Source organism: Trichosurus vulpecula, chromosome 7 (assembly GCF_011100635.1).
Source record: "Trichosurus vulpecula isolate mTriVul1 chromosome 7, mTriVul1.pri, whole genome shotgun sequence".
NCBI classification, from domain to species: domain Eukaryota; kingdom Metazoa; phylum Chordata; class Mammalia; order Diprotodontia; family Phalangeridae; genus Trichosurus; species Trichosurus vulpecula.
Window position 1 is genome coordinate 151494006 of NC_050579.1, and position 72089 is coordinate 151566094.

At 38.5% G+C, this 72089-nt stretch overlaps 1 pseudogene; it reads right to left on the minus strand.

Annotated features, from left to right (window-relative positions):
• Positions 1 to 29500: 29500 nt before the first annotated feature.
• Positions 29501 to 55357, minus strand: LOC118857680 (annotated as a pseudogene).
• Positions 55358 to 72089: the final 16732 nt, after the last annotated feature.

Consider the following 72089-nt stretch of genomic DNA (forward strand, 5'->3'; position numbering starts at 1 on the left):
TCAGGAAGAAAAAGAGGACATAACAAAATAACCAGAGAAGGAACAATCTGGCTGGTAGGAGAACCAAGAGAATGTGGCTGGTATCTCCAAAGCCAAGGAAAGGAGAATATCCAGAAGTCAGATTTGGTCAACAGTGTTATAAGCTGTTGAAGATCAAGAAGGCTGAGGGGGCGGAAATGTCATTGGATTTGGCAATTGTAAGATCACTGGTGACTTTTGGCAGAACAGTTTTAAAGTAGAGAAACTATAGTATAAGGGGTTTAGGAAAGAGAATAGTCAGGAAGTACAAAAATCAGGTGTAGACAATATTTTGGGTAGGTTTATAAGGTAAGTGGAGAAAGTGATAGGACAATACTTGGGTAGGATATCAGAACTGAGAGAAGGATTTTTTACGTTTGAGGTGATCAGAAGCAAAGGTTTCCATACAATAGGGAAAGAGGCAGGGGAGATGGAGAAATTGAAGATGAATGAGAAAGAGTGAATTTTTGAAAGGATCAGGGTCCTAGAGGGGGTAGGAGACGGTGTGACTGAATACAGGTAGAGGGATTGGCATTATAAGGACTAGAGACATCTCTTACTTTGAAGATAGTAAAGAAGGAAATGGATGATGATGAGAAGTTCTGAGGTATGAAGAAGAATAGGAAGAGCTCCGTTTTGCAAACTCTGCCTTTTTTCTTTTTCTTTTTAACTTATTATTTTTTCTAAGAAGCAAGTTTCTAAAATAAATCTATTTCTCCCCCTTTGCCCTCTTTCAGTGAGCAATTTTTTCTTTTAAATCCCTCAATACACATTAATCCCTCTGGGTGCCTTGCTGCTTTAGGTAGGCTGGCTTGCTTGCCCTCTGAGTGGTTGGCAATTGATGGAGTTGGTTGGCCCCTTATCTAGAAGTGTTGCTTCTCTTAATAATCACCACAAGAACTGGGCTGGAAGCACACCAGTGGTTTGGGGGGTGCTGCCATGGCCAGGGCTCTTATGTTTATTTGGTGGCCTGTTGGTAGCAGTTGGTAAGCATTTGCTGGTCCTAAATGAGGAAGCTGAGACCTTTCTCCACATTGATTTCTCCCTGCAGTGATGGCTGTGGGACTGGAAGCAGATCTGGTGGTTTGGGAAACACTGCTATTTGAAAAGCTTTTGGGCTCAGAGTCCTGGACTGTCTTCCTCAGAGTATGAGGGACAAGACTGTGGTCAAGGTGGTTGTGGTGGAGATTGATATGCCTAAAACACACTGCCTTCTCTTCTTCAAGGTACCCTGTCACATGTATTTACATACATGTGCACATACATCAATCCACATGTGTATATGTGTATATGTATGTGATTACATGTTTGTATTACACCTGTGTATTTCTATCTCTGTGTGTATAGTCAGGCAAAACAAATCCCCATATATATATATATATATATATATATATATATATATATATATATATATATATATATATATATATATGTGTATGTGTGTGATACATACATAACATACATACATACACACATATATATGTGTATATGGAAGGGAATGTCAGGCAAAATAAATTCCTACATTAGCCATATCTGAAAATGCATGCGTCTTTCTTTTTTAAGTTCATCTTCTGTCTGTCAAGAGGTGAGTGGCATATTTCATCTTTATTCTTTTAGACTTGTGGTTCATCATTGCATTGATCAAAGTTCTAAAGCTTTCAAAATTGTTTTTCTTTATTAATACATGATACAAATTGTCTTCCTGGTTCTGATTACTTCACTCTGTGTCAGTTCACGAAGGTCTTCCTACTTGCCTCTGAAATTGTCTGTTTAATCATTTCCTATGGCACTATTTTCAATTATATCCATATACCACATTTTGTTTAGCCATGCCCTATTGGGAGGACTCTCCATTAGTTTCCAAATTTTGGCTACCATGCAGAAAGCTTTTATAAATATTTTTGTACATATGAATCTTTTCCCTTTTTCTTTGATTTCTTTGGGTTATACGCTTTCTCATTGAAGTTGGAAGCTAAGTCATTTTGTGTAAGAGTGTTACATGGTTGGGGACCTGATGGGGCAAGAAAATGATTGAAGCGGCTAGTTTGGGAAATAAAACATGGGCATAATCCAAACAGAACATTTTAAAAATACCAGTTTTGTGGTAGTGTTTAGGATGGATGAATGTAAGGCAGAAACTAGACTTAGTAGAGTTAGGAAGGCATGATTGTTCAGGCATGAGATTATAGAGGCCTGAAACAGAGCGGTTATAGTGGGTCTGGAAGTAAAGGGAAAATGTGGAAATTTGTTTTGCTCGACTATACTTTTTTTGTTTTTCTTTCTTTCTCAGTTAGGGAGATTGGGGTGGGAGGGAGAGAAAGTAAAAATATAACTTTTTAAAATGCAAGGCAAAGATTCTAGAAATTATAAGTGCAGAATCAACAGCTCTTGATGACAAAGGGGTAGGACTCAAAGAGTCAACAAACACTTATTAAGCTCCAATTGTGTACAGAGCACTGAACTAGGCACCAGGGGAGAAATAAAATGCAGACAAAACAGGGTCCTTGCCTTCATAAAGCTTAAAGTCTGGTAGGAACAAGTGACAGTTACACAAATAAACAAAATCCAAAATAAAACTTGATAAGTACGTAAAAGAAGGGCAAATGAAGTTTCCCATAGGGTCCAAAGGATAATCTCAATACCAAACTAGAGGGGGAGTTGTGGTGCTGGCATGGGGGTGGGGGTGGGGGGGTGGGGACAAGTGAAAGTTTACTTGACAATGTTGCATTTGAATTAGGCCAAAAAGAATCAGCTGGAATTCAACATGTGAATGAGAGAAGGGAATAGTTGATTTTGGGGAGAAGATATTGAGTTTGTCTTGCAATATATTGTGCTGGTGGTGCAATAATGAGGTGGAAATATGCGACTGAAAATGCAGGACTAGAGTTTTAGAAAGATGGGGAATAGAGATGAATATTTTGGAGTCAGCCACTTTCATTTCCTAACTGTAAAAATGGATATCATAACATCTTCCAGCTTCCTGCCTCTGAATATATTAAAATACCTGTAAGGTCCTTTCAATCCCTTGGAAATGACACAGATGAAGTTCTTCTTTACTGGGCCAATGATGAACAAGGAGAACTTGAATAATCGAGGTACCAAGGTAATCTGAAAAAATCTATCAGTCCAGATGTACAACCTGCTCTTCCAGCAAACATTTTACTTGTGAAACTGATTAACTTAATTTTTTGCTCTCATTTCCCCTGACTTTAATGGAGATGTTAACAATAGAAGAAAAGTTGAATGTCTTGCTGTGAAATGGATGTCCTTCTGAACGATGAGGTTCCAAATTTAGACTTCTGTGAATCTCAGAAACAGGGAATATTATGTGAAAGGGTCTGGATAAATCTTCAAACTCAATAATTGGCCCTCCAAACTTGAGAATGTACCATATACAACAAACGTAGATATTTTTTTTCTTTTGCTCTGTAACTGAAATTAAGTCTTGGTCCATCATAAAGAGATGCTTTACAAAACTACTTTTCAAAGTTTTTTTTTTTCCAGAAACTTCTGAATCTGATTCTTTCTTTGCTATGTGGGTTGGTACAAGCAATACACCCTCCCAAGAAAGGAGAGGTGAAAAGCCTTTCTCTAATCCTTCTTCCTTCTCTTTCTTCCTCCATCTTGTTGCTCCATTAGTCTATTGAAGTAGCAGAAGTAGCTTGACTCCTGTTGGATTGCATTTGGAGGACCACTCAGCCTTTGGTACAGCTGACCCAAGAAATGGTGACCAAGAAGAAGAGTTTTTCTGTGTGTTTAAAGAATTGTTTTTCAGCACATAGATGTGTAAGCACCATGCTATTGTTAGAAGATTTAGGAGGTATTATACTCTGTAATTTTTAACTCCTTCATTTTGCTCCTTCCTCAATCTTTTCCACCCTACCCCATGCATCAAATTTGCCTGGAAGGTCAGAGAATGCACCGGAAGAAAAGCAGCATGTCCAAAATATCCTCTCTGAATAGGAAGGGGAAAAAGAAAGGAGAGTGGAGGGAATAGTGAAAAATTGAACTCAAACAAAATTTGCCATTTGTGGTATTGTAAAAGAATACTGCACTCAGCTAGTTTCTAGCTCCTCCTCTGATTCTACGTGGATGTTTGTCCTTAAACAAGCCACTTCACTTTTAAGGGCCTCTGTTTCCTTATGAGTAAAATGGGGGGGGGGGTTGGATTATATGGGTTCTTCTATTTCTAATAATCTACAGGGCTATGATTTTATTTTAAACTGTCTGATGGGCTAAAAAGGAAACATACTTCTAATGATTCTGAGTCCAATCCTGCCAGAGGAATGTACAATTTCTTGTTTATAGCTAACAGTGTTATTATGCCTCCATGATTACTTGGGGGGGGTAGGGAATGGAGGTAGGGAAGGGGCAGATATAAGTTATCTGAAGAAAGAAAAATATTAGGGTGAAATCAATCTTGGCATTTCCATTACATTCAGGAAAATGGTGTTCTGTACTGTAGGTTAGCAAGACCTGGAGTTTGAGAAAGTATCTTTTGGATTCAGGTTTTGATTTGTAGAAGCTTTAAGCAAGTGGAGGGTCTCCAGACGGCCATGGTATGAAACAGAATAGGAACAAATCAGGCTTTGATTCATCTGTTCCATCTAGTTAAGCTCCCAGAGATGAGCGGGAGTGCTGGTAGCTATGACTGTGAGAAGCCGTGTTCTGGTACAGTACACTGCGAGTGTTGGCACCAACATGGTCATGTGTGCTTTTTGTGCCTAAATCCCACAGAATGTCCCCAGGCAGTTTAATTCTGTGGTGGAACCAACTTGAATAATTAAACAAAGCAAAGATTTGACAACACTGTACTTGTGGTACAACACAGCTGTGATTTCATGAGCTCAGTGGGGAGAAGGAGTTGGGGGCATCTGTCATAGCAAAAGCATGCTTTGTATTGAGCTAACAATTAAACAGACATCCAAAGTACTACAGAAGGGAATATAAAAAGAGGCTGCCCTGCCAGGAGTAAATGGGTCATAGTATGCTCTACCTGCATGTGTCTGGGGACAAGAATGGGCAGCAGATCACTTCTGCTTGGACATGCTGCTGAGAGATGTGGGAATGTATACCCTGGGTACATGAGTACACACTGATCTCCTTTCATAATACTAACAGTGCACCCATTTATTGGCAAAATAAGCAGATGGGAGGGGGAAATCTTTTTCAGAATAAATATTAAGAAATGTTGTATCTCTTTTCGATAAAGGCACTAAAGATTTCTCTTCTAAGTTATAGGGGAAAACTATAGATGGTAAGGATGTTCTTGCAGGTTGCTTTTTCTTTCTGCACAGGGGCTAAGTATACTTTTCTTCCCTCCCTCTAAAGACAAGCTCAAAAAACCCACCACTTTTTCTGAAGCTAGACTTTTGGATCTCTATTATGGGAGATTCTCTTTTATTTCACTTGGAATGTGATGTCTCTTTGTGTGTCTGAGCTACACTGGGGACCCTTTTCAATAGTTCCTTCCTCTGCAGTCACATTCAGTGCCCTCACAAGCCATTTGTACAGCGAGCTCGATCTACTTAGCCACTGAAAACTGGAATATGTTAAGCACTGGAGTAATTCTGCTGCTGCACACTGTATTTCTTGAAAGCAACAAAGCTGCAGGACTATTACTACTAAATACATTTGAACTGCAGATCTCAGCCACATAAATAGAACACTACAGAATTCCAAATAGCAATAACATGTTAATGTGTGAGGGATGTGCTGGGTCCTCAGAATTAGTGGAAAAGTTTAAGTTGGTGTTCTTGGTTTTTCTTTGTAGTGAACAGAGAAACTACAGTTGTAATTATTGGTTGAGCTCTTCTCCACCTCCACTCCACACCCCTTAAAATGGTTTCACCTTTAACAGCAAGCTGTTCTATTTCTATGGTTTTTTTTTTATTTTTTGGTATTAGTGCTGCTATGTAGTTTAGAAACATAATATATACTTTTGAAGTATGGCATGTTTCATATTTTATGAAGTTGCTGGGTAGAAGCATTCTAAGATTAATCCTAGGCTATTTGTTATTCCTTTAAAAAAAACCCTCTCCATTCTAGTTAGCCATGGCACTGTATTCTTCTGCCTCTCTTTTTATTTATTCTTCAAGCTTAATCCTTTAATTCTTCCTTTGAATATCTCCTTTGGAAACTGCCTTCTTTTCACTTCTATTACTATGGTTTGGTCCTTGTCTCTACTCCTTTTATTTCCTATGCATGCTTCCTGCTAGATTTTTTTTTTTGCATTAAAGGCATATGGATGATTTCCAAACCTACATGTTTGCCCAAGTTTTCCCTTTTTCAGGCTCTCTTTTCCTCTTACCTTTCTCGTAGTCGCCTACTTGTCTATTAGTCAGAGCAAAAAAAAAGCCTAAATTCATCACAGAATTACACACTTTCAGAGCTAGATGGGATCTAATCCATTGAATTCATCTCCTGACTATATAGGAATCTCACCAACAATGTTTCCCAACAAGTGGTCATTCAGCCTCCCTTTGAAGACCTCCACTGATAGGTAACCCATGGCTTCCTAGGGCAGGCTATTCCATGAAAGCTTTTAGCTTCCTAACAGAAAGATGAAATAAACCTCTCTGCAGTTTCTGCCCATTGTTGCTAGCTATGTCCTCGCAAGCCAAGCAGAGTAAGTATGATCCCTCTATGTGATAGCTTTTCAGAGACCTGCTCACTTATCATGTCTCCCTCTTCCTGGGCTGAACATCCCCAGTCCCTTTGAATCTCATGTGGCATGGGTTGTCTTCTCCTCAATATGAACATTCTCCTTTGGACATATATCATTCCTAAATTGTCATGTCCAGAAATGAACAAAGTACTCCAGGTGTATTCCAGAATACAATAGAACTATCTCCATCCCGAACACAATACCTCTATTAATGTTGCTTAGGGTCACATTAGCTTTTTATTTTTATTTTTGATCTGAGCACATGATTTATTCAGCGTAAACAAGTCCCAAGTGTGGAATCTCACTCTACTAATAGAGATAGCCATCTGTTCTACAACTTATGGCCATAGAGAGTTGCTATAAGGAGTTTTTACCATATCACATTATTGGCTCATCTTGAACTTGTAGTCCACCAAACCCTGCTGATCATTCATAGCAATTATCTAAATACACCTCTGGTACTTACTCAGATGGTTTTTTGATGCTCCAGTATAGGACTTTACATTTATCTCAATTAAATTTCACGTCATTAGATTAAGCTCAACATTCATTGTTGAGATCTTTTTGGGTACTAAGCTCTCTTATCAACATATTAGCTATCTTTTCTTCTCCTTATTGAACTTCTCATTTTGCTCTTTGAAATGAAATCTTCCTCCTGAAGTCAGGAGGAAGTTCAAATGTGTCCTTAGACACTTGCTAGCTGTGTGACTCCAGAGAAGTCATGTAACCCTAATTGCCTCCAAAAAAAAGAAAAAGAAAAGGCAAGAAAAAAAGAAAGAAAGGAAGGAAGGAAGGAAGGAAGGAAGGGAGGAAGGAAGGAAAAAAGGAAAGAAGGAAGGAAGAAATGAAATCTTGAAGTCATTCTCAAAAACCTGTTTATTCCTACATATAGTCAGTCCTGGATAGTCAGTTCATCAGTTCTTTCTCACCATTTCACATTCAAATTACTAATATTTAATTTTAAGGATTTTTACCAGATTGTATCTGTGTATAATATCTTTTCTCATACCACTCTCTCTTTCTTGTCCTAGCATTTCTTTGTATCCACCTTTTCTTTTTCCCATGCCAAATCTATTTCTTTGATTAAATCAAACCAATATCTCAGGCACAAAATCACAAAACAGCAGAATCTCAGAGTTGGAAGGGCTCTGGCAGCCATCTAGTCTAAGCCACATCTGAAAAAGAATACCCACTATCCATATTCCATAAGTGGTCATATCTTCACTTCCTTCTTAGTGTTCTACTTTATAGTCCTACTCAGAGTTCTACTATAGGTCTAGAGTCCCATACTTTGGAAACTTTCTTCTGAAGTACCTTTCCTCTTCATGCTTATAAAACAAATATATCACTCAACTCTTTTTCCTCCAGCCTTTCCATTCAACAATCAGCAGCTTCTTGCAGTTTCCTATTTCTCCTGCCTTTAGTATCTCAAGTCCCTGATTAATTGCCATGTATTCCCCCTATTACCCTAAATGGAAATAACTTAAATGGTCTATATAGTATCAGCATGGTTTAGAGGAGAAGGTCCAAGGGATGACCAGAATGAGAATAACTTCACTCTAGAGTACTGATGTACATTGCTAAAGGAACTAAGACAACAAAAACTGGTACAACCAAAATAATCATTTTTAGCAACATTCATGCAGCACATCAGAAGTAATTCATATCCGTAGATGTTGATCAGGTTTCCAGGAAGGAGTCACCCAGCTAATGTATATGAACCAGAAATTATTACTATATCAATAAACTGTCTCTGCTTCCACAAATATTTGCAAAGGTCTATCTTTTTCCTCCACTGTCATAGAAATGCTAAAAAAAAAGTGGAAAAACAGGAGGAAAACATTACGGCATAAAATGGACTTCTAGTCTATGTTCATTAAGCCTTGTTTACTTAGTGTTGTAACACTAAGTAAAGGTCCGTTTTTAAGAGTCAGGAGTCTGCCTCTTACAATTTCCAGACTGTGTCATAGCACAGCTACTACTCATTTTATTAAAAAGTGTATCACATAAGGAGAGAATCTTGCAGAGTCAACCAATGAAAGGTTAATTATTAGTTGGGTCTATAGGCCTGCCTAGTAAAAAGATTGGGGTGAGGAAAATTTTATGTGTATAAAGATAAATAATAATAGGTGGCTTCAGTGAAATAAATTAAGCTGAAGAATTGGAACATGTGATCTTAGATCTAGAGTTGGAGGGACCAGTTACCTCAAGGGCCATCTAGTCCACCCTCACCCCCATTTTACAGATCAAAACACAGGCCCACCCAGAAAGGTTGAATCAAAGTTCACCCAAGTAGAATGAATTTGAGGGAGGACTTGAAAACAGATCCTATAACTACATAGCCAGTGACAATTTGCCCTGAAGGGTCCTTGAGGAAAAGGGAAGTCACATGGAAACTGAACAGAGTATACTTGTAAAGAATAGTATCGTCCTCAGTTACATGATTTGCTTTGGTCTAAGAATTAGCAGCATGCTCCTAAAACCCTGCTCTGGAAATTCATCAACCATAATAGGGCTGTAAGTAGAAGTTTTTAACAAAAGTGAATCTGTCACCATTAGTGTTCTAGTAATGTCGGTATAGCTACTGGTAGGGAAATACATTTTTGTGACACTGAATTTTATTTACTAAGAGTTTGTCTTCTAAATTTGTACTGTCTGAAAAGAGTCATAATCTGAAGAGACAGTTATGCCAAATTCCTCACCCCCTTAAATTAAACTGTGACTTATGCAACATCCATGGAACAGTTTGCTTGAGTTTATCCATGGAGAATAGTCTATTTTCCAAATAGGCCTCACATACATCAAAAGGTCCTTGGGAAAAGAAAAATAGCACCACCACCTCATCCTTCTTATCTCTCCTCGCTCTACGATCTTCATGTTCAGTAAAACTTGGAAGACAAATGATTTCAACAAGGTTGAAGGTTTTGTTCATATCACACCGTGAAAAGCAGGGCATATACAATGTTTCTCTCAAGATACTAAGTGACTGTCCCAAAAGAAAAAGTCCCTGGTAGGCAAAGTTCCCAGGGTTTCAAACTTTCAACTTGAGACTATAAAGGATCCTGGAATAGTGGGTCTAAGAGGCAACATTTTCAGTGATGTCCATCTAGAAGAGACTTCAGTAGAGTAAAAAAATCTTAGTTATCAGAGACCTTAGAGTTCTTAGATCTAGTGTAACACCTGAGCTTGCAAATGAATTTTGGGAGTCATAGAACTGAAAGGGATATCAGAGATAATTTCATCTACCCTCCTTACTTTACAGAAGGGAAAACTAAGGCCTGATGAGGTTAAAAGACTTGTCCAAGGTTACACTGGGAGGAAGCACGAGAGATGGGATTTGAAGCCAGGCTCTTTGTCTTGCCAGCCAGGATTTCTTTTCATTATTCCATAATCCCACCCTCATAATTCTAATAACAGGGAACTCTGCACGGATCATTCAATTCAACCCCCTGCCTCCAGCTCAATATCTAAACCAACTGACTCTGTTTCTAAATGTCTCTGCGGTTGGAGATTCTTTGTCAATCTCTTCCTTAAATATCTAACACCTATAATTTATGCCAGTTTCTTCTCATTTTTGTGGGTTTTTTTATAAGTAGGGAGATTTTTTTTGTAATGGTAATTTTTTTTGTATTGGTGAGTTTTTTATTTGTTGTTTTTTGTAACAGTGAAATCATGTGTGCAATGGAAAGAGAACTGAATTTGAAGTCAAATTCAATTCAGACTAAGAGAATACAAGCTCTTTGTGAATATGGACCCTCTTACTTTTGTATTTAGATCTACAGAGACTAGCACAATGTCTGACACATAGCAGGTCAAACAATGAATTAATAAACACATTACACATCTTTTATATGTTAGGCAGGGCACCTAAGTGGTGCAGTTGATAGAACATAGGCAAGGATTCAGGAAAATTCATCTTCCTGACTTCAGACACTTACTAGCTGTATGACCCAGGGCAAGTCACTTAACCCTGTTTGCCTCAGTTTCCTCATCTGTAAAAGGAGGTGGAGAAGGAAATGGCAAACCACTCCAGTATCTTTGCCAAGAAAACCCTAAATGAGGTCACAAAGAGTCAGATGCAACTGTAAATTGAATTACCAGGTGTTGTGCTAAGCATGGGGGATACAAAAAGAGGCAGAAGACAGGCCCTGCCCTCTAGAAACTCACAATCTAATGGCGGAGACAACAAATAAATATATACAAACTAGCTACATAGGGGATAAATAGGAAATAATTAATGGAGGGAAAGACTAAAATTAAGAGGGTTTGGGAAAGGCTTCCTATAAAAGACAGGATTTTAGTTGAGACATAAAGATAGCTAGGGAAGTAAGTAGGTGAAGATGAAGAGGGAAAACATTCCAGGCATGGTGGACAGGCAGAGAAAACGGTTGGAGCCAAGGGATGCATGTCTTGCTCATAGAACAGCAAAGAGGCCAGTGTCACTGGATAGAAGATTACATTGTAGAGAGTAAGGTATAAGAAGACTGGAAAGGTAGGAGGGGGCTAGGTTATGAAAGACATTGAATGTCAGACTGAGTGTTTTGTATTTGATCCCAGAGATGAGAGGGAACTACTGGAGTTTATTGAGAAGAGAGGTAACATGGTTAAACTTGAGTTTTAGGAAAATCACTTCAGTAGCTGAATAGAGGATAGATTGGAGTGGGGACAGACCTGAGGTGGTCAGAACCTCCAGGAGGCTATTGCAATATTCCAGGCATGAGGTGATGAGGGCCTGCACCAGACTGGAGGCAGTGTCAGAGGAAAGATGATATATTGCAAAGGTGAAAGCGACAGGCCTTGGCAACAAATTGGATATGGAGGGGTGGGGTGAGAGATAGTGAGGGGTCCAGAATGAATCTTAGGGTGCAAGCCTGAGGGATTGGGAGGATTATGGTGCCCTCTACCTTAATATGGAAGGTGGGAGGAAGGAGAGGATTTGAAGGGGGAGAAATAATGAGTTCTATTTCAGACAAATTGAATTTTAGATGTCTACCATGCATCCAGATTGAGATGTCTGAAAAGCAGTTGGAGATGTAAAATTGGAGGTCAGCAGAGAGGTTGGGGCAGGATAGGTACATTTGAAAATCTTCGCCATAGAGATGGTAATTAAATTCATGGGAGTTGAGGAGATCACCAACTGAAATAATATAGACAGAGAAGAGAAATGGGCCTAGGCCAGAACTCTGTGGGACACTTACGGTTAGAGAGCATGATCTGAATGAGGATCCAGCAAACAAAAAAAACAAAACAAAACAACTGAACACAGATCAGATAGATAGGAAGAGAACAAGGAGAGAGTGTTAGCCTGAAAACCCAGGCCTAGCACACAGTAGGTATTTAATAGGAGCCTTTTGATTCATCTGCATTTTACAGTTAAGATTTATGAAGTATTTTCTGTACAACAACTCAATGAGGCAAGGAATACAAGAAATATCTCCATTTTACAGATGAAGAAACTGAGGCTCAGAAATTAAGTGAAAGTACCACAAAACAACAGAAAACGTGTGTGTGTGTGTGTTGGGCAGGGTCCATAAATGTGAAACATTGCATATATTGTCAGACTTTTTTAATGAACAGATCAATTTTGCCATTTTTTCTTCTTTTTCTCTAACAAAATATTCTTTTTATATGGGATGGTGTTATGGTAATTAGGATGGGACTTTTTTGCTGCTCTTCTCTTTTGGAATGCTAAGGACATCAAACACCTTTAATGAGTCTTGCCTTTGTTTGAATGGGGCAGGTAAAGTGGGACCCTTTTGTCTTTTGTTTTGGAGTGCTTCTCAGCACTGAGGTAATCAAATACCTTTGATGAGTCTTGCCTTGCAAATCTAATGGCAAGCAAAATGGTACTTTTTGCTGTTTTTTGTTTGAGTGCTTCTCTGCACTGAGATAATCAAGTACCCCAGGGACCTGAGCCATGTATATAAGATCTGAGGTTGGTGTTTTATTTTGGGGGCTCACTCATTGGAAGAATGTTGGTATGGAGACTCTGGGTAGCCATGAAGGAGCCCCCCAACTTTGAAAACCCAGATATTGGTGCTTGTCTGTCTGGTAACTGTGTATATATAGCTTCGGTCAGGCAGCTAGAAGCCTGTCTGTTGATTTGCGTTATTTGTTCTGTTTATGTTTTCTCTGTAATTTCCATTTGTATTTTCTCTGAAGTTCAGGATGCTGACTTTTCCCCCTGAACTAAGTGAATGATATATGTATGTTTAATTAAAGTGAGATTGTAAACCCCTTAAAGTTGCTTTCCTTAGAAAAGCAGATCAAAGAATCTGTGCTAGTAGCCCTCCTATATGCTGGTGTTATTGGCCTTACACAGCCACAGTAGCTGCAAGTAACGTTGTTGTTACAGATGGCTTCCTGAGAAGGTGAAAGCAGAGATACAGGGGGAAATTTAGAAGATATAAAAACAAAAATATCAATAAAAATGTATTTTTTAAAAAAATATATTAAGTGATTTTCCCAGTGCCACACAGCTAGTAATAGCTTGACCTCAGGTCTTTCAATTCCAAGTCTATCCAGCTGCCCTTAAACTTTGTTAAAAGCAAAATAATTTTGCCCTGAATAGTTGAGGTGACTGCATGTATGTGTAACTGGGCTTTGAACATACCCAGATTGAGGCACCCACGTAAGAGATGTAGGGACCGGCTTTTGGGAGAAGACACTGCTTTCTACTATGTGCGAAAAAGCAGGCTCTATCCAGTGGCTGTGTAGCTGGAACATCTGGAATTTTAAAAATTACCAGACTGAGAGAGTCTTGCTCTTTTTCCAGGCTTATTCTGAAAGATGAAGGCCCAGTTTATCCACAGCATGGGCACCATGGACTGAGCGGGGTATGGGGAAAGAACTATCTTCCCTCTCTCCTTTTTAGGCCTTTTGTAGCCAAGAATTGCATTTGGTGTTTTGATCTAATTCTGCTTGTCATTTTCAGTTCTGGGTGCCCAGTGGTGTGCCTAGAACCAGAGCTTAGGGCAATTGATCTTGGAGACAGGATTTCTGGCCTGATGCTGCTGTTTGCCCAGCAGGGAAACCCTAAGAAGGGAAAGTGCTGGGAAGCAAGCCCAGGGAGGCATTGGACTTGGAACTTGGTGGGATCATGCTATAAAAGAACTGAGTTAAGCTGTGAATCTAACCCTCTCTCTTCCCCAAGGACTGAAGTAGTGTGAAAGAGAATTATGCCCTTCAGGTGCTGGAGAGGGGAATGTTTATATGTTTTTCCTACACCTTTAAAGTAACTATTCCTTTACAAAAGCTAGTCTGACTGTTAAGAGTGTATATAGAACTGGGATGTAGGAGACTTCTAAAATTAAGGAAACACAGTTGGTGAGGGCCAGTGGGAGCACAGTTAGATATTTATGGTATGATGGTAGGTAAACTTCTTCCTGTCATTTAATGCACTTTCTCTTTCCTTGAAGCACCAGGTATTTTTAATGTGTATAATCTAGTGCTGTTACTTATTTGTACATACAAATATCAAATCTTTTTATCCTCATAGACAGAAAAAACCTATTCAGGAACATTCAGATGTCAACAAGTGAATTCAAATAGCCTTAGTTGTAGTGTCAGAATGCATACTTCATGTTGATCTCCTCAATTCTTGCCTTACCAAGGGTGATCCATTTGAATTGTAAACAATATTTCTTTGCTCTTCACAATTCTTACTTGGGATCTCCTTAGGCAACCTAAATTTTCTGGGGACCTACCTTCTCTGGTTAGTACCCAATATTACATTGAAACTTAATCATATGTCTCCTCTTGTTAGAATCAGGTTCTCAATGTCTTTCATTTGATAATTAGATTATCTGTTAAAATAAGTATTATTATGATCATGGGTGAGGACCAGAAGAGACCTTCTTCCTTCACAGTCCTGTATCTTCTCTTAAGTAATTAATTAATATTTTGACAATGGTCTCTTGAATAGTACCACCTTTGTTGCCAGACCCATAGGAGTGGTGGGAATTTCAGGCCAAGTAGAAGGTAGAGTGGAACTATAGGGGTCAGTTGGAGGAGATATTTGAGGGCAGGGAGGACTTCATAACTCTAATCCTATCATGCTATATAGATAGCTGTCTATTCTTTTTATATTCCTCACATTATGCTAAGGAGAACTTTTTATGGAAACCAAAAATCTTCTATTTTAAAAATATTACAAGACTATCAGATCAATGCTTCAACTGGGCCCTTTGTTACTTCTCTTGAATATTTCTTTGCATGAATGTATGTGTGTGTGTGTGTGTGTGTGTGTGTGTACTGACACCTATATATGAAGAATCTGTGATTTCACTGGCATTGGAATTCCTTATACCTATGCAGATTATGTCCTATTTATAATTAAGTAGATAAAACTTGAGGAGTTGCCTAAGGATCAGAAAGGCTCCATGCTTTCTGTGTATACTCACAGTTAATAAGTGTTAGGGGCAAGATTTGAACCCATGAATTCCTGACTTGGGTTCTAGCATTCGATCCACTGTACCACCCTATTTCTCATATGTATGTATATATATATATATATATATATGTATGTATGTATATATGTATATATATATATATATATATATATATATATATATATATTTATATAGCAGCATCTATCTACACAATGAAGAGTAAGCCAGCCAGACCTGACTCAAGTCCTCCTTCTGTTACATAGCGACCCTGGGCAAGTCACTTAATCTCTTGTTTAATCCATGGACAATCTGATGACTAGCCCCTCTCTCAATTTAGTATGTTGTTCCTCAGATGACGAAGTCCATTGCACAAAGATTATACTCAAAGCATTTCCAGCTAGTTAGGACCTTCCGGAGTTTGTATTTTGCTTTCACAGACTTTGAGAAGCCAGGGTCACCTCCACATCAAGATGAGGCATAGCAGTAGGACTTTAGTGAAGGCTATCTCTGTCTTTGTCCTTGGTTATGGCTACTGTTATAGCTGCATAATACATATATGCATATTGTGACAGTAGCCATATTTACTAATAATCTGGTTGGGACCCATGGCAGCAAAATTAGAACATCCCTGCCACTTAGGCTAATTTTCACCTCAAGATGCAACGAAACCATTATCTGGACTTAAGGCTTTAATGTTGACTTAGTTTCCCAGTTGCCTAAGGCGTAAATGCCCAGCTCACAAGTACTTGGTGATTCACTGTTGGAAGCAATTCACCTATCTAACTACCTCACTACCCTGAAAAGTACAGAGGTGAGAGGAGATTTGTACCTAAGTCAACCAATGCTATGTCTTTGATGAATATCTTTTTCATGCTACTGTTGAGTAAATGTCCTTTTTTTCTAAGTTATATGATTTATAAGTGTTTTATTTTGTTCCGATCTCAAGCCTCAGCCATGGTACCAGCCCAAGTCAGTCCCAGAACATATGAAGCCATATATAATACAATACATATTCATAGCTATGTATAGACTGATAAGTGTGTATATATACACATACATGAATGTGTATGTGTGTATGTGTATAAGACACTTATATACTGCTAATTTAACTAATTTAATTGCAAGAAATTGCAGTGTTTGCCAGGTTAAAGCAGTTTTACACAGTAGAAAAAAGATATAGGTGAACTGGAATGTGAAAAGCTGAATGCTGCCAGCCCTGGAAAGTGTTCAATAAATGAACTGAAACAGAATTTTGAGGTATCTTAGATTTGGAATTTTTCCTTTTCTTAGAGTAGGTACATTTTAAAACAATGTACAAGAAGCAGGAACAGAAGGTTCCGGTGAGTCGGAAGGAGGTGATAGAACTATTCGCACCAACCACTAAATCCTGAATACAAAGTAAGAGTGTCTATTTTCTTAGAAAGGTAGCATGCTTTAGTAGATAGAATGCTGGAAAGTCAGAAAGATGTGGGTCCGGATGCTTCCTCTGCCACTAACTTTGAAAACAGGGCCAACTCACACTTGACTTCTCTGAGACTGGGGATCCCCACCTGTAAAACAGTACCTGATAATAATAAACATGAATGAATTGAAGAATAAAAGTCTATTAACAGCTTACAGTGCCAAGCACTGAGATATCAAATAGAAGCAGAGACAGGTTCTATCTTTGAGGAACTTACAGTCAATGAGATAATGTCAGGGTTCTGTCCTGGCCCCTCTTCTCCCTCTATACTACTTTACTAGGTGATCTCATCAGGTCATGTGGATTTAATTACCATTTCTATCATGATGATTCTCAGATCTACCTTTTCTGCCCCACACTACTGACTTTCAATCTTGCCTCTCCGACTACCTTTCAGACATCTCAAACTGAATTCCTAGTAGACATTTTAAATTCAACATGTCCAAAATAGAACTCATTATCTTTCTTCTTCCTTCTCTATTAATGTAGAAGGCAACACCATCCTTTCAGTCTTACAGGCTCACAACCTAGCAGTCGTCCTGGACTCCTCACTATCCCTCACCCCCCATATCTAATCTTTTGCCAAGGCCTGTACATTTTACCTTCTCAACATCTTTTGAATATGCTGGCTTCTCTCCTGGGACACTGCTATCGCTCTGAGTAGGCACTCGTCACCTCATGACTGAAACTACTGCAATAGCCTACTAGTGGGTCTGCCTGCCTCAAGTTTCTTCCCATTCCAATCCATTTTCCATGCAGCCACTAAAGTGATTTTCCTAAAAATCAAGTCCAACCATGTCACACACGCACACACACACACACATGCTGGCTTCCCCCCAATAACTCCAGTGGCTTCCTATTGCCTCTAGGATCAAATACAAATACATGATACTCTATCTCTTGGCTCCAGTAATCTCTTTGGCTGGCCCCCACATCTGGAATACTCTTCTCTCCTTGGATTAAAAACCTCCCTGTCTTCCTTTAGGTCCCAACTAAAATCCCACTTTCTACAGGAAACCTTACCTCTGTGAATTATTTCCTATTTATCCCTGTTTTCCTTATTTATTTATAGCTTTGTATATATTTGTTTGTTTATTGTCTCCCCCATTAGACTGTAAGCTCCTTAAGGGCAGGTACTGTCTTTTGCCTCTTTTGGTATCACTAGGACTTAGTACAGTGCCTGTCACATCATAGGCACTAAATAAACACTTATTGATTGATTGATAATATATGTAAAACACTTAGCAAATTTTAAATCTCTATGCAAATGTCATTTGTCATAATTATTCTTTTCCTAAGGCCTAACAAGTTTTAGTCTTTGTTTTAGGTGATTAATTCATTTATATGCAAATAGGTCCCATCATTTGGATTAGAAACTTTCTCCAATCTAGCCTTAGCTATGACCATTCTTAATTCTTTATGTGTCTTAGATAATATTCTAAGAAGGCTAATGCTCCCAACAGGAAAATTTAATTAAAGAACTGATTAATTTATGCAATTGCGTACAATTCTATTTCCAAGGCTAATTATTTGTTAAATAGAAAGGTTTTTGCCTCAGTCATAGGATCATGCAATTCATAGAATTTAGAATTAGAAGGAATGGGAGTCTAATACAATTCTCTCATTTGCATAGCTAAAAGGCCCAGTGTATAGAGTGCGAAGTGTACAGTGAGGAAGAACTGAGTTTAAATCTGACCTCAGACAACTTACTAGTTGTATGACTCTGGGGAAGTCATACAAATAATTTTTACTTAGTAGAGTCTATGACCAAGGAATAGTATAGATTTTAAAATAAATGAACAATTAGCTTTGAAAATAAAAATATGAATGGACACATAATTCATATCTTTGATCCTGTTTCTTTCCTGACGTGTCTATCAGCTATACTCTAAAATAATATCTTATACATATGTTCTAATCCAGGGACTAGATTTTTCACATTGATACATCATGGTGGTATACTACATGTAAATTCTTGGCACTGTAACCTAAGAGTCATGTAATTCAAGATGACACCATTTGTTTTGCATATACTCTTCTATTGCCACTACCATGGCATTATGGCAATGTATTGTTGCCAATCTAATCCACATAAATATCAAAGAAACTGTAAAAAACAACAACGAGATGGGTTCTACGATTTTCCTTGTTCCAATGACATCGTTCCACAGGACACACCAGCTGATGAAAGGTTTCATTTCTTCAACAATGCTGAGCAAGGGTATCTGACAGACTTGCTTAGGTTGGCAAATAGATGCAGGAGAAGTGCTATATGACTGTGACTCTCAGAGGACGGGGGAGTACAGGGCTTACACCAGTTGAGGGAAGAAATGGGAAGTGAAAGAAGAGGCGGAAAGACACAAAGGTAAAGAGAGGAAGAAAAAAGAGGAAGGAGAAGAGAAGCCCAGAAAAGGGCACAAATGGAAAAAAAAAACTTATTTGCATGGAGAAAAGAGTCTAAGAGACAAGTTAGATGAATATGAGAGAAAGTACCACTGGAGTTTGGGGTTTCTTTCCATTGTTATATGTTAGAGATTGAACCATGAGTGAAATGGTGATTAGTGAAAAAGGTACCCCCAAATTTTGACAAAATAAACTAAATCACCATGAAAACAAACTGCAGAGGCAGTGAGGTGGCATAGTGGACAGAGGTGGGTCTGGAGTCAGGAAGTCCTGAGTTTAAATCTGGCCTTAGATAAAATCTGGCCTCAGATATCTAGCTGTGTGACCCTGGGCAAGTCACTTAACCTCTATCTACCTCAGCTATCTCATCTTTAAAAAGGGGAATAAGAATATCATCTATTTTGCAGGGCTGTTGTGAGAATTAGATGAGATAATATTTCTTTTTTATTGTTCTATTGTATTTTTATTTATTTTATTAAATATTTTCCCATTCTATTTTCTTTTTTTTCCAACTTATTAACATTTTTATTTAAAGTTTTGAGTCCCAAATTCTATTTCTCCCTTCCTCCCATCCTTCCCCCTCTCCCTGAAGCAATCAGATATAGGTTACACATGTGCAATTATGTAAAATATTTCCATATTAGTCATTTGTATGAGAATACTCAAATAAAAGAAAAAAAGAAAGTGAAAATAGCATGCTTTAGTCTGTATTCAATCAATATCAGTTCTTTCTCTGGAGGTGGACAGTATGCTTCATCATTAGTCCATTGGGATTGTCTTGGATCATTGTATTGCTGAGAACAGCTAAGGCATTCACAGCTGAGTCATTGTTCTTCATTAAACAATATTGCGGTCACTGCGTAGAAGGTTCTCCTGGTTCTGTTTACTTCACTATGCATCAGTTCATGTAAGTCTTTCCAGGTTTTTCTGGAACCATCTTGCTTGTCATCTCTTATAGCATATTATTATCCCACTACAATCAAATACCCACAGCTTATTTAGCCATTCCCTAACTGATGGGCATCGCTTTGATTTCCAATTCTTAGCCACCACAAAAAGAGTTGCTATAAATATTTTTGTACAAATAGGTACTTTTTGCTTTTTCGGATGTCTTTGGGATATATATACCTAGCAATGATATTGCTGTATCAAAGGTTACGCACAGCTTCATAGCCCTTTGGGCATAATTCCAAATTGCTCTCCAGAATGGTTGGATCAGTTCTCAACTTCACTAATAGTGCATTAGTATCCCAGTTTTCCCATATCCCCTCCAATATCCAACATTTTCCTTTTTTGTCATATTAGACACAATATTTCTAAAAAAAGAATTTAACTTGGTGCCTGGCACATAGCAGATATGCTATAGTAGGGAATAAATACTTATTCCCTTTTCTCCTTATTTTGGGTTTCTTAATTTAAGAAGATAAAAGCCACCACAAAATGTCATATGGATAATCCAATCAGTTTCATTCTGCCTCTGATGGTGGCACTAAGCAAAGCAGTATATAAGGGCTTGGATGGATTCAATATCACCTCAAAAAGTCAAGGAGTACTATAATAGCTGATATCCTAATCTTATTTTATGCTTTATTAAAATTTAAAACAACCCCATTACTTTATATATGCTCACAGAAAACATTTTCAGCTTCCCTCAATAACCCATTGGGATTTATCACAAGAAGGGGGTATGCCATAGTAGAAAGAACTCTGGGCCTGGAGTCAGGAAGTCCTGAGTTCAAATGCTGCCCCTGTCCCTTACTTGTGTAACCCTTGACAAGTCACTTAACTTCTCTGGAGTAGATAGTCACTAAGGTTCCTTCTACCTCTAAATCTCCGATACTCTGGGCTATATATTCAAATCTAAAATCTTCTCGAACCTACTTAAATTTTTGGGCTTTTCCTGTAACAGTTTCTTTAAAAAGCTATTCAATATGATTGTACATGTATAGCCTATATCAGATCATGTGTGGTCTTGGGAAGGAAAGAAAGGAGAGGATGAAGAAAAAAAATTGGAACTCAAAATCTTATATAAGTGAATGTTGAGGGGGCATCCAGGGGGTGCAGAGGGTAGAGCATCAGACCTGAAGTCAAGAGGACCTGAGTTCAAATCCAGTCTCAGACTAGCTGTGTGACCCTGGGCAAGTCACTTAACCCCAATTGCCTTACATTCCCCCAAAAAAGTGAATGTTGAAAACTATCTTTACATGTAATTGGAAAAAATAAAATACCATTAAGTAGAAAAAAATAAAAAGTTGTTAACATTTTGAAGTCATGTTTTCTTCCTGAGAACTGGTGTAATAAAATGGAATACAATTAGGGAAGCACCCACATTGTTGACACACTCAGAATATTGGCTGCTCTGACCCTTGAAGCTGCCTTATATCTTATTTTTTTTATCAAAAGGGGCCGATAGGGTAGGGTTATGCTGAACTCTCCCATTGTCCTTGAATCATCAATTTACTGTGTTTACATAATGAGTAATCAGTAGTGTTGAGCAAGGAAGCTCCAAAGATCGGCACTGAGGTATGTAGAGGGAGGGAAAGCAGACAATTACTAAAGAACCTGGGTGACTATTAAGGAGCAGGAGCAGTGAGTAAGCAGCTACAGGTATGAAAGAAATTCCTGTTCCTCCTTCTAGCCCTCAGACAATTGAAAGTGTTGAATATGAGACCAGCTCTTGTCTGTACATTTATTCTCCCCTACCGTTTCCATATTTGCTACAGGAATAATTCAAACATTTCTCTAATTTATACGCTTGTTTCTTTCATAGAAGTCTTTTTCCTATGCCCCATGGAGAAGCGAAATGATGTGGCTCGAGCACTGGATTCGAAATCAGAAAGACTTGAGTTTAAATCTGTCCTTAAATACTTCCTAGCTGGACAAGTCCCTTACCTTATTAGCACCTCCCTGATGGAGTTGTGATAAGGATCAAACATGTGACTAGTGCTTTGCAGACGTAAAAGCCCTATGTAAATGTGATAAATAAATATTACATAAATGATATAGAGGTGAGCCTGAGTTCATGCAAACCATGACAGTGGAATACCAACCGTGGGAGGTCCTGACCAAACTGGAATGGTTTAGTCTATGGACAAATACAAATATGCACATGGAGCTAACTATAGTCAGAAAGGCAAGCGGCCAAAAAGATGCCCACTAGGAGATAAAATTTTTTGATCATAGCTTGTGAAGGTCATCTACTAAGAATAACAGAGTTCAAAATTTCTGTAAACATCAAAAATCTTTGATGTATTTATTTATTCAGTGTGTCTTTAAAATACCTACGTGTATATCAAAACTGGTTTTCCTAGTGCATAAATTTTGATTAATTAATGACTATTTCAGTAAGCAACAAGTCCAACCCCTTATTTTACAGGGAGGAAAATGATGCAAGGGAAATTAATGACTTGTCCAAGGTTCTCTATTCTCTAGAACAGAAATGTGTCAGACACAAAGACCAAAAAAAGGAAATAATCCAAAGGGCAAAAGAAATATCTATAATCTGCTCTGTGTAGCTTGGTACCAGTGTGTGTACTAAGCATAAATATGTCCTATTCATTGAGGCTGATATCATAACCTTTAGTAGTATTGGAAGAAGGATCTTAGAATTTAATTTCTAGGTTTAGAGTGAAGTTTCTAAGGAGTCTGAAAGTAGGAAAAGAAAATTAACTAAGAAGACTTATACTTCCTTTGCTTTTATGTGTCAGATTGCCTGGTGGATTTGACCAATAGAAGTGGTCGCTAAGTGGATAGAGCATTAGACCTGAAGTCAGGAAAAACTGAGTTCAGCTTTGACCTCCGACACTAATTGTGTGACTCTGGGTGTGTCTCTCAGTTTCCTTACCAGTAAAATGGGAATAGTAAGAACACCTGCCTCCTAGTGTTGTTGTTAGGCTAATGTGAGATAGTATTTCCAAAGCACTTTGTAAACCTTCACATTTATATATTAATGTATATAAATTCACTATAAATTTTAGCTATTAAAAAGGTTCTGTGGATATGATGCTTTTAAAGTCTTATTTTCTAAATGGATCAGAATTGTCATATCTAATCACTGGATCTAGAGAATAGAAAATTGTCTATTTTGCATAATAACTAACCCAGACTGGAAATTAGGTTCCTAACAAATGAGTTTCATGATAGTGTTAATTATTATTGGTTGAGAATAGCCATGAAACCAAGGTTGGGATAAATAGTGATGGAAATTGTGGGGGAGGGAGGCTGGACAAGGAGGAAAACAGTTCTAGAACTTACAGTCCAATCAATTATGTAACCACATGTAGATGAGAGTCAGAACTCCCAGAATATGTATTTTTTGTTCCCATTATTGACTAATATATAACAGCAAAGACCAAATTCTTTTCCTAGGGGTTTACCATTGAAACTAGACAGATGGCCTTCGCATCTAGTCTTTAACTATGGGAAAGTGAGCTCAGGAGAATTTGGAGTCTGTACAAAAGGAACTGCATGAATAATGGATCTAGTTACATTTTTTGCTTATTTCCACAACAATCACGGAGAGCAGTACAGGATACTGTAATTTGTCAAGGCCCCAAACACAACACAACACAACAAAACGGGTCTGTTGTTAATAATGGACAAATGGTCAGCAGCTGCAGCAAAGTTTCCACCAAAAGAAAAAATAATCTCCAATCTTGGAAAGAGGGTTTTTTTTTTTTTTTTTTTGCCATTTTCTAATCACTTTTCCAGGATACAAGTTTTTCCATCTCTTCCATAGACTGTATCCAGGTCAGCTATTGATTCAGGGATCCTGGGCTTCTTTCTGTTAGATGCATTTTAAAAACTGTATTTCTTCCCACTACAGTAGCTTTTGATAGTCCACTCCATCAGCACACATGTGGCATTGGAGTTGGCACACTAGCTTTAGTAGTCAAAGTAAATGTTTTGATTACATGGTTCATTAGAAAGACTTCTGTTATATTGCTTTACCTACACACACTTTCCGGCGTTCCATTCGGCGCTATGCCCTGCGTCAAGTCTGCTGCTAAGAGCTGCCCAGCAAACCGACAAACAGAGGCACCTGAAACATGAAACCCAGGTCTGGTTACAAAGCCAATTCATAGGCCAGGTGGGCCCGGCATCTTCTGGATGTTTGAAACATTTTTGTCAGAGCAGAATGGAGGCTGGTTTGAGCAAATCAGAGCTGATGTTGGAGCATGAGGGGAGAAAGCAGGTAGAGAAGAGTGTGAATGTTTGATCACTTAGGGCTGAAACCTGAACATCAAGCGAAACTCAGGGAATTTGAGGTCCATGTGATGCAGAAAGAAGTTTTGCGGGACATTTCTGTAATCGAAACTGATGAGTTATACAGTTCCACTGCTGCTTCTAAGCTTGCCTTCCTCTTTTTGCCAGTGTTTATTTATATCATTATGCATGGTACAGTGTTCATAGTAAAACCTCCATAGTTTTGACTCCATTAACTGGGTATTTGTGGTAACCCAGACTGGGGATGGGCCAAGACTGAAGTTGACCTTTTTTGTTTGGTGTGTTTTGAGGGGGACAAGAAAGGATTTCCATATATGTGTGTGTGTTTGCATGTATATGTGTGTATACACATATATATCTCTGGAAATTTATATATCTTATATATATATATCTTAGAAAATATACATACATATATATCTTAGTAAATATATATGCATATGTAGCTTAGGAAATATGCACACATATCTTAGGAAATATATATTATATTATATATCTATATCTTATATCAGGGGTGGGGAACCTGAGGCCTTGAGGCCACATGTGGCCCTCAAGATCTTCAAGTATGGCTCTTTGACCAATGGATTCTGTTAAAAGGCTACACTTGAGGGCCTAGAGGGCAGTCAAAGGACCTCACTAGAGGACCTAGAGGGTTACATGTGGTCTAGAGGCTGTAGGTTCCCCACCCCTGTCTTGTATCATACATCTATATCTTAGGACAGACATACACATATCTTAGGAAAAATATATTTGCATACACATGTGTATATATATGCACATATATATACACATGTGTGTATATTTATGTTTATAGGATTATAAGGGTAATGTTTAAAAGGAAAAAAAATTTTTAAAGTCTTGTTTGAAAAACACCAACAATGCAACTATGTACATACAATTTACAAATATTGAGCATTCTTACCGAAAACAAATCTTCAAATGAATTTACCTCAGAGGTTAGCTTGCCTTAGTCTGTGTAACTAAAAGTAATAAAATTCTATTTCTTCAAAACATTTGGAAACTCAGACTGTCTACTCATCCGGACTGACCTTTTCCCAATTAATTTAAATTCTTGACCTATTACTGCATTGGTATGTACCTGTGTAGAAAAGAACTACAAATGAGAAGTAGGCACATGTTTAGTTTCCAGGTTCAGTCTTATTACTTGAAGGAATGTCTATAACCACATTATGGTTAAAGAAAAAGAAGGAAATGGGAACATTCTGTTTTGAGTGGCTTTATATCAAGGGTCTTTTGATGCATTTGGTAAAATATCAACAGGCAAAGAAAAACTGGCCCATCCCATTAGCTACACTTCTACCACTGGATAAAAGAGGAAAAAGAATCAATGCAGTTGAGATGGCCAAAGTTTAGAGGCATTTTAAGTTAGAACCTAGGCTTCAATTCCTCCTAAGCTTCCAAAAGCTTTTTCTTGACTGTCCAAATCAGATTGATTTCTCTGTCTGGAGTCAATGTGTAACACAGGCAAGAACTTGAAACTTCTAGTGTCAATGCTGAATAAAAATTACACTCAAAAGAGAGACTTGAGTATCTGAGTAGATTTCAGAGAAATAATTTTGTCTCCCTCCTCTCCACCTACACTCGATGCTCTTAAGTTTAGCAATGTCAAAAAGCTCGTTGTCTTCAATTGACTAAAATGGAACACTGGGAAAAATAGCATTCAGGTGATATTCTGAAGAAGGAATACTGGGATTTTTTTTAGAGTTAGAAGGGATTGTAAAGATCTCTTAGTCCAATTTCCTCATTTTACAGAGGAAGGAAATTGGGGCCTAGAGAAATAAAGGGACTTGCCAAAGGTCATACAAATAGTGACCCAGATAGAAGCCATTTCTCTTATCTCCCAATCCAAAACCATGAATGTGGCTGTGTCCCCCCCTTAGAGTGGAGAAATTCCTTTTTCCTGAAGTAGCTGGATAACAGATATGCAGGTATGTAGTTCTTATGCTAACCAGATAACTTTGTTTTTCTCTCTCCTCCTCATTCTTTCCACATATACCTTAGCACACATCTCAGCCATAGGGCACACTTACCTCTAAATGTTAGTTTGCTTTACTAAACAAAACTTCAACTTTTCTTTCTACCTCTCCCAAATACTAAGAGGCCTATTCAAATTCATTCATCTGTTTATTCATGCAACCATTTAATGATTGAAACCCCACTACATTTAAGGCACTGTATAAAACCCAAAGGGAGATAACAAAATGGCCTAGACTCAGGCCCACCCCTCCAACAGCTCACAATCTAGAGAGAATAGAGAAAAAAATTATATAGACTTAAAACAAATCAGAGAATGACCTTTCTTATACAAGATACAAAGTGCTAAGAGGGTCCAGGCCTTGCTGGGGAAAGGGTATTGTATAATTAGACCACATAGCTATTGGAATCAGTCAAAGCATGTCCCTAAAAGAAATAAATATTTTATAATGAAGAGCAAAAATTTCATAGAGCTTAATCTTATTTCATTTTTATAAAATTATGTAAATTCAGTTTTCTGATTTAGGACAATCTTCTTAAAGGCAGGAAACTTCATAGCAACCAGTTCTATTTGATGTCTTCAGTATAGGCTAATAAAATTTTTTCATGAGTATACTGGTTGAGCCTGATTGATCCACTGCCTAAACTCCTTTGAGATTAACCACCTATTCTAGGAGGTTCTTAATTACTACTAATTATAAAAAGTCATTTATACAGTTGAAGAATGTTGTATAATGTATTTACTTGTCAGTGACTGACAGAAATTGCTTATTTTATGCATTACAAGCATGCAAATATCATAGTGACTTTTGCTTCATCCTGTATACAATGTCCATCTCTGAATCTAGAAGTTAATTTGTGATTATCATGCTGGATAAAGAGGAACCTGAAAAAAATTACTAAATAGTTAAGAGGAATTAAGAAGTCTCTTGATGAAGGTGAAAGTATAAAGCATAAAGGCTGGCTTGAGGATTAACATAAAAAAAATAAGATCTTGGCAACTGGTCCCATCACTTCCTGGCAAATAGAGGGAGAAGAAATGGAAGCAGCGTCAGATTTTATATAAGGAAAGCTGAGCACTGCAGAATCAACACTCTTGAATTGTGGTGCTGGAGAAGACTTTTGAGAATCCCTTGGACAGTAAGGAGGTCAAGAGGTCCAATCAGTCAATACTAAAAGAAATTAGCTCAGGCTATTCACTGGAAGGTCAAATATTGAAGATGAAGTTTAAATACTTTGGCCACATAATGAGAGGATGGGATTCATTGGAAAAGACCCTAATGTTGGGAAAGACTGAAGGGAATGGCAGAGGGTGAGATGGATAGATAGTATTATGGAGACAATGAACATGAACTTGGATAGACTTTGAGAGACAGTGGAGGGTGGAAGGGCCTGGTGTACTATGGTCCATGGGGTTACAAAGGGTCAGATATGACTCAATGACTACACAACAATTTCTTTGAGGTTAGAGACTGTTTTTATTTGTGTCTTTAATTATCAACATTTAGCAGAGTGTCTGGGTGCTTAGGTGCTTACTGAAGAATTCATAGATTTAAAGCAGAAGGGGCTTTTATAGGCCATCTGCTCCAAGGAAGGAAGGAAGGAAGGAAAGAAAGAAAGAAGAAAGGACTTCTTTAGGACCTACTGTCCTGTGCTAATCAAATCTGGCCTCAGGCACTAGCTGTAGGACCCTAGGCAAGTCATTTAACTCTGTTTGCTTCAGTTTCTTCATCTGTAAAATGAACTTCAGAAGGAAATGGCAAAACATTCTAGTATCTTCGCCAAGAAAACCGCAAATGGGTAGCAAAGAGTTGGATACAACTGAAAGGACTGGATGACAACAACCCTGTGCTAAGCTCTTTATTCATTTGATAGTCACAATGACCCATTTTACAGATGAGGACACTAAAGCAGTCAGAGGTTAAATGAATTGCTCAGGGTCACACAGCTAGTGAGTCTGGGGCTCATTTGAATCCCAGTCTTTCTGATTCCCGACCAGCAATCTATTCATTGTGCCGCCTAGCTATGACACACCTAGGTAGTCAGAGGTGAAATTTGAACCCAGGTCTTCTGACTCCAGGGTCAAAATGGTAATTGCTCTTGCCTAGAGAAAGGAATACTAGCCAGGGAATCAGAAGAGCTGTTTCTGGTCTCATTTTGGTTGCAATCACTAGTTTCCTTATCAGTAAAATGAGAAAGCTGGACCTTGTACTTCAATGACACCAGGAAAAAAAAAAAACTTAATTTTTTTTTTGAGGGAACATCATAACAGCCAATCATGATTGATTTAGAAGCAATTGATATATTTGGTGACGCTGACTTGGCCTCTGAATTTTGCTTCTATTATAGAAATATATTGAGAATTTCTTATTTGTGATTTCCTCTGTCATCTTAGACTCCATGATTTCCTTTAAGACTCAAGTACTATTTCCTCCAGAAAGTTTTTCCTGGTTCTTCCCTCCCCCAATCTCATCTCCTGCAGTCCATCTATCTCTAAAATTATCTTCCATTTACTATATATTGTCTTGAATGCTCTGATTTATATATGCAATTAGAATGTGAGCTTCTTGAGGGCAAAGAGTAATTTTTTTATGCCCAGTAGTTAGCATAGTATCCAGCACATAGTAGGCTCCTTTTTAGAAAAAGAATTTGACATAAACATTAGATTTATTCTTTTTTTAAAAAAACAAATAACAAAGAACCAGTTTACCAGTTTAACTTTTTTTTTTGGTCTAGGCTTAACATTACATATTTAAACAATTGTCAAAATTTAGTTAGTTGCCAGTACTCATGTACAACTAGACTATATCCTTAGTTTATTTCAAAACACAAATGTATTACTGTTAATGCATCACCACCTTTTACTACTAAATACTTTTAAAAATTGAAATAAAAAAATTCACCCTGCAACGTTAACAGCAAATTTGAACTACTACTTGGCTCATATTTCAAATAAAATGGAAAAGCAGGATTCATGCTGGAGTTAGTGCACACTTTGCCCTAGTACTAATGGATCATTGTTCACCTTGGATTAATTTTAATAAAAAGTAAAGTACATGCAGAGATCCACAACAGTTTTAAAGACAAAAAAGGTCCTAATAATGTAATCCCAACAATAATCTCAAAAGTCTATGACAAATCGTAGTTTCATCAGGCCATTTATAAATACTTTAGATTAGGTACTGTTATGCTGAAAGAATTCTTTTGAAATCTTAAAAAAAATGTTCCTGTTAATCCTCAAATGGTGCCTGTTATAGCTTAATATTTCTGTTAAATGTGTATGTTGAATTACTTGTTATGCAAGTATAACAGCTGCTTCTTACTATTTTACTGTTAAGGACTTTAACTGGCATCTTCTTCACCTTCTACTCTTTCTTGTCCATTCTCAATAGTTCTCTTTTTAGTGATTTTTCTACCATTAACTATTTTAGTCATTGTTGATACGGATTTGAAGTTACCATTCCACTGGCACCAAATGACATAAAAGAGAAGGAGGGAAGGCCTCCTTGCTCTACTGTACCAAATGAAGTGAATCCAGTATCTACAAATGAAGAAAGTCCATTTCTAAAACGTGGAAGTCCACTAAAGGCAGAGAAAAAGGGTACTCTACCTGTACTTCTGTTTCCAGGATTCCCTCTTCAAAGTCCCTTCCATCAAAAAATTCCCTGAAGATAACATCTAGGTTCCAGAATGTGAATCCATATTCCAATGGATTATCAAAATTACTTTCATCTCCATAATGTAATCATTCATTTCCATATTTGTCATAGATGTCTCATTTCTTTTTAGCATCTGATAACACCTCATATGTCTCAGCTACTTGTTTGAACCTCCTTTATTTTCAAGATTTTTGTCTGGAGGCCACTTAAGTGCCAATTTGCAATAGGCCTTTTTAATATCCTTGAGTGAGGATGTCTCTGCAAATCCAGAGCTTCATAGTAATCTACTATGTTTTAACAGTTTGTTGGAACAAGTTCTGAAAAGGCAGTGGGAAGGAGGGGTTGGTCAGTGGGGCCTGCCACTGACTCTACTTGGTTCCAGTACTGCTGGTGGGGGTGGGGGTAGGGGTGGCAGAGGAGACTATATAGTATGCTCTTAATTACTTGTTGCCTTTTTCAGAGCATGAGAGCTGGACTGGGAACCAGGAAGACCTGAGTTCAAACATCAGACCGGCCTCAGACCCTTAACTAGCTGTGTGACCCTAAGCAAGTCACTTAACTTCTGACTCAGTGTCTCCGTCTGTAAAATGGATATAATCATAACGTCAACCTCCTTGGGATGGTAAGGATTAGATAAGACGATATTTGTAAAGTGCTTTATAAACTAATGAGCTAAATAAATATTGAAGATGATTGGGGTTTTTTAAGAGCTTTTTTTTTTGAGGAGGGAAGGTAGGGCAATTAGGGTTAAGTGACTTGCCCAAGGTCACACAGCTAGTAATTGTGTCAAGTGTCTGAGGTCAGATTTGAACTTAGGTCCTCCTGACTCAGGGGCTGGTGCTCTACTCACTGCACCACCTAGCTGCCCCCAACCATGATTGTTATATGGACCAAAGTGCCTCCCTCTTCCAGGTCACTACTTCCATATTTGTGTGATCCCCTATTAGAACGTAAGCACCTTGAGGGCAGATACTGTCCATGTTTTAGTTTTACATCCTTGGAGCTTAGTATAGTGCTTGGCACAATGTAAATAAGCACCTAGTAAATGGTTTTTTTTTCCATTTATTCCCGTGTTACTTCCCTTTACCCTCATAGATATTATATCCTTCTAGTTTGTTCCTAACGTATTAATTTTAATTGGTCTGGGCAGGATTGGAGGTACTCTTGGAGTTGTGTGGTGCTAGGAAGAGGTGGAAAAAAGGGGAATGAGGAAAAAAAAGGAAACCGTCACTTTGCTTCTAATTGACAAATGATCTCAGGATATGAACAAACAGTTCTCCAGGGTAGAAATCCAGTTTATCTATAGCCATATGAAATAATGCTCCAAATTACACTAATTAGAGAAATGCAAATTAGAGTAATTCTGAAATTCCATCTCCCATCCATCAGAATAGCAAAGATGACAAAAACCGGAAAATTATAAATGTTGGAGGGACTATGGGAAAACAGGCACTCTGGTTTGTGCAACTGTGGATGGGGACAACCATTCTGGAATTTCAGGGGTTGAAGAATTTGGAATTTTTTATTCTTTCTTATAAGAGATGGCTCTATAGGGAGGGGAAAGAAAGGAATATACAGAAATGATGGTGATGTTAAAAACAGAAGAAATTATGAACAATTAAAAATTTAAAAAGAAAAGAGAGGGCTGGAGTAAGAGAATTTTTAAGGTCCCATCCTGCTCTCAGTTCCTATGAACATTCGTGAACTATTCTGTCTCAGGTCATTACAGGCTTTGTGTATGTGTTTCAGAGTTTGGTGAGATTAGGGATCAGAAGGAAGCTGTGTTGTCGACTCAGGTTCAAAAGAATGTCACGGTTTAAAACATGACTCTGAAACACCCAAACAGTAATTGCTTTCATAATTTCACAGGGCACCTAAAATTCACCCTAAACTGGTAAGAGTAGGGAGGGATGACAAGCCAAAACAAAAAATTCCTTCCCCAAAGAGTGTTTGACTCGATATGTGAATACTAAAATGCTCTCCTGGACTGGGAATTGGCTTCAACTCCTGAAATTCATTGGATTTAAGTGAGGGAGATAAGCCTCAGAGGAAGGTTAAGGAGGACTAGGAAACATTTTTTTTAAAAAAATTACATTTTATTTTTCCCCTAATTATGTGTAAAAACAATTTTTAACATTCATTAAAAAAATTGAGTTGCAAATTCTCCCTTTCCTTTTTTCACCTCTTCCTTCCTTGAGACAGTAAGCAATCTGATATAGGGTATACATGTGCAGTCATGTAAAACATACAGGAGACACTTTTTACAGAAGATTGGACTTTATTTAGCCAAGACTCGAAGGCAGACAGCAAAGCCAGGAGGCAGAGATGAGGAGGGAGAGAATTCCAGACATGACAGACAACCAAGAAAAATGCTTGTATTTGGGAAATGGAGTGTTTTGTGTGAGAAAAATAAAATTCAGAGTTGGAAGTGGTCTTAGAGATATACATATGAGGAAAGCGACACCCAGAGAGGGAAAATGATGAGTCAGGTTTTTTGTTTCCAAAGCTTTCAAGGGCTGGTTCTCTCTGATGACAGATCTGACTTCTTTAGCATGATTAGGGTTTGTGAGAGGTGACACCAGAAAACTTCCTTGGGCCTCTAATGGTTCTTTAGGGAGTTCCTGTCTAAAGGAATTTCCCTACCCACCCAACCCAGTAAGTGTGCCATATTCAGATACTGCTACATAGCTGGAAGCTTTGCTCCAGAGTTTGCCCAGATCAGTCTTTGGTTACATGAAGTCTATCAAATAAGGACTCATGGCTGGAAGCTTTTCTCTCCCTGTGTCTAGGGAAAATCAGTGTAGTAAATAAGTGTTCATTTAATTTTGTTATTTACTTTTTAAAAGGCAATTATTCTTCATTTTAGCTAATGGTCATTAACACTTTCAGTAGGTCAGTGCCCTCATGTAATGGGAATATTATTGTTCTTATCACAACCTTTCTGAACTCCTGTAATGTGTTGAAGGTGATATACTGGAGACACATGTGCCTATATGCATGCTTGTATACATACATATGCATTTATCTAGGTATGAAGCTTTATACACTGGTTTTGGAAGCAACATTTTTTTTAGAAGATCTTATGATACTTCCTTTGAAAAAATAATGCTGTAAATAAAATCCTATTACCATAAATGCTACTTTTATGGTATTTCTGTCCATTACGGAATTCTTGGTATAATGAAAATATTTCTGAGTCAAGCTGACTGAAGCACATTTCTTTCAAGCATTCAACTAGAGCACTATATCAACTGGCCTCAGGCCCCAGACCAGACCATCAGATTATGCTTCATGCTATACGTAGCCATCTGCTTTGGTCATCTTACCATCCACTTGTTTTTGGCCCTTTTCTCATTACCTGGGCTATCCATCCCAGAAGCCAGAAAACATTACTTAGGTTTCTGGAAGGAGTTCATCCAATCAATTTTGGAATTCCCCTCCCCCTCCCCAATCCGACCCAAGGTGAGTATAACTAAGAGCAAATTCTATCTGCCTACCTTATGTAGCCAGCCATAGCCCTGGGCCCCACCCAGACCAGACCTTCACGTCATGCTTCACATTCCATCCAGTCTTTTAGCTCACTCATCTTTCGTGTACACTGCTTCCTTACTTTCCCCCTTCCCTCTAGCTCTGCTCTGCAGGAATAATCTAGTCTAAAGTACATCAGTTAGCTGCTCAATGGATCATATCACCAGCCCTGAGGCTCTGTTGACACTTTCTTTCCTGACTTTAGCTGGAATATATACCAACAAATCCATAAGCATTAACAGCACCTACTGTGTTGCCAGGCACTGTGCTAATTGCTTGATCAGAATGGTCCAGCTATGTATGTTGTCTCCCCTTGTTAGAATGCTCAAACATATTATCCTAACAGAGTTGATGGACTTAGGATACCGAATGCGACTATAATTTTTGGAGATGGCCAATACAAGAATTTATGTTGCTCAACTATGCATATTTATCATAAAGCTTTTGTTTTCCTTTCCCTTTTAAAAAAAAAGAGGTTGGGAAGGTTAGAGGGAGAAAAGTTAGATTTTTGTTAATTGAAAAAATGAAATTAAATCTATAGAAAAAAAAAGGTTGTGAGCTCCTCAAGGGCTGGGACTGTCTCGTTTTTGACTTTGTATCTCCAGCCTTGCCACGTAACTGGCACATAGTAAGCACTTAAATAAATGCTTTTTTGTTTATTCATTTGTTTATTCATTCCACTCTAAGTCAAGAATGGGATCCTCTTCTTTTTTGGACATGGATTCAGGAAGACTTGAGTTCAAATCCAGCCTCAGATACTTATTAGTTGTGTGAGCTTGGGCAAGTCACTTAACTTCTGTCTGCCTCAATTCCCTCATCTGTAAAATGGAATGATAATAGCATTTAACTCCCAGAGTTGTTATGAGGATAAACTGAGGCAATACTTGTAAAGTCCTTTGCAAACCTTGAAGTGCTATATAAATGCTAGTTATCATTACTGTTGTGGTTGTCTCCCTTTCATATTGCAGGATCACAGATAGGGAGTTGAAAGGCCACCCTCTCATTTTAAGGAGGAGGCTGGTAGAAGTTAGGTAGCTCAATGAGGTCAAACAGATAGCCTGTGCTCTAAGGAGCCACCCCGCTGAGTCTGGGAAAGCTCATCAGTAGCTTAGGACTGAGCGATGAATTTGGGGCCAGATCAATTCTCAAAGGTCATCTCTTGATGCTCTACAGAGAGGTTGGAGGGAGTCATCACAACCATGAAATTATAGATCTTTGAAGTATTGAATAAGAACTGGTCAAGATAGGAAAAGGGACTCTGGACCTTTTATAGTCAGTGTGAAAGTAGAAAGGGTTTGCTTTGGTTAACCCTTGGTTAATCAGTAAACTGAATTAGGTTAACTAATTGAGTTAATTAGTTGAATTAAATGCCCATCATCCTAGCATTCCGGTTAGCCTGCTCCTGGTTCTGAGACTGCCAGCATTCGTGGGATCAGAGATTCAGAATGAGAAGAGACCTCAAAGGTCATCTAATTCACCCTCCCCATCTTTTGATACAGAAATCAAGAGATTAATCAATGTGCCTAAGGTCACACAGATAATAAGTAGCAGAGCCAAGATTCAAGTCCAAGTGCTCTGACTTCAAATCCCGTGCCTCTCTGTTTTCTTTATTATAAGCCAATAGCTCCAAGATCCAGACATCATTGGAATTGGTTCCTGGAATTCTGAAAAGCCTTTTACTTTCCTTAGCATTTCAAGATATCAAAGTGTGTCATAGAATTTAAATGAACTACCCATCTGTTCCCAAATTAATTATATATAGACTCATGATCATATGATCATATGCTTCAAATAATCCATGTACCAATTCTCTACTGATATCGGTGTTAATTCCGTCCATAAAGAAAGGCCCAAATGGCAAGAAAAAATATTATCTGTCTGGTTTCATAACACTCAGGACTGAGGGAATTTAGGGAAGGATCCACATTCAGGATGGATTCCAGATTCAGAAGGAAGAAGGACATGATTTACAGACTGAGGAGCAGAATACCGAAGTAAGTCGAATCTTTTCCTTCCAATTTGAAACATAACTCCATCTTGCTAGGGAGGATCTGACGGAAATACTGCACCAAGAATAGGAGTTTTCTCTTAGAATTGCTTTATAGGTCTGCACTGATACAAGTTCAGGGACCCGTAATTTCATTGGAACAGAGAACTTCCAGGTAAGGAACCTCCCTCTCCCAGTGAAGGTTGGCACCTACTCTAGAACGTAGAGTCTTACAGAGTTGCCTAAAGTGTTAAGAGGTTAAATGACTTACCCAGAGTCACAGCCTGTATGTGTCAGAGGTGAAACTAGAACCCAGGTTATCTTGTCCCTGAGGCCAGCTCTCTATCCCCTATACCATGCTCTCTCTATGTTACTGGTAAAGGAGTGGTCAATGTTAGGAGCCATTGCTGGGTAGGCATCTCTACAAAAGGCCAGTGCATGCTTCATCAACAGCCAATAGGCTGTGTATGATGCCAGGAAAGTCCCATACCATATGTATTGATATAAATGTCCCATTTCTGTATTATTTATCAACTGGGCTTCATCTGGTAGTGTAATTAAATAGACAATCTATACACATAAGACATTTATGCATGGTCTGGCTCTTTTAGCCCAGACTGCAACTAATGGGTGCAGGACATTTACCTTGTGTATTTGTGTGTGTGTGTGTGTGTGTGTGTGTGTGTGTGTTGTATTGCTTTTTGGTAAGGCTCTACCAAACTAGAAACTAGAATGCTGAACACAGTTTGTTAAAGCCTATGTTTGCACATACATTTTTTCACACCCTGAGGGTCCCTTGGTGGGAAGCACCTATGAATTTAAAATAGTAAAGAGCAGGTATTAAGGAGGCTACATTTAAAAAGCTTAATTTTCATTTTCTATTCAGAGACATCAAAACAGTGAGCCTGAGAAATGCATGCAAAAAAAAAGATGTTGAAAAAGAGTTTTGAAGCCCCTCAAAGTTATTAATTTAAGATATTAAAATTAGGAATCAGGTTAATTAAAGGTTACCTAATTTTGTAGGAAAACTACAACTTCATAAACAAGTAATAAACAGCTAAGCAAAGTGAGACTCCCACCCCAAGTGTGTGTTAGGTATTTTTGCATTGTGATATCTGCCTTGAGAAGAGGTACTGCCTTGTTTTGTTCCGTGCATTTCCAGAGCTTATTGCGGTGCTCTGCACATAATGGAAATCCTTTTTCATTGATTTATTCAGGTGCACAGGTAACCCTGGGTTCCCAAACACTATGCTAGCAGAACACAAATACATGCATGGCAGGTTCATTAGGGTAAGAAAGGACCTTAGAGGACACTGAGTTCAACCCCCTCACTTTGCCCGTGAGGAAACTGAGGCCCAGAGAGATTGAGTAATGCACCCAAGGTCATACAGGAACAGGAGAGCTGGGCTTTGAATTTAATTTCTTAGATTCCAAATCTCATGTGCTTTCTACTCTACTGCCCCCCAAACTGGGGAGGTTTTACAAGTATAGACTCAGCGAGGGATTGTTCTTAACACTTGGATTCAAGTCATTGACTTCAATATTATAAGATGAGGATTAGATAGTTTGTCTGAGAAATAGATTTGGGGATTTTATTGAATTGTAAGTTCTATGTGGGTGAAAAGTGTGTCCCCAAAGGTAACGTAATCATGAGATGCATTAAGAGAAGCATAGGCCTCCAAAAATAAAGAGGAGATAGCCCCTCTGGATACTTTCTTGGCCAGTCTATATCTGGAATATTGTGTGTCATTCAGAGCCCCGCAATTTGGGAAAGACAATGGTAGGTGCAATCTAAAGAGGGCATCCTCTACTCCCTACCATAGGAGGATCAGTTGAAGGATCTGGAGGTACATAGGTCGGAAGAGAATGTTTGTGGGAAATGGGTAGTTATCTTTAAGTATTGGAAGTGCAATCACATAGAAGATTTGAACTTTTTTTTTCCTACGTGACTGAAGAGGTGGGTAGAAGTGCCAAAGAGATAAATTTAAGCCGGAGATAAGGAGAACAAAACAAAGCAAAAACATTTCTTTCAAGTAGGGTTGGACTAGATGGCCATTGAGGTTCCTACCAACTCTGAAACTGTATGATTGTGAATTCATGATTCTGGGTCTTTGCCCTATTGCTTTACTGTAATTTCTACAGGCTCATTACTAGAAGACTGACCACCTGGTAATAAATTTATTCAGCTGTAGTAATTCATAAAGACCATCTATTGAGACACGGTCACCTCTTGTTATATGCCCCTGAAGCCAATGAAATCAGGGAACTTTGAAGTATTGTCATATATATATACCCAGTATCTTTCAAGCTGTGATGTTCTCCTTGAGGATAAAGTTCTATGTTGGCTCCAGTCTATAAGAGGAAAGTTTGTGATGGAGGTGAAAGGGAGTTAAACTTTCAGAAAAACTTGAGGCGGTTCTTATGGGAGAAGGATATTTTACCTAAACTTTGAATTACTTCCATGTAAACAAAGAAAAGACTGTGGGAAAGGAAAAACTCTATCTCCTTATCTTAGAGTTGAAGCTACCTGTGACTATTACCCATGTCTAGCTCCAACAGCAGCAGTGGATAAAGTGCCAGGCCGGGAGTTAGGAAGACCTGAGTTCATATCTGGCCTCAGATACTTACTAGCCATGGGCAAGTCACTTAACTATTTTTACCTTGGTTTTCTCATCTGTAAAATGAGCTGGAGAAGGAAACAGCAAGCCACTCAAGTATCTTTGCCAAGAAAACTCCAAATGGGGTCATGAAGAGTCAGACACAACTAGACAAAAACAACAACAAATCTCCAACAAATAGCTTAAACTGCGTAGGCTTTAAGAGGAGTAATAAAAGGAGAATGAGATGCAGTGCCTAGAAAGGTTGGGTAAATGGGGATGTTGGGGGGTCAGGGAGGAATGCATTGAAGGTTTTCTGAAGGTGGCTTAGATTAATTAGCCTGCACAAAGGTCCAAGATTACTGACTCCCAATTAGATAATTAATTAAAGTAAATAATAATTAAGGTAAAAACAAAAGTCTCCTCTGCTTGCTTGGATTTTCTCAAAAGTGGAGCTAAGAGGCAGAGGGTTGGGTCATGAATTCACAGGAATGGGTTTCTATATCTTTTTTTATTTTCTTAACATCATACTGTGTAGATTTGGTATAAGATTCCAGCAATGACATTGGCATCTTTCTAGAAGGGTCTGTGCTTGCACTCCGGGTCCATGTTGTAAGATTATTGTACATGATGCTGGGCTAAAAACAACACATTGCTTCTAGTAACTCAAATCCTTAGATAATATCCAAGATGGATCTTTATAAGTTATAATTCCATGCTTCAGGGAAGTGAGTTTCAAATTTTTTGACTATCACAAAAAAAGAATATGTATTTCTAATAAGCATGTAGTGATATACTAGTCTCACTTCCAGAATAAGGCTGGCCAGCTCTTCCTCTCAAGGTTTTAAGAGTATCATTGAGGGGCTAGGGGAACTTTTTAATGCTATCTTCTAGAGTGCCCATTCTAGTGTGTTTTTTTACCTCTCCTCTACCCAGTTCTTGTTTCTAATGATTAGATTTCCCTTAGTTCCATTTAACCAATTAACATAAATTAGCTTTATTTCAAAGATATAGTAAAAATAAAAATACAAACATTCCCCTCCCTTACCCTAACACTTTGAGCACACTCTCTGTCCTGTATAACCATGGTCCCCCAGAGAAGAGTGGGCTCAAACCTAATGCTGTTTCTATATAGTGTGGGTCCCACCAAATTCATGTCCAAGTACAGTTACTTGATGAAGCCAAGTCTCAGATATTGCTAGGCTGAGTCCCAAGGGTTGATCCTTACTTCCTTAACCCTTAACATTGCACAGGCAGGCTGCAAAACCTAGCCTAGACTTTATTCTCAGACTTCCAGCTGGTTCGCTCTCCTCTCTGTTGGAATCTCTCAAGGTTTTTGTCGTCACCAGTCTCCTTCACCTAGAAGCAGGAAAAATAAACACAAATAGGCAAAGAGTAAAGATTCATGTTGTCTGGTCACATTGAGATCTTATCCTTCAAAACATTGTCTTTCATGGGAACTCAGCCAGGCAGGAAGAAGATGTTTGGGTTGACTTGTACCTTAGGAATGCATGCCATTTCTGGCTCCATAGCCAAGCAGAGAGACTCCTCTTCACTATGTTATTAGTAGAAGAGAATCAGTTACAAAATGTCTGCTCTTGTCCCCAAGTCCATGTGGGGATTGCATCAGCTAAGCACTCTGTGCATACCTGTTTTAAGGGCTAGCTTCATTGGTTAGTCTTCTATTACATGTGTATTGTCAGTGAGTTAGAGGGAAATCTACCCCAAACATGTGAAGACTTTCCCTGGTGGAACGAGTGGATGAGAACATTTGTTCCAACAATTTGTTGCAACAGTTTGTTCCAATGGCCAAAAAGGCAGTTGGAGCAGGCCCTATGGAATGCTTAGAACCTGGTCAGACATTAAAGACACCAAGGTCATCCACTGCAACCCAGGCCATAGTGGGTCATCTTGACTTTTGTTTTGCCACTGGACTTCAATGACTCTGAAACTCAGCCTTACTTAAAATCCAGTTCATGCTCAAGTCAAGACATCACACTGTGATTGGTCCTCTTCAAAAATGAAGGATGAATAGCAACAATATTTACTTATCTATCTATAGATAGATATCCATGTCTATCTATACATAAAATATCTTTAATATTATATATAATCTGCACGTGTAGAGGAGTAATAAAAGGAGAATGAGATGCAGTGTGTAGAAAGGTTGGGTAATTGGCGGAGGGGAGGGGGTCAGGGAGGATATGGATTGAAGGTTTTCTGAAGGTGGCTTAGATTAAATAGCCTGCACAAAGGTCAAAGACTGCTGACTCCCAACCTAGATAATTGAGGTAAAAACAAAAATCTCCTCTACTTGTGTGGATTTTCTCAAAAGTGAAGATAAGGGGCAGAGGGTTGGGTTATGAATTCACAAGAGTGGTTTTCTATATTTTTTTATTTTCTTAACATCATACTATATAGATTTGGTATAAGATTCCAGCAATGATATTGGCATCTTTCTAGAAGGGTCTGTGCTTGCACTCCAGGTCCATTTTGTGGGATTGTTATATATTTACTTATCTATAAACTATATATGTTTATATTAATAAGTCTGTACATTATGAAACCTGCAAAATAGAAATTTTTAAACCAACAAAATAAATGTGAAATAATAGCTGAACCTAGAGTCAATAGGGACATAGTAGAGGTTATTGAGTAAGGGAGTGACATTATCAGACTTGTGCTTTAAGAATATCACTTTGGTAGTTGTGTGGAGGATAGATTGTAGAAGTGGAAGATGAGGCAGGGAGACTAATTTTTTTTCCCAATGAGGCTCTGCAAAATAGACCTCTGCCCTTTTCCTCTTTGTATTTATTTTTCCTACTTCTATGTAAAGGAAGTTGGTAGTCTTGGGAGTTTCCAAGCAATGGGAGAGCAAGACAGCTGGAGGTCTGTTTGCACACAAAGTTGTAGAGGGAGAAATGATAAGATTGGCAACAGATTGCATATGTGGGATGAGGGAAAGTGGGGAGTTCAAAATTATACTGAGATTGTGAGTGAGTCTCTGTGACTAGAAGGATAGTAGCTTCTTAGACAGTAACTGGGAAGTTTGGAAGAGGGGTGGTTTGATGGCAAAGATAATGTAAAGAGATCTGTCCATGCTGCCTAATGTTGTCAGACTCACTCTGTCCCACACAAAACAAAAAGAGAAGGGAAGAAACAAAACTATAAAAAGCAGACACAAGAACTAAAAAAAAAAACAAAACAAAACAATCAGAGGCCATCTGGTGAGGGGCAAATAGCCACACTCACGTTAAGAGGCTCTAAACTCAACACTGTATCAGAAGCAGACAATACAATAATTTATGGCAAAGTAGTTTAGTGGTTGGAGTGCTGATTGGAGTGAGGAAGACCTAGATTCAAATCCTACATCTAACATTTGCTAGCTCTGTGACTGTGGTCAATTCATTCAACATCTTTTAGTCCCAGTCTCCTCACCTGTAAAATGGGAGTCCCGATAATAGTCCTAGAGCAGTATTTAACTCACAGAGATGTTGTAAGGCTCAAATGAAGTAAATTATGTAAAGGTTATCATGATGACAATGATGATAGCAACATTGATCATGAGGACCTTGAATTATCATGAATAGCTATTGAAAACCATTCTTCAATATATTCAATATATTCACTTTTAAAAGGCAAGAAAGCTTCAATTTTTAGGTTTCCACCCCAAATGGCCAAAATGAAATAAGTTGGTTGCTCAAAGAGAAAAACCATCTATCTCAGAATGACCAACTTTCTGAGGGTTATAAATCACCATTCTTTTATTGTAATGGAAGTTGCAATCTTTCAATAGTATAAACTTTCATATTTATATATCTTACCATTTATTAAGCATCAGCATCCTCTAGCAGTTATTTCCTTCGCTCACATTAACTTGATTTAACTTTAAAGTCCTTGAAATTATTCTGCAATTTTAAAGCATTGTTAGTGTCAATTTAGGCCAATGAGGGACTGTACTCAATTAGAAAACAGGACCTCTTTCAGTTACCAAGAGTAATCTAACTTCAGGTAGAGAGGCTTTATTAAAGACGCGGCTCTGTGGAATTCCCGGAAACTTGCATACAACTGGCAAGAAAGAGATGATAAAAAGAATCTCAGATTTTTTTGTTGTTGTTGCCCATTTACAAATAGCTTTCCTTTCCTCTCATAACCCTGAGTATATTATTATTCAAATGAGGTAAGAAATGGCCCCACAACGTCAATCTAAGAAGAAAACAATTAAAGGCTGGAAAGTATATCAGATGAAGTTTGTGGCACTGTCATTAAATTAAGGTAACATTTGTCAAACTGCACAAAGCAAACTGTCTAATATAATTGACATCCAGCTCTGAACAAAGGGGCTTATCCCTCAGCACCACTCGGTGATTCCTAGATAACATTTAGCGGTGCGAAATTTGGGTTGCCACATTAACAAATCTGAACAACTTCTTCATAATGGCACTGTGTGCAAAGGTCTTGCAGAGTGCAAAGATACTCCCTTTACTTCACAAGGAGCAACTGCTCTGCACAGATGCTCTCCAAAATACCAAGCACAAGGAAGTAGATTTTTAATTACAAAGTAAAATATCATTCCAAAGTTGCGTAATTGGTGGATGGCTTTCGCAATGCAAGAACATAAGGGAACCTGACATTAAATGTTTGATGTGTTGCCATGACATTTTCAGAAGTTTCATTTTATGCTATGTTTAAGCTATAAACTAGGCTAAATTTGAATCTTTTTTGGAGCCATGCAATCATAAAAATGATAAAGGCTGCAAATCTGTTGTTTGTATGCAGATATGCCCATTTAAATTGTATATTTTTGGGGTAGTGAAAATGACCAAATAAATGTTAAAATATTTCTTTTACTTTACTTTTAGTTCACTATAAGTGTAAAAAGTTCAAAGAAACCATGGGGACTCTAGTCTCTTCTTGCTCTAGATCAGGACTTAATCTTTTTTCATTTTATGAACCCCTTTGGCAGCCTATGGGCCCCTACTCAGAATAATGTTTTTAAATGCATAAAATAAAACATATAGGATTACAAAGGAAACTAATAGTATTGCAACACAGTTATAATTTTTTTTTAGTTCACAGACTCTTCTGAAAGCTATTCATGAACCTCAGGTTAAGAATGTCTGCCCTAGCTACTTATCTTCCTGGGCCCAGAGAAGAGGACAATATGACCTATACCAGGGGTGGGGAACCTGTGGCCTCCAGGTCACATGTGGCCTTCTATGTCTTTTAGCTGAAGCCTTTTGAGTGAGTCCAAGTTTTACAGAACAAATCCTTTTATTAAGGGGATTTGTTCTGTGAAGTTTGAATTCAGTCAAAGGGCCACACTTGAGGACCTAGAGAGCCACATGTGGCCTCAAGGTCACAGGTTCCTCATTCCTGAATACCTTTCATTGCTGTTTTCCCTTCTAGGATGAAAGTGTGGCTAGTTTGGCTAACGGAAGAATCATTAGCAGTCACAGTATTTTTCACTTTTTTAAGTAAGGGCCACTGAAATTAAGAAAAGAGACCCCCTCACTCTGAGCTGAGTATGTGTATTTATACCCATAAACTAGAAAGTTGAAGGCCAAGATTCTGGGACAGTCACTGTAGCTTCATTATTGGTGACTTTTCCCTGTTCCACATCAGAACTTGGCCACTTTTCCTCTAAGGGCCATGAGGCACCGTGTAATGCCACAGGGTGCATTGCCCCATGTAACATGGTACTACTGGGGGACATTGGAGCAAGATGGTTTCCTTAACATAAGAAAGATTGCCTAGCTCTCACAGACACATACCTTTTCCAGCAAAACCCCGAAGTTTGCACTTGACTGAATAATAATCAAGAAATCCAATGACAAACTACATACTAAGTAAGTTCTTTCATCCTAGAACTGCTAAAAAGTTAGGCAGAAGCCCACTGGCATTATGAAAGGGGTTGTTGCTAACCTTCAAGGATTTGTGTCCAGAGATAGCAAGAGTACAAGGCTCCCCTGATAAAGCCCCAGTGTGGTGACCCTGGAAGCCCACAGGAGAGGCAATAGTCAGCAACCAATGATTGCTATGTATTTATTTTATATCATACTACATTACTAAAGCTATTAATTGTTTCTTTTTTCCTTCTCCAGTCTCTGGGCCTCTAAATAAATCATTATTTTGTCTGCCAGAGGAGGTGCTACACTACTAACTCGTTTCAAGTTTTATGGTTTATAGAATTGATGGCCAAAGTTGGCCTTTTCGGCCTTCCATAATCTTTTCTCCTATATGAAATATGAGAATCTGTTACCTGTGCAGAGACTTTTTTCTATTGTACCTGCTTTTTAAACTTGGGTCCTCTCATTCTCAACTCCAAGGCTAGAGTTTGGGAAAACTTATTTTGCCCCATAGTCTTATAGCAGAAAATTATATTTCCCCCATATTTTAGAATTTGGTGCCTGAGTCACCCCATTTTAAGGGCTACAGGCCTTCTAAAGCAAATCATATAAGTATTGGTCAAACCTTAATGGAATAGTTGTCTTTTTCATCTATGTCATGTGAGCTAGGCTGCTGGATCCCCAGCTGCCAAGTACCTTACACCTCTTTATACTATAACTACTTCTTCCTGACTAACTTATTCTCTTATTTTGATCCTGTGTTCCTAGATGAGTCTGTACTAAATTCCCTTCTTTTGACTAAGCTAAGTTGACATTCTTGAGGGTCAACAGAGGCTGGATATTTTTTGTAGTCTTCAAAGTTCAGGACTATGAATTTATTGGCATCTATCCAAATACTAATATATATATATATATATATATATATATATATATATATATATATATATATATATATATATATATATTATCTCACTTGTCTCACTTGATAAAATGTAAACTCCTTGAGGACAGATACCATTTCCTTTTTTGTCTTTGTATCCCCAGTGCTGTTTTACTACTATGATTGACACTTAGTAGTTATTTAATATATGCTTGTGGATTGATTGATTGGATCCAATGCCTTCCCTTATTGGGGGTCATGAATCTTCTAACCCTTCTCCGCTCAGAAGATCCAGAAAACAAGATGTACATGTAGTATTATCCACATAGTCTCAAGAACCTCTCTAATTAGTGAACCATTCTACTCCTTATCTTTAGGTATCCATATATACGTGAGTGTGTGTGTGTGTGTGTGTGTGTGTGTGTGTGTGTGTGCTTATAGAAAATACTGACTTCCTTTCTCTTAGCCCCAACATCAGGGCAGCTATATGGCATAGTGGGTAAAGTGCCAGGCCTGGAGTCAGGAAGACCTGAGTTCAGATTTAGCCTCAGATGCTTACTGCCTATGTGACTCTAGGCAAGTCACTTAACCCTGTTTGCCTTAGGTTCCTCAATTATAAAATGAGCTAGAGAAGGAGATGGCAAACCACTTTAGTATCTTTGCCAAGAAAACCCCAAATGCAGCCATGAAGAGTCATACCTGACTGAAATAACTGAAAAACAATAAAATCCTTATATCAGGGCACATAGGGACACCCTCGTGAGCCTTATGCTAGAAAGATCCCTCTAAAACTGTTCATTGATTAAACTGTTGTTTAATCAACAGTTGTGTGGCAAAGTAGATAGAGTACTACTTGGCTTGGAATCAGGAAGACCCAAGTTCAAATGCCTTCTTAGCTATGTGACCCTGGGCAAGTCATTTAACCTCTCTCAGCCTCAGTTTGACTGTCAATGATTTCTGAGTTCTTCCCAGCACTAAATCTATGATTATATTATCAAGCAGTTAAAATTCTAAAACTGGTAGGGACTTGAAGTGATCGTCTTCTCTATGCCTTTGTGAGCAGAAACACACACACACATAATATGGGTGAATTTACCTTTCGTTCAGGTAATTTAATAGAAAAACTAATTTTACTAATGAAAATGTTGGTGCATTGGCTCTATTTCATCTTCCCACTTCTTCTTGAAGTAAATATTGTGATGGCCTTGTGTTATAGATGAAATGAAACTTGAATATTTCATGAGTTCCAATTGTTCAGTGTACATATCAGTACATGCATTATTAGAAAGATCATAAACTAAATCAAGGCTGGATAAATAATTTAAAGCTCTATTCTGTCAATGTCACCTCTTTTCCTTTACAATAATCTGATTTTTAGTGGTCTTCAGTCAGTCACATTTTGAGGCCAGCTATGTTCATTGCCTGAAGCCAACTCTATTTTGGTTTGGATTCATTATCTATAGGATCCAAAGAAAACAGAGTCAGGGAGGGAAAAGTACATTGTTATTTTCACCCATTGGAGAAGGAAATATAGTGTGAAAACAGTTTTAATAGAGAGGAGATAAGTCCATATCATCATTCCTCTGAGAAAATTTAAAGGCAAACATGGGTATGAGAGGTTAGCCTATTTTTTTCCTTCTTTACAATGATGGTTTATATGTAATCCCATGTGTCAAAATGTAGTCTTTATCATTATACAGAATAATTCCTTCCCTCAGTATAACATTTTATACTTTTCAAAATGCTTTCACACACATCACTTCAGTCACCCTGTGAAGTAGATGTTGTTTGTTCAGTTGTGTCTGACTCTTCACAACCCCATGTGGGTTTTTCTTGGCAAAGATACTGGAGTGGTTTGCCATTTCCTTCTCCAGGTTATTTAACCCAGTTACCTGGGTTAAATGAGTGTCTGAGGCTGGATTTGAACTCATAAAGATGAGTCTTCCTGATCTTAGTCAACCTAGTGCTCTGTCCACATTACCACCTAGCTGCCCCTCACAGTGATGGTTTATGTATGATTCCAAATTTCAAAATGTAATTTTAAAAATGATTATGCCCGATAATCCCTTCCCACTGTATGGCTTTTTATACTTTTCTAAGTGCTTTCACATGTTTCATCTCAGTACACCATCATAACACCTCTATGACGTAGGTAGGGTAAGTGTGTTATTAGCTTCGTTTTACAAAAGAGGACATTGAAAGCTAAGAGGATAAATGACTCATCTAAGGCAACACGACTAGATAGTATTTGGAACTCACATCTCTTTACTTCCTGTCAAGGATTTTTTATACTATAATCCATAGCATGGGCCTACCATGAAAAGTGAGTGTATCACCAAATGTGTTTCTTTTTTCACCTCCTCTCTTCGAATTTGCACTTAGTTAAATTTGCAATAGGTACTTTAAGTGTATATTACTCAATCTAGGCCAGGAGTTCTTAATCTGGAATCTGAGAACCTTAGTTACATACACACACTCATTCTGGTAAATATATTTCAACGTAATTGGTTTCCTTTGTATTTCTATTTAAAAAAATATGCATTTACAAACATTCTGAGATGGATCCATAGATTTCACCAGATTGCCAAAGGTTTCATGACACTAACTCCTGGTCCGGGCTCATATGGACGAGTAGATTGATGGGATGGTAATCTCTCCTCCTTAGTAACAACAAGAACTGAAGACTCAGAAAAAAAAGCTTTGGATGGCCAACTCCTCAATACGGTCAGGTGGTTCAGCATCAAAAACTGATGGGGCTTTTTGTTGTTGTCGTTACTGTTTTCTCCTCAATTTTATTATTGTATACTTCAACCCTATACTTTCACTCTCTTCATATAATACCCTATAGTTCACAATAGAGATACCATCTTTGAAAACACCCAAGGAAATACGTTTTGTGTGACTCCACATGGATAATTGACTTCAAAATGCCTGCCACCTAAAGGAGTGGAGAGGTGTATTGGGAATCAAGATGGGCTCTCAGCACTTATTCAACCAAGTGAGCTTAAAGAATTTGGCCTTTGTTTCCTTGATTAAATTAGGAGTCCTTGATGACCTCCTTGCCTGGAGGGAAAGCCAAGTTTACATGGGTCTGAGTGACATGTTTGTGACATCAGAGGCTTTTAGACCACGTGGGTTCAAGTCGAATTTTTGTGATGGTTTTAGGTCATGTGGGTGAGTTGCATGTGTGACTCACCTTTGACCCTGAACAAGACGTATAAACCCAGAGGCTGGCTTTCTCTTTTGGAGCTCTTAGCCACAGCAGGAGTGGTGCATGACTCTAGGCAAGCCATTATTTTGAGCTCCCCAGCTTTAAAGAAAATCCAGATATTGATGCTTCTCTGGTAACTGCATATTGTGATTTTGTCAGACAGAAATCTGTTGATTTGTGTTTATTTGCTCTGAAGCTCAGGGTGCTGGCTTTTCCCCCTGAGCTGAGCGAATGATATTTGTATGTTGGATTAAACTAAGATTGTTAACCCCTTAATGTTGCTTTCTTTAGTAAAGCAGATCAAAAGAACCTGGGCTGGCCACGTTCTTGTTGTTGGGCTTGTGTTGGCTTTTCACCCCCACAGCAGCTGCTAGCCGAATTGTTGAAACAAGAGGAGAGGGAGGGAGGGAGGGAGTCCAGAACTCAAAATTCCAAAAAATGAATGTTAAAAATTTTTCACATGCAATTGGGAAATACTTAATGAAATAAAAAAAAAACTGATATGGCTTTATTAATGGAAAGGATACTAAAGAAAATGTATTGTCATCTCTCTGCCTTGCCATTGAACCCTGAGGATCAATGAGGACTTTATGTCTAATTTTCAGCTGAAACCTTCTCTATCTCCCCCATTAGAATGTGAATTCCTTGAGAGTGTAAGAATATATTTCTTTAATTTTGGCCACATAGAATAGTGCATAGAAAGCTAGCTTTGGAATCAGGAAGACTAGATCTAGTCCTGTCTCTGACATATCAGACCCTGTGTGGTTGGGACACCAGGCCTGAAGTCTAGAAGACTCATCTTTTTTGAGCTCAAATCCAGCCTCAGTCACTGCGTCTAGCTGTGTCACTCTGGACAAGTCACTTAACCTTCTTTGTCCTTCTTTCCACATCTGTAAAATGAACTGGAGAAGGAAATTTCATTCTAGTATCTTTGCCAAGAAAACCCCAGATAGGGTCATGAAGAGTTGGACACAACTGAAACAACTCAGCAATAGCAACAAGTCCACGGGCATTTAATCTTTCAATGTTCTAGGCAATTTCCTAAGACTATAAATTGCAGAGAAGGTGCAACTTCCTAAATCTAGAGATGGTATTTTACCAGGAACACCCTATCCCTAAACTGGCTTCCTCTGTAGTCCCTGAACATGACTTTTCATCTCCTGCCTCCTTAACTTTTCACTCATTCCTCCTCAAACCTGGAATGTTCTCTCTCATCATCTTGGTGCCCCATGGCACTCCTCCAGACTCCTTCAAGATGCCATTCAAAGTCTTCTTCCAATTAGAGGCCATTCTTGAGCCTCTCCCCACACCCTTGTTAATACTCTCCTTCCCACCCTCTGAAACTATTTTGTAATTTACTTTGTATATATTTTTTTATTTTTTCACCTTAGCACATCTTGATTTCATTTTGCTTCTCTCTAGTAAAATGGAAATTCCTTGAGGGCTGGGATAGATTCACTTATGTGTTTGTATCCCCAGTGCCTAATGCAAGGCCTGGCACATAATAAGTGCCCAATAAATGCTTTTGCAATTGAACGAAATGAAGTGGAATGGAGTCAAATCCAGTTAAAAATCATCCAACTAAAAATAGTTGGATGATTCTTCTCAAATCGAATGATAATTTGATTCCATTGACTGTCAATATAGCAGACTGGATAGTTACACTATCAGCATTTATTAAGTTCCTAGAGGTGTGTATTGGCCTTTGGCTAGTTAACAAATGAATGCCTATTGATTGATATTTGTCTTCCACCCACAATTCTATTTAGAGGACCATTATCTCTTCTCCTTGGCAAAAGGGAAGGTCTAGTGGTAATATCCATCCTTAGATGTGCCTTTATACCTAGTACCACTCTATGCATACTTATTTAAGCGCCCACTAATACAAAATTAAGATAATCCCTGCCGTAAAGGAGTTTACTTTATTTCAGACTTGGATACTCCCTAAGCTGGGATTCTTAACTTGGGATCTGTAAACTTGTTTTTGAAAAATGTTTTGGTAATTGTATATCGATGTAATTGATTTCCTTTATAATCCTATGTGTTTTATTTTATGCATTTAAAAACATTATTCTGAGAAGAGGGTTGTCTATACACTTCACCAGAATTTCAAAGGAATGGCAAATACTCCCTGCCTTAAAGTAGCATGCAATGTTCTTACGAGTTCTTTGCATAAAACTATTTTCCAAAACAGCACTTACTTGGCTTAGTGCCAAAACTATTTTTTTAAGTGACCTTAGTAAGAGAGGGAATACCATATGAATAAGATATGAGACAGGGCAACTTTGAAATTTCAAATGAGGGTTTTTATAAAAATTGTAATTCCTTCCATTTAGCTCCCTATTGGTCCTGTCAACATGTAAGAAAGGTTTCTGTTTTACTACTAGAAAAAGTCTCATATAAGAACAAATATCCTCTCTTATATGAGGTAAATAAAATACATTTCTTTGGCATTAGGATTAAAAACCAATTCTAACTCTAAAAGTTCCTGCCGCCTTCATTTGCATCAGAAAGCTAAATTTAGCCCTAGCTAAATGCAGGGACTGTGTTTTACTCAATGAACACTTAGGCAGCATTTTCAATGGTAGCAGTTTATAGGGCCTTGGCATCGCCGACTGAGGCTTGTCAGCAGTGAATCTCATCTTCTGTGATGTCTTAAAACTATTAGAGGCAGAAAGAGCAATTTGGAAGACAGTGGTCCTCTAAATGGAGCAGGGGGAAAAGGCACGCAGGATTGAATTTCCTCATCCAGTTATGGTAAATTTGAGCATGTCTAGTATGGTATAAATATAATGATTGTTTCATGCCTTAACACACACACACACCACACCACACACCACACAAACACACCCCTAAATCGCATAGTGGATATAACTTTGAACCAGGAATCAGAAAGATCTGAGTTAAAATCCTGCCTTAGACACTAGTTGTGTGACCCTGGGCAAGTCACTTCACTCTGTTTGCCTCAGTTTCCTCATCTGTAAAATGAGCTGGAGAAGGAAATGGCAAATCACTCTAGTATCTTTGCCAAGAAAACCCCAAATAGGGTCCAGTAGAGTTGGATATAATTGAAAGGACTCAACAGCAACAAAATCAGAATTATCCACCTTGAAAATTCAGGAAGCTCAATCTTCTGACTTTCAGGCTCCATGCTCTATCCACTACTGTGGATAAGAAGTCTAATTATTTCTATAGATCATTAGTACCAAGAAGGGCTTTAGAAATCTAAAACTCACATTTTACGGATATACTCGTTGAGGCCTAGAGAGGTAAAGTTTTTCCCAAGTCACATAAGGGAGTTAAGAAGGCTGTGAGCTTGAAAAGCAAAAGACCTAGATTCAAGTTCTACTGAAGCATTGGAACCTAGGTCCTCTTGAGTAAGTCATTTTCTCTTTTTCTGTGAATTTTTGTCTTCTATTATTATTTTTTGGGGGGGTGCAATTGGGGTTAAAGAGCTTGCCCAGAGTCACATAGCTAGTAAGTGTCTGAGGCCAGATTTGAATTTAGGTCCTTTTAGCTCCAAGGCCAGTGCTCTATCTACTATGCCACCTAGCTCCTCTGTGAATCCTCATCTATAACAGGAAGGACCTGGATTTAATGAAGCTTTTAAAGTTCCCTTCAGGTGTAACATACCATGAATCTGTAGGATTACTTATTAGGTCTCCTGAGACACATACATGATTCATGATAAGCCATGGTAGCCAGAAGCCCTTCCTTCAAATCCTGTTTATTCCCTGTTAAGTCCTAGATACATGCCGAGAAACACTTCCCCACTCCTCACCCCTGTGTCTTTTTACTGCACCCCACTCTTAGTGGCACGTGCCATCCGGTACTACAGACACCATTCTTTCAATTTGAATTTTACATATTACTGAGGCAAATGGGGTTAAGTGACTTGCCCAGGGTCACACAGCTCTTAAGTGTCTGAGGCCAGATTTCAATTCAGGTTTTCCTGATTCCAGGCCCAGCACTTTATTTACTGTGCCACCTTGGTCTTACAATACCAATAAATCAACAATCATTTGTTGTTTACTTCTGGGGATGCAAATGAAGACAAAAACATGAAAACAATGCCTATCTTTGAGAAGCTTGCATACTGGTGGGGTGGGCAACATGTAAGTAAATAAGTAGATAGATAGACATACCCGTTTATGAGATAAAGAATAAAATAGGGGCAGCTAGGTGGCACAGTGAGTAGAGCACCAGCCCTGGAGTCAGGAGTACCTGAGTTCAAATCCAGCCTCAGACACTTGACACATTTACTAGCATGTGTGACCTTGGGCAAGTCACTTAACCCCAATTGCTCTGCCTTCCTCTCTGCAAAAAAAAAAAAAGAATAAAATAGATTTATAGATACAGAATAAAATTAAAGTAACCTTAGAGAGGAAGGTTCAGGTAATTTGGGGGATGAAGAAAGGCCTTCTGCTCAAGGTGGCATTTGAAATGATTCTTTTTTTTTTAGATGCCAGAAATGTTAAGAGGTAGAAGTGAGATAGGCGAGCATTCCAGATATGGAGAATAGCCAGGAAATTCAATCCTGTGTGCCTTTTTTCCCCCATTCCATGGAAAGGAGAGATGTGGTGTCAGGGATGAGGAATATCAATATAGGCATGTGAAATGTAGGTATGAGTTTGTGGAAAGGAATAAAGTAAGAGAAGACTGGAAAGGTGGGAAGAGACCAGATTATAAAGAACCTAAAATATCAAACAGAGGGCTTTATATGTGATTCTGGAGATGACATGAAGCCACTGGAGTTTGCTGATCAGGAGGGTGATCTATGCTTTAGAAAAATCCACTTTGTGGAAGATAGGATGGACCCAAGAGAAGCCATTGTAATAGTCTGAGTCAGACATGATGAGTGCCTGAGCTAAGGTGGTGGGTTTGAGAGTGAAGAGGAGGGGACTTATCTAAGAGATATGGTGAATGCAGAAATTATAAAATATGCAACAGATTGAGTATGGATACCAGAGTTGTGAACCTTCAAGGCTGGGAGGATGGAGGTGTTCTCAACAGTAACAGGGAAATTTGTAAAACTTTACTTTTTTAGGAGATTCCCAACTCTCCGACCCCCCCCACCCCTGACCCCCCACCTTGTTTTTGTTCAGTCTTTCCTTCCCGTCTGACTGTTTGTGACCTCATTCTGGGAGTTTCTTGTCAAAGATACTGGAGTAGTTTTCCATTTCCTTCTCCAGTTAATTTTATAAATGAGGAAACTGAGGCAAGCAGGGTTAAATGACTTGCCCAGTATCACACAGCTGGTAAGTGTTTGAAACTGGAATCTTTCTGATTCTGGGCTCTGTGCTCTATCCAGTGTGCCACCTAGCTACCCCATCCCCCACCCCCTTAAAGGACAACTATTCCATCTCCCTAATTTTACAGATGAAGAAACTGAGGCAGAGAGAGGTTAAGTTAAACCCAAGGTCACACAAATTTAGGTGGCAGAATCTGATTCAGAACCAATTCCTCTGACTCCAAATCCAGTACTTTCTGCTATCTTCCTTAGCCCTTTTTTGAGGATGCCTGTTATTTCAAAGCAGGAGACATCATCGAGGGTATTTACGACTAGAAAAATTTGGCCAGTCATGTAGAAAGAATAAGAGTCAATAAACAGGCAGATGGAGAGACCAAAAGGACAAAAAGAAGCTCTTTAGTGCTTTTGGTAGATGATTTATGGAGGGGTTTTGAAAAGCCGTGAAGACATGCACAGGATGAGTAGGTCAGGAAGGGTTGTTATCTATACCGGTGGAGAAAGTATGCACGCTAATGGAACCCACAGATCCTTCAAAGTATCAAAGTAAATTAATCCCTGTGCCCAGAGACATTTTGATGATGGATGCCTTCACACTAAAGAATATATTGAATGGCACTCTTTCTACTTAATGCAAAAGTGAAAAGAAGTCAAGCATGCAAATGGAAGGTAGTAACATTTGAATATGTGTACTTTCATTGGCAAAGACACCGAACCTTTAGGAAGTGCCAGAAACTAGCCAGTCCTCAAATACACCAGCCAAGTCAATAGCTGCTCCTTCTAATCCTGAGGTTTTGCTTTGTGTTTCCTTACTATATTTAAAGATACACCTATATCTCTATATCTGTATTTAAAATAATAATAATAAAAATAAAATAATAATAATAATGTGTAGTTCTTAAGCTGGCTATTAAAACATGAACTTGATAAAATATAAGATCCTTGAGAGTAGGCGTTCTTTTTTGGTGTGTGTGTGTGTGTGGGCGCGCGTGCGCGCGCAAGTGCGTGTGCATAGATTTATATGAATTGACATTGAGTAAAGTGAATAGAACCAGGAAAACAACATTCACAATGACTATAGCAATGTACATGGAGTGAGAGGGAGGCCATGAAAATAGAACGCTGTGGAATTATAAAGGTTATCACCTCATGCCTGGACTATTATAATAGCCTGCTGGTGGGTCTCCCTGCCTCCTCTCTTCTACAGGGTGTTCCTAAAGTCTGGACACATAGGCAAAAATGCATATTTTCAAGAAATGAAATGAATGAAATTTTCAACAACATTTTGTTTAATTGGAATATTAACAAATAACATCTTCAATATGATTTCCATTGTTCGTGATGCAAAGGTTTATGCACTTTGCAAGATTCATGTGAATTCGATGCAATAACTTTACATTGCCATCAATTTTAGCACATTCACTCTATGTGCTCAGTCAAGCGTGTTGCGTCTGTGATTTTCACTGAGTACACCTTCTCCTTTAGTATACCCCAGAAAAAGAAGTCAAGGCAGCTAAGGTCTGTTAATAATCCAAATATTTCAAAATACGCATTTTTGCCTATGTGTCCAGACTTTAGGGACACTCTACTCTCATACATCATCACATTGTGTTGTCTCTGTGTAGTCATTTTTCAGTCCTGTCCCACTCTTTGTGACCCCATTTGGGATTTTCTTGGCAAAGAAACGGGAATTGTTTCCATTTCCTTCTCTAGCTCATTTTACAAATGAAGAAACCGAGTTACATAGATAGGAAGTGTCTGAGGACGGATTTGAACTCCTGACTCTGGGCCCCTAACACTGCACTGCAACACCTAGCTGTCCGTATTAAAATTCTACCTGTACCTTAAGGCCTACTTCAGGTGTCACCTTCTGCTTGAGCTTTTCCTGACACATATCTCTTCTCAAGCTCCTATGACCCTTGGCCTTAAATAATCTTTATTATAGCAACAGCAAACAACAGTTTGGTTATACACTAATCATATAGATAGCCATTTTTGGATATCATCTCCCCCAATAGATTGCAAGATCTAGGAGGCCAAGGGCCCATGACTTCTTGATAATTTGCTTCTTCCCCAAGATCTAGAATAATACCTTGCACAAAGTAAGTATACTCTGTGAATACGATGTACAGATGACACGTATCCTGATAGACTGTCGAATGTGCTGCTTCTATTTCGTAAATCCAGACCCAGCATCCATTCTGCATCCTTGCAAGAATTCTTGAAGAGGTGTGAGCCATTGGTTAATCAAGAAGACATTGTGTCTAGACAGCACTAAGAGTTAGCAAATGATTTCTGTTTCTGTTCATTGGTGCGTCCAGTTATGGTTGTGAGCAGTATTGATTCATGTCCAGAGTTCCCGGCCTATTGTTCCCAATGTTGTCTTAGTGCCAGAACACAATTCTTACAGAATCCAAGCACTTCATCTCTGGGCCAGAAAGGGAACATGATGAATGTCCACTTGTTACTTTTTTCTAACTTCCTAGTACCAGACACATAGTGGGCACTCAATAAATGCTTATTGACTGACTGATTCACCAAAGCCTTTCCAATCTGTCTCCTCCCCACTTCCACCAACGTCCTCAGATGGATGATGAATTCCCTGGCTATGGTAGTTCTTGCATAGAGAATAAAGACAAGGCCTATTGTATCACTGGTCTAGGGAACTCCCTGATGAATAAACACCCTCTACCAATGCAGATAGGTACCTTCTCTACAGTTTAAAGTCTTAGAGAGTTGCCTAAGGCATTGAGAGACTAAACTACTTGTCCAGAGTCACTCAGCCAGTATGTGTCAGAGGTAGAACAACTCAAGTTTACCTGACTCCTCATGTTGCCCTGCACAACACTTAATAAAATGCTTGTTGAATGAATGAATGAACTGATTTGTTGGTTGTTGTCCTTTGTTCTTGAAGAGGACCAAAATGACATCACTATGCTTGAGTCAATATTCAATGTGTCCGACTGTAGCTGATCAGGCCAATACGAGCTTGGAATGCTCTACCACTGGTCGGGCACAAATAGTCCCTGTGAACATTTGGGGTGGATACTCCAAACTTGCATATTCTGGGTTTACTTTGAGCTGTTTCAATTCTGCTTTGCTCATGGCGAATAGCACCTTCTCTGATGAGGGCACTCCATGCTGAGTGGTCCTGTGCCAATGTGTCCCATGTCACACAATCAATTCTAAGGTTCTTGAGAGAGACCTTGAGACAGTGTCCTTGTATCACTTCTTCTGACCACCATGTGAACGCTTGCCCTGTGTGAGTTCTCCATAAAATAGTCTTTTTGGCAAGCCTACGTTTTACATTCAAACATGGCCAGCCCATTGGAGTTGCTCTCTCTGGAGCAGAGTTTGAACGCTTAAATGAATGAACTAAGCTAGTTCTGGAAGTAGAATGAATAAGACCTACTTATGTAATCATAAGCAAGTCACTTAATCTTGTAGAACCTGAGTTTCTTTATGTGTAAAATGATGATAATAAATATATTCTAGTACCTTCCCTCTGAGATTACTTCCAATTTATCCTGTATATAGCTTGCTTGTACATATTTGTTTGCACGTTGCCTGTCCAATTAGACTGTAAGCTCCTTAAGGGCAGGAACTGTTTTGTTTTCTTTCCTTGCATTCCCAGGGTTTAACATGTAGTAAGATCTTAATAGGGCAGCTGGGTGGTACAGCGGATAGGACACAAGGCCTGGAGTCAGGAAGACCTGAGTTCAAATCCGTCCTCAGACACTTACTAGCTAAATAACCCTGGGCTGCTTGTAGGTCACAAATAGGGTCACAACTCTATTTGTCTCGGTTTCCTCATCTGTCAAATGAACTGGAGAAGGAAATGGCAAACCACTCCAGTATCTTTGCCAAAAAAAAACCCCGAATGGGGTCACAGAGAGTCAGATATGACTGAAATGATTAAACAACAACAAAAGATTTTAATAAATATTAGTTTTAAAAATGCTTAACAACAATACCTAGGATTTCAATAGTACTTTAAGGTTTGTGAAAGACTTTACCTGTGTTATTTCATTTAATCCTCACAACTCTGAGAGGTAGATGCTATTATAACCCCCATTTTACAGGGATGAGGAAACTGAGACAAAAAGAAGTTAAGTGACTTGCCCAGGGTCACGCAGCTAGTAAGTGTCTGAGGCAGGATTTGAACTCACAGTCAAGGACAAAGATAATGTATATAAAATATTTTGCAAATCTCAAAGAAGTATATAGATGTCAGGGTTTAAAAGCCAAAATGTCCCACTTACTTTATCAGGATAGGTAGTTAAAGGTGAGGAACCTGTACCAATGTAGAGCTGCCATTTATAGACTTTGAAAATAGGCTGTGTCACTGAGAAGGTGAATGACTAACCCAGGGTAACCTAGCTTATCTGTGTTAGAGGCTGTACTTGAACCCAGATCTTCTAGATTATAAGGCTGACTCTCTATTCGCTTTGTCTTGCCACCCCTTCAGCGATATTGTTAGCATCATCATCATCATCACTATTATTATGGTTAATGAATACACACGGGAGAGCCTGTTCCAGAGGGATCCCAGCGAGCAGCTCATTATTTCGCTTTAGACCACTCTTCAGGAAGATTCCTGCCTTGAAGTCAGCTCTGCACATATAACTATGAATGGTTTGTTTGTTTTGTCCTAAGTGTGTGTCTGAGTGAGGTCCCGTGCCATTGCTTAAAGTGTTTTAACTCTCTATTCTTCTCTGCCCATCCCCTCTTAATTTGTTGAGAGCAGATTGTTAGCATTCCACTTCATCTGTCAGGCTGGATATATACATATACAAGCTAGAGGTTGGGGATCTACCAGTGAAAAGGAATATTCCATCCACCGATGCCTGGTACTTTTAGTCTGAGCACTTTACAAAGAGGTCAGTGTTTCTTCTATTGAACAGATGACCTCCTCAAGGCATTAGGGTTAAGAGACTCCCCTAGATCAAATCACCTCGGTCTGGGAGCTTTCTCATAAACCTGTGGTTATACTTGTGCTCTGACTTTTTACACTTTAATTGCCTTGATTACAACACAGTACCAAAGGGGATTGTTTATATATAAAATAATAATGAGTTTAAGGTACACTTTTTTGGGTAGGAGGTGGAGTCAGGAACCTGAGGGAACTCTACCCACAAGGATGCCCATCTACAACTCTTCTGTAATTTCTGGTTTTAGAGAGTTGCCCAGGGCCCCTGAACAGTTAATTAAGTGATGTGCTCAGGGTCACATGACCACAATGTATAAGAAGCTAGACTTCCCCAAGTCTTCATGACTCTAAAACTGACCTTTTATCCACTAAGGCTTGCTGACTCACTTATGCTACTAAATCACTAAGAACCGTATATGTCAAGGTAAAAACAACTTCTACTAATAAAGAGGTAAATAAAAAAAATACTTATCTCCCCAACAAAAGTTGCAGTAAAGCCCCTTCTATTACTTGAAATAGCTGGAGGGTATAGTTTTATTGAGGTTGTTACTAATTTGCACAACGTTGCTAGTCTTATGCAAGGGTGTGCAGACTTTATAGCAAAATTAGATGATAGAATGTCAAAACTGGAAAGGGCCTTAAGAGATCATTTACTCTTTTTTTTTTTTACAAGTGAAGAAACTGAGGCCCAGAAAGATGATGTCACCTTTCCAAAGTCCCTAAGCCATACAAAGGGGTAGGACCAGAACTCATGCTTCATTTGTGTAAAATTTGGTGTTTAAAAAAAATCCTACTTTGATGGTGTTGGAGATTCTTAAATGAATTAAAAAGGCCAAGGTCCCCCACTGCATCTTGGGCCATCTCCAGTCGTCCTGATCTGTAACTCACTACTGGATCCAGATGGTTCCGGAGGAGAAAGTGAGGCTTGTGACTTTGCACAGCCCTACCTTGCTTAAATCCAGACTCACTTGCATGTCACGGAGTAATCTCTCCGATGTCATGGTCCTCTTTGAGAACAAAGGACGAACAACAACAACTTATGTACATTTAATTTATACACCAAGACCCATTTTTTCTGACTTAGAACCCTAGTTTTGGAGTTGGAGATCATTTTGTTTAAGCCTCTAATTTTGTAGATGAGGAAACGGAGATTGAGAGAGTTAATTTGCTCAGGTTTTCCTGATAGCTGCTCCAGGGTTCTTTCTACCATGTCATAGAGAACTATTAACTCTTGGATGTATTTTCAGGATATCATATTCATATAGCTCTCCTACTTCCTCAAACATACAGCACACAGACTTCATCGTTTTTAATAATATATTTTCTCTATATCATTTGTTTTTGCATCTAAATGATCTCTGTATGCCTCCTCCACCCACCTCTAGGAGAGACATCACTTGTAACAAAGAATTTTTTTAAAAAAGAAAAAAAAGACAGAGGATGAAGAAAAGAAAAAGCTCAGCAAAACTGTTAAATAAATAGAAAAACCCCTGAAGTTATAAGCAATATCCTGCACTGGTGGATTCACTTTCCCCAAAGGAGCAAAGGGAGGTATCTTCTCATATCTTTTTTTTTGGGGGGGGGCGGGGGGAGGTGGTCACACTTGCTCTTTATAATTTTACAAGAATAATCTTCAACTGTTTTTAGCTGTCATTCTTTGTTCGATGATTTAGGGGGAAATATGGATTTTAGTTTTGGATGATGATGTTGAGACGTCCAGAAGGCAGTTGGTGATTGGAGATTGGAGTTCAGGAAAGAAGTTGGGGCTAGATATATAAACTCGGAATCATCTGTGTAGAGGAAAAAATGAACTCATAGTCTTCATTTCTCTTATTATCTCACTCATTCACATTGTTGTAGTAGTATTGTTTTTCTATCTTTACTTAATTTTGTATCAGTTTATGTACATCTTTCCAGGCTTCTTTGTATTTATCATGTTCATTGGGCCTTAAAGCCCAGTAATATTCCATTTTATTTGCGTATCATGATTTGTTTAGTAATTCTCCAGTCAATGGATGCCCACTTTGTCTCTAGTTATTTGCTACCACAAAAAACCCCACAAAGTTCCTACAAATACTTTGGTGCATGTGGAATCTTTTGTTTGGTCAGTTACCTCCTTGGGGCGTATGACAAACAATGGGATCCCTAGGTCAAAAGGTAGGTACATTTTAATAATGTTTTTAGCCTAATTCCAAATGGCTTTTTAAGGTGATTAGACAAATTCACAGCTTCCTTAACATTGTATGCTGTTCTTTCTGTAGTCCTTCCAGTATTGACTATTTCAGTCTTTCATCATCTTTGCCAACTGAGGTGAAACTTAAGTTCTTTTGATTTCATTCAGTCAGCAAGTATTTCTTAAGCATTTACTATATGCCAGGCACAGTGTTAAATGTTGGAGATACAAAGAATGGCAAAACCAGTCTTTGTCCTCTAAGAGCTCACATATCTAAAGATAGCATGCAAATAACTTTGTGTAAACCCATTATATAGAGTGTCAATGGAAAGTCTTCTCAGAGGGAAGGCGCTGGTTGAAGGAAGAAGGGGGTAAAGGCCTTCTTCAGAAGGAGGGGTAACCCTGGGAAGCCAGGAAGTAGGGGGTGAGAAGAGAAAGCATTCCAGGCATAGGGCATAGCCCCATGGATTTGGGATATGACTTGTGTTGTTTGAAGAATAATGAGAAAAACAGTGTCATTGGATTGGAGAGTCTGTGGATGGAAGTAAGGTGGGAGAAGACTGGGAGGGTAACAAGAGGTCTATCTTTTTTGCTTTAACTGCCAAACAGAGGTATTAGGTCCTGGAGGTAGTAGGGAGCTGCCAGAATTTATTTTTCTTCGAGAAAAGAAAATCTCTTTGGCATCAGTGCAGGACAAATTGGAGTAGGGAGAGATTTGAGGCAGGGAGACGGATCTGAAGTCTTTTGCAATAGTCCAGGTGAGAGATGGCAGCTGGGTGAGAAGAGGACATATGTAAAAAGATGTTGTGAAGGTGGAAAAAGCAAGATCTGAAAACAGAATAAATACGTAGGGTAACTGGGAGTGAGGATGGCACTGAGGCTGTTAGCTTGGGTGACAGAAGATGGTAGTGCCCTTGACAGTAATATGAAAGTTTGGAAAAGAGGATGGTTTAGGGGAGAGATGATGATTTTGGTTTTGGAAGAAGATTTTGAGATGTCCAGGAGGCAGCTGGTGATTGGAGAAGTTGCAGCTAGATATATAGACTGGGAGTCGTCTGTATAGGGATAAAAAATGAACTCATAATCTTTATCTTATCATGAAATTTTAATTTTATGTGTTTTTCATCTTTGCCTTTTCCACTCCCACCTAAAAGTGGTTGACCATAAGCTCTATGAAAGTAGTCCTTAGGTCTTTTTTCACTTTCCTTGTGGATCATGGAATCATAGATTCATAGCTAGAAGGGATCTTTGTGTCTATCTAGTTTAAACTCCTCCTTTTGCTATTGAGGAAACCAAAGCATTCTACTTAAGTGTGACCTTAAGTGTGACTTTCCATTTACACTCCATATCATGGGTTTACATATAGTTATTTGCATGTCATCTTCCCCTTTAGAATGTGACCTAGAGTCACAAAGAAGTTAAGTGCAGAAGCAGGACTTGGACCCAAGTTCTCTAATTCCAAATCCAGGGCTTTTTTCCATTGCATCAAGCCTTGTATCTTCTTAACCCAGTGCTCTGAATATCATTTGTTGATTAATTAGCCAGCATTCAAATGTAGGCATAATGTTTTTATTTCTATGAATACTTCTAACCAGTGTCTGATTACCTTTTTTTTTTTTTTAAAGATAGATAATCTACTTTCATGTTTCATCTCTGGCATTTCTTGCTTTTCAAGATCCTGTTTTAGGTGTTGAAACTGGAAACCGTTCGAGTTTTTTGTACCTCTTTGGAAAATGGCCTTCTACACAGCTTGAGTCAGAGTGTGTCACAGTTGCTCTTAAGAATTGTGTGGGTGTTAGCTTTCTTGACTGATGTTTCCTTTCTGTGAAAGGTTGCTTGTGAGATATGGAGAATACCTAGTGCTCATTTGAATCTCCTTATTAATCCAAATTGTTGGAACTTGCTGATGAAAGTCTGTTGATGGAGGATTTGAGCCTTAAAGGTTAGTCTCATTTACTCATTCATCCTTGTGGGGATGGCTGTCTATGATTTCTTATAACTTTACTTCAGAATGGGACCATCCCAAGGGATTATGAGTATGATAACTCTGTTACTGAGGCTGGAGAGTTCTTAATCCTAAATCAGTCAACAGAGGTTAAATGATTTATAATCTATTCAGCATGTTGGCTTCTTTATTACTAGAAGTTAGCTGGTTGTCAAATTCACCATTTACCAAATGTTAAAGAGGTTCAAGACAGTTTTTTTTTCACTGAAGAAAAACACTCAAATATCATGACATTTAATCCAAATCCAGGCTCTTATAATGATGCTATTATTATATGAACTTTTGGAGACAGTGCTGAGCTTAACACAATGCCTGGCACATAGAAGGTGCTTAATAAATGTTTATTTATGGACTGAATGATTGAAACATACTTGCCTACAGAAGACAGCTTAAGGAGTGGCAATATTATTGGAGTATACTCAAGTTACATATCAAGTCAGCATTGGTAAAGTGGTTCAATAATTTGATGTAAACTTTGCTGGTGAACCTATGCCATGTGAACGTCTGCTTCTGGTTTGTTAAAATGTAGGGTAGGCCTTAAGCGCTGAACACAGAACAAAAGATTTTTAGACTTGGGAACCTCATAAATTATCTAGTTCAATTCTCACCATCATTCCTGGATATTTCGCCCTTCACCCTGCACTGGAATTGAAACTTCCTTTATAATGAGGGAAAAAAATAATTACGCAAAAGGAATTAATGCAGTAGATATTTTACACAGAGTATATGCCATCCTTTCCGTTCCAGTGGTCTCCTGGATGCCTCTGGGATGAGAGAAGGCAGGTAAGTTTCATCATCTCTTCTTTGGGACAAATATCTAATCCTCTCATTTTCTGACAAGGAGTCTGACATCCAGAGAGGCTAAGACAGGGACTCTGGGAAGACTCTTTTCCAATGCATTGCCTCTACTGTTGATAATCTCACCATTAGTCCTTTGTTTCTTTGTGTTAATTACTACCTTCTTCATACGGTCCTTATTCATAAAGATTAGCACATCAAAATTCCAACACCAGAGTAGGACTCAATCTTTTGGATTTTCCTGTAAGGACAGGGAACATCATGAGTACCCTAAGGGAGGAGAGAGGAAGGCTTCTCAAATGTCTTATTTTCTCAACCATATTGTGCTAGAAAGAAGCTAGAGAAATTACAGTAAAAACATTAATTCAGATTAAGTTTACCCCAGAAACAAGTCTTTTTTTTGCACATCAATATTCTTTTGGTAATGCTTTATGGCTGAAGATCATGCAATGGCCCAGCCTCCAAGAAACTAAATTTGAAGGTCATTGAAAGGACAATAAAAAGGCACGTGGTAGATGTGATTAGATTGCATCATATTTTACAAATAAGAACTATGGACCCAGAAAAGCACAAAAGACTTGAGGAGACCTATGAGAGCAATTGGGCCAGTTGTGTTGGAATTAATCAATATATATGGAAATATACGCCTATTATGTGTCAGGTTCTGTGCAAAGTTCTGGAGACAGAAATACTGAAGTGAAATAATGCTTTCCCTCAAGAAGTTTATATTCTAAAGACAGATACAACACAAATTTATTTAAGTATATTCAGAACACATACAAAATAACTGTATTTTGGGGAGTGAGGTTACTGGCTGCTGGGGGGGATCAGGAAGAGATCAGAAGGTAGTTTTTGAGCGGAATTTGGGAGAAAAGCTGAATTCCAAGAAGCATAGAAGGTGACAGATCTTTCCACTTACGGCCATTTCATAAGGATGGTAGGGATGGAAGGAAAGGAATAAGCATTTATATAGTACCTACCGTGTGCCAGGCACTGTGCTAAGCACATTTAACAAATCCTATCTCACTTGATCCTCAAACGACAACCCTGGGAAGTAGGTGCTACTATTAGCTCCATTTTCTAGTTCAGGAAACTGAGGCAAACATAGGTTAAGTGACTTACCTAGGAAGCTAGGAAGTGTTTGAGGTGGGATTCAAACACAGGTCTTCCCGACTCCAGCCTCAGCGCTCTGAGCCACCAGCTGTCTCTGTGTAGAAGCATGGAGGAAGGGAAACGAGAAGAAGAAGAAGAAGAAAGAGGAGGAGGAGGAGGAAGACAAGGAGGAGGATACAGTGGAAAGAGCATTGCATAATGTAGTTAGAGGATGTTAATTCAAGTTTTGACCCTAAAACTAGCTTCCTATGTGACCCTTGGATAAATAACTTCCCTGGGCCTAGTTTCTTCATCTCTAAAATGAAGGCATTGGGCCATATGACCTCTGAATTCCGTGCCAGCTCTAAATGGATGATCCTATTAATATTGGCGCCAGATTTTGATCTGTTCATTAAAACAAGCTTCCTGACCTCTCTCTGGCTAAATCTGAGTACTACTTTTACTTGAAAGTACCAGATATAATTTCTTTTTAAAATTATCCATATTAACAAATTCCACAAATGCATCCAAGCACTCCAATGACTTTGATATTTCAGTGGATCTGTGATTTCACTGATGTAGGTGTTGACTCCAGAGATATAGATTGCAAACCTTATCCACGCCTTCCCATGTCATGAAACCTTTGCCTATGTCCTCAGGTGAATCATCCACAATGTTCTAGGGCATCCCTTCAGATCTCTTTACATTCTATGAGAAGCAATGGAACACATGAACTGTCCATCTGTTATTCCTTGATTTTGTAGGTCTGACTGTGTTGCCTTCCACACTCTTCAATAAATTCCAGTGGCAACTTATGGTTAACAGTTGACTTTGATATGATGCAAACAATTCTGTTTCCATATGTGAGAAAATGAACAAAACACATCAAATGTTATACATTCAAGCTGTTTTATTCCTCGTTAAGTATCTTCATTGCAGACTGTCTGACAAAGCGTGCCAACACTCAGAGAACTACTTAAACCAGTTACCCTGAGTGAACTTCTGGGGATGGATTCCTTTTATTTTTTCCTTATCAACCTTTCCAGTTTAGGCACAGAAATTTTTTTATAAAATGAATTTTAAATGCAGTACCTTGGGAGATTTTTGATTAGAAATATTTCTGTTGTCCTTGCTGTTAAGAACATGATACATTTGATCATTTGAGGATATCCATGGTTGACAAAGTGTGACAAATTCAGAACCAGCTCCAGGAGAAGGAGGAGGAGGAGGAAGAGGAGGAGGGAAGGAGGAGGAAGAGGAGAAGAAGAAGAAGAAGGAGAAGCCCTGAAAGTCATTATAGGACTTCTATTACATTGGGTACCAAGCAACTACTCTTCTGCCAGAGGGAAAGAGTGACCCTGAGCGTGTGCTATCGAGTTATTTCAAGTTATAGGCTAAAAGTTGTCCCAGCTAGCATCATAGAAAATCATAGTTTAAAGCTGGAAGTACTTCTAAAGATCAACTGGTCCAGCCTCCTAGGTGACTAGGATGGTGGAGGTTGGATTTAGAGTCAGGAAGACTTGAGTTCAAATCTAGCCTCAGACACTTAACAGTTGTGTGACCCTGGGCAAGTCAGTTAATCTCTGTCTTGATTTTCTTACTTGTAAAATGGGGATAATAATAGAACTTACCTCTTAAGCTTATTGTGAAGATAAAATGAGATAATGTTTGTAGAGTACTTTGCAAACCTTAAAACACTATAAAAATGCTAGTTGTTATTATATGAGGAAACTGAGGCACAAAAAGGTAGGAAGTCCTACTGGTAGTTTTTGGCAGAGCTGAGATTAGAACCACTTCCTGTGACTCCAGAGGCAATTCTCGTTCAGCTCTACTATACCGATGAGAGTCCATCAGGTCATAATATATAACCCAACTCCACACCACCTCCCCTTCCCCACCTCCCACCCCTTTGTAATGATTTTAGAACATTCACCTGGGCCAAGCTTAACTCAGCTCTTGTACTGGCAACCTTGTCCTTAACCTTTTGGTCCCTTAGCTTCTCCACCCCAACCTGGACTTGGGCAGAGAATGGACAACGTTAGTGCCTCCTTCACCATGGTCCCTATCCGGACACTTGGCTGTCTTCTTCCCCTTTTTTGCCTTTTTCTTCACACCTTTTCTCAGAGAGTAAATGCATGGCTGACTACCTATAAGCAGAAATGAAATCCCTCGGAGACTCAGGGACCTTAAAAGGTCATCAGTTTTCTCAATAGTGTTGCCTGAATCCCTAAGGATAGAAACCTATTCGTGGAAATTCTAATGTGCCTGCAGCTGGAGAGCTGGGCTGACTCGGTGATCAGGTTAGGTTTGAGTGGCAAAGAGATCAGGTATTAGGACATTTTGCTTCTCCTCGAGGAGGAGGAATTCAGTGGAAGGAAGCCTCTCTTCTTTCCCAGGGAGATTAACTGAGGCGATATTATGAAAACTAATTTAAGTAAGACAAACGGTCACTACTGAATCATTAACTCCGTTCCCCCCAAATGAATGAAGCAACAGATTTCTGTTTAACTCAAGGGGTGTGTCCCTTTGCAAAATGGTGACAAGAAAGAAATTACCTTGGGCAGTTTTAACTTGTGTTGAAAGGTTCCACGGTGCCATAAGCCTGAGCTATCATATCATCATTTTCTTGTGTACTGTTAGAACCCTGATTCCCTGACCCTTGGCAGTATCCTTGGGCAGGGGACAAATGAGATAATTGAGACTTCAAGAATATAGTGGGAAATCACACCCTTGGGCGCTTAAGAGTCTTCTCTCTGCTGTTGAATTTAGACATTACTTGGTACAAGGAAACATGAAATTGTCCTTCAAATAGAGAGGCTCCTATAAGACTGAGACAAAATGTTTCCTTGAGAGATGGTTGCAGCTCCTCTCCCCTCTTCCCAAGTAAATCCACTTCACCAAGAAATTCTGTTGGCACAGTTTGCCCTTCTTTGTAAAACTGGTGGTTGTTACTATTCACCTTGGTATGTCACAGCCTTGCCACTCACCACTTATGCAATAGTGTCTGGGATTCTGCCCTTGTCTATATGCTGTTCTTTTCACCTGTCCTGGTAAAAGAACATGCCTCCTCCTAATCTTGTCTGAAACCTGAGTTACTTGCTTCCTTCCCTCAGATTATATTTCCCAGGGTTTAATCCATGATTACTCAGTTAAGATCTGCAAATACAAACATGATGCTGTGGACATTATGCAGAACCGGGAGTTGGGAGTTTGTTGAACAAGAAACTCATTTTTTCAGTTGTGTCTTACTCTTTGTGACCCTTTGAGGTTTTCTTGGCAAAGATACTGGAGTGGTTTGTCATTTCCTTTTCCAGCTCATTTGACAGAAGAGAAAACTGAGGCAAAGAGGGTTAAATGTCTGGCCCAAGGTCACACAGCTGGCTGGATTTGAACTCATGAAGATGAGTCTTCCTGACTTCAGGCCTAGTACTCTATTCACTGTGCCACCTAGCTGCCCCCTGGGGTTTGGAGACCTGGGCTCAAATCCTAATTCTGATACTAGCTCTGATCTGACAGCAGGTAAATCATTTAACCTCTCTGAGCTTTATGTGCAAAACATATAAAAAATAATGCTTGTACTGCCTCAGAGTTGTTGAAGGACAAGACTCCTTAAAGTATTATATAAATGTGAGATTATTACTAGTCCCCACTCTTGCAGAGCCTCTCTCTCTCTCGAGAACTATATTAACCAACAACAACCAGTTAGTCATGCCCTGCTCCCTTGCTGCCCACTCGAACCCAGGCAATTCATCTTGTTCTGAGTATGCACTGGGGGATTTTCAGTCAGTGTGTACAGGTGTGCATTTTTTTGTGCAACATTTACAAGTGAAACTATATTAGGACTAAACTGGAGGTAAAATGGAGTCTGGCAGTCTGCCCTTCCCTGCAAAAACAGGTTTAAGGAAAATAATAAATCAATCAGTCAGCGTCTCTGTCATATGAAGAAAGGCATCTGAACGAAGGTGTCACCTCTTTGGATACTCTTGTCAGTTCCAGGGTGCAGAAATGACATCTGTTTTGAACAAGAAATTCTTTATCTTTTCTTTAAATCTCATTTACCTTTGAAGGTCCAGCTCAAATCTTAATTCCTCCACGAAGGCCTCATTGCCCATCATCTGAAACTCCCCAGAATGTTGGACCCTTGATACGTTTCTCGCTTTGTACCTCTTTGTATTCCTAGAACTTAGCACCATGCCCTACACATAGCAAGGACTCGATAAGCCTTCCTGTGAGATGGGGTTGCTGATGACCATGAAAGGCAGCAAAGGGGTAAAGGGACTAATAAGCTTGTGTTTATATACTGCTTTTTTGGTTTGCAAAACACTTTACATCCATTAACTCTTTCATTACCCCCATTTTCAGATGAGGAAAATGAGGCTGAGAGAGAATGCCCAGTATGATGTGTCAGTTAGTGTAGGTATCTGAACAGGATTCAAATTCAGTTCTTCATGACTCCAACTGGAACACACATGTTTAAATCCCAGGATGCCTAAGTTAAAATCTAACATTTTCAACTTGTCATGACTTTGGACAATATACTTCATTTCTCTGAGCCTCCGTTTCTTTATCTGAAAACTTGGATTAATATTACCATTAGCAGCTAATTCATAGGGTTATTGTGAGGGTCAAATGAAATAATGTATCAGCAGTGCTTTATGAACCACAAAAAACAGGAACTGGACCTCTTATTTCACTTGAACAGGGTGAAGAAACTTCCTCTACTAATATGGGCCAGTGCCTTCTATGTGTCTTAGAGTTGCCTAGAACACCAACAAATTATGGGACTTACCCAGGGTCACACAGCCAAGGCATCAGAGTGGGGCCTTGAAGCTAGGTCTTTCTGAATTTAAAGCCTATTCTCCAGTCACTGCAGTTGCTGCCTCTCTTTGAAAACCATGAATTTCTATATTTCTATATAAATTTCTATATAAGAGAACTGGACCTGGAGTTAAGAAGATGTGAAGTCCTATGATTTGTATTTATTGTGGGTATGATAGTTTGCCAAAGTATATTCAATAATAGATGCCACCCAGCTTCCATCTAAATCTGGAGTTTTTTTTACATGGTGCTGCATGTGTAGAAGTTACTCTTGACAGACTTAACAAAATGCTATGGACTTGTGTAAAGAATTTATTGTGTAGGTTCCAGAGAAATTCTTGGGAGATAGAAGCTGTGGACATGTAGAAGAAGCCAGGTCATTATCATGTCTAGATTTCTATCAAATCAAATGACATAATATTTTTTAAAAAGGCACTTAACACAGTTCCTGGCACATAAAGGTGCTGTATAAATGCTTTCATTTAATTTCATTCCTGTTCTCTTCTAATTTGCCTCTCTATAAACTCTGAAGAGGTTTCTAGTCAGGTCAGATCAGGCCCTCTCTTCTTGGTTTAAATGGGCTCTCATCTCACTCCCAGCTGAGGGGCTCATTTGATTTTGTAACTTTGTTCATTGGTTCTAATCTCCACAATTTACCCTGACTCACTTTTTTGCTTAAATAAATGGATTTAGCTACTATTGCTATTCACCATTTGGGATGGTCTTTTGTATAACTGGCATCTGGTGAAAAGGAACTAAGCTGTAGAGGGTAAGAAGTTGCTTTTGTTCTGAATCTATCATCCTCTAGACTACCAATATTTGAAGGAGCAGACAGATGTAATTCTTGCCTGATACCTTTCTTTCTTGCCCGATACCTTTCTTGTAGACCAGAAGAAGGAGCATCCAGCATTCTCCTCTCCATAGAAGTGGGCTAGACCTTTATCCATGCTGTATCTATATGTTTAGACAGCCCATGTAGACACACAGCTACTCCAGTTTTAATTATAAAATGTTCCTTAAGTAAAGAACAAGTTAAATAGCTGATAGAATATTTAATGAACATGCTCAGGCTATGCCAATATAATAAACAAGGTAATATTACTAGAGTTCACATAGATTTAATCAGTCAAACAAAGTATTTTTTAAAGTTAAATAAAATAACAAAATCCACTTGAAGGGACAAAAAATCCAAAATATTAAGGGAAATAATTTAAAAAAAGTAGGGAATGAAAGGAGAATAAGACTTCCAGACATCAAACTATATTGTAAAGCAGCAACGATCAAAACCACTTAGCACTGGTGAAAAAAAAATAGATCAATGGAATTAATTAGACCAGGAAGAATCTGAAATAACTGAACTCAATAACCCAATATTTAATAAATCTGAAGTCATAAATTTCCTAGGAAATAATTCCTTATTTGATAAGAGCCTCTGGGAACACAAAGAAGCAGTATATCAGAAATTAGGATTATACCCAAATCAGATACCATATTCCATCAAAATGGATATGTGACCTGAATATAAAAGATCATACCATAAAATATTAAATGAAAAGTAGATAATACCTTGCACAGTTATAGGTAGGTGATGAATTCTTATACAAACAAGGTATACAAATAATTTCAAAAGAGTAATAGATAATTTTGATTGCTTGAAATTTAAAAACTTTTGCACAAACAAAATTAAGGCATCCAGCATAAGAAGGGAAGTTGTAGATTGGAAAAATATTTATATCAAATAACTCTGATAAGGGTTTGATATACGAGATATGGACACAACTAACAGAAACATATTAGGCCAAGCACCATTTTCCAACAGAGAAGTAGGTCAAAGGATATGAGCAGTATTTCATATCATAGAAGAATTGCAAATTATTAACAAGCATATGAAAGAATGCTTCTAATCACTAATATCAAGAACAATTCAAATTTTAAAAGGCGTGAGGTTTCACTTCACACTCAGTGAATTGACTAAGATGACAAAAGACACGAAATAGTCAGTTTTAGAGAGGGTTGTGGAAAGACAAGGTATAGGGATGTATTGTTGGTAGGGCTATGAATGAATAAAACCATTCTGGAAAAACAATCTGGAATTATGCAAATAAAATTACTACAATATCCCTTTAACAGAGCTTTCACTGCAATGTATATACTCCATGATGGTCAGTGACCAAAAAAAGTACTCATATACACCAAAATATTTATAGCAACACTTTTTTGTGATGGCAAAGAAGTAGAAACAAAGTAGACATCCATTCGATTGGGAAATAGCTGAACAAAGTGTAGCATGAATATAGTGGAATATTACTTCACTGTAAGAAAGTATGAAAATGTTAAATACACCGAAGGATAGAGAAACTTACATACATAAACTGATGTAAAGTGAAGTAAGTAGAGCCAGGAAAACCATACGTAAAGACTTCAACAATGAAAATGGAAAGAATAACCACCACAAAACAATTTAAAAAAATATTGCAAATTTTAAAGAATGAACTTGGCCCTAATGAAGAAATACAAGAAGACACCTCTCCCTATCCCCCTACACCCAATCCTTTGCAGAGGTATGGGATTCTATAAGTATGGAATATTAAATATGTCAGGGTTATTTTTGGATGTGTTGATTGGGTTCTCTATCTTTTTAAAAAATTTTTTTTATTATATGGAATGGTTCTATGAGGGAGTAAAGGGAAGGAGAGGGACACGGAAGGAAAAAAAAAAACCAATGTAAATTTAAAAAAAAATCAATAAAATGTATAGCTAGGAGGTTAATGACGATCAATTACATGATGCTTTATGAAAATAGGGGTTGCAACTTAAAAGTTAAATACAGTAAATGGTGTGAAATTTAATATAAAAGGGACATGATCCCAAAGAGATGAGGGATATACAGAACCATCTGAAGGAATGATTTACACGTGGGAACTGGCCATTTGACAGTCTATCAATATAGCCTTTGAAACACAGGAAGCTTTACTCAGCATTTGCTTTAAAAGAGGAAGAAAACGTTTAAAGTTGTGATGTAGGAAATCAACCAGAGAATATTCAAATAGCCACAATGTGCCTAATACTTTGAAAGTTTCCTGATTTTCAGATGTATACCAATGCTGAGTGGAATTTCCTGTCTCAGGCTAAAGAAACAAACGGGATTAGAAAGTC